Here is a 72,089-nt window from a genome sequence, read left to right on the forward strand (position 1 = left end):
AACATTGCTCTCCAGGCATTTGGTGTAAGTTGGGTTGGGGCAAGGTTAAGATGGTTAAGAATTTCTCTGATAATAGTAGGGATAGGGAATTGTAAACCAGACAAAAGAGCGAACTCATAAAAAACATATTTCCCCCGAAATAGGAGTACAAGCTCTTTCATTAGGAGTAGGAAGCCACAGACGAACAGTTTTGGGAATCGAATATTTTGACCTAAAACGTTCTAAGTCCCCTGAAGTGAGTGAACATTCCATGTCTTGCACCTTTTCTACAAAACTTTTGTAAGGTGAAAAAGGAGCCATACTCGGATCCTTCCTCATCACTGGTCTCTTCACGCAAACTGATCACTTCATGTGAAGACATGGTTGGATCGTACAAAGAGTTTGCAACAAATAAAAGAGCGTCGAAAATTTTGCTCACCAACTGGTTCAAACACAAGCTCGTGAACTCTTCAAACAAGGGATTTAGAGGACCGAAATGATAAAAATATAAAAGACGAGCAAAGAGAAAGAAGGGTGGATGATTTGAAGAATCCAGGGAGAAAGTTCCACTACACTTATCAGGTTGCATAAATTTTTAATCAGCAATAAAGGTACCTAAAACCCTTTCTCTACTACACTTTATAAAGAAAATTCAATACGTAATAGATACAAATTGAAATTGGGTCTCATGATGCTCCACGAATTCTAATTGTTTTAGAATTAAATACATTACCTAGGAATTCTATTTATGTTAGAACACACTAGACATAAATCAGGAGTATTTATATTTATCGTTAAATTTGTTAATTAGTTTATTTATTTTTCACTTAACAAAATCCATAGTACACAGTAAAAACTCTTATAACAGGGGTGTGATTGCCTGAAGAAATAAAATACTCACACGCAGCAGTTGGGCGAGCAATGCTCGCCCAAACATCTGGCGCCCAGAGAATAGAGCAACAGAGCATCAGTTTAACTAAACTATATTTCCTTTGTTTTAAGGCAGGGATAAAGCTTTAGTGCTTTCCCTTTGCTGCCACCAGTAAATTAATAGAAGAGATTATAAAAAAAAGAAGAAAAACCCCCACAGAGAGGACACCTTGCTTTATCTAATATGGCCACATTCTTTTAAATCCTTTTGCACAAACATTATTACTTGTCAAAATGAGCAAACAGAGGTATACTTAGTTTAAAGTACTATTCATTACTTGCTAACATGCATACCTTGTTGAAAAGTTATCTCAACTATAGGAAATTTGTGTATGTATAAAAATTATAGAGTACAGATGAAGATTCGTATACAAATATATATATATGTATATATATATATATACGAAAAAAGTGAGAATTTATACGACGATCCTGACTTTCGACAAGTAAGGATTCAGGAACGGGGGGCAACTGATGAGGAAATCAACAAAAGAGATAAGATGATAAGGTGGTGAGGTGATAAGATTCGAAAGGTTGTTTTGATTTGATTATATGAAATTCAAATTACCGACAAAACCTTTCCTTAAAGATTACAACAAACACTCGGCTCTGTTAGCTATAAAAAAACAGACTCCCGTCAACTAAAGGGGTACGTGCAATATTGAACTTCACTTCATGATTTGGTTATTTTTATTTTCGTCTGTAAACTGACTTAGCTATCGGAGCTAGTTTGGCAAGCATCACACCGGTGTCAAGAGAAAACGTCGTCGTTTCGGATCATTGCAGACCAATCTTTATCAGTTAATATGCCTTAATTATAGTGTTTGAGTTTTGAACTTGATAGTGATTTTGGATTATCTTGGGACATTGTTACAAGTGATATGGCTAGAGTTTGGCTCTAGTGCGAGAGGTATGAGTTATCTCCAATTGAGATAGTGAGCACTAGGGTGGTCTTCCCAGCGGGTTAATGCTCGAAATAACCATTTTGATCTTGGTTTAGTCAGAGATGTGATGTCCAAGTATTCCACTAATTGTATATTGACATGCAAGTGTTTAGTATGCTTTACTTTTGAAGTTATATTTTGTATACCATGGATGTATGGTATTTTTGAGGCTAATATAGCTACCTTAATGTGTAATGGTACCTAAGTACTTACTTTTGATATTAGAAGCATGTATGTATGGAGGCCAAGGGCTAACTTTTGTTTTAAAAATGTATTTTTACCAACTTTGGAGGTTGGGGCATGTGAAAATCTTGTAAAGGACATGAAAAAGATCAAGAACCATTGTTTTTCATTCACATATTCATATTACACTTGTTGACATGTTCACATACTCAAATCTCATTGAAAATCACATTTAAACTTTCATTTTTGATCCATTGCATGAGGGGAATTGAAGCTTGGGTCGAACCTTAACACCTTTGGTATATAACAGGTCATATAGTAGCATTTTGAGGTGTTTCAGTCCGCCGAAACTCTATTTTGGTCGACCGATGGCAATTGGAATCACTATGCATAGTAAAAACTCATTTCCAGTAGCCAATTCTACTGTTCATGTAATGACCTGGTCATATCCTTCCTTTCCTTTTTCCTCAGAATTTGGCGGATGAATTTTTTTCGTTGAAATTTCTTTTCTGAGTTCAGTTTCTCGTCCCTTAGTGTCGTCTCGAGTGCTCGGAAATGGTTTTTGAGACTCTTTTCTTTGGATTGACAACTTCCTTTGCGGACCGAGTCATTTCCACATTTTTTGTTTTTCGACACTATTCACTTTCATCTTTTTCCCTATTTCGTCATTTCCCTATTTTGTCTTTTCCTCGTTTGTCACCTTGTTGGCGTAACCTCACTCTTTGTTTTCAGAGTTGGTTTTTGACTACATGTATCTTCGTTCTAAGTGGTTTTCACGAAATACGTATCTTTACTTTTGAAAGAAAGTACTCTGGTTGCTCCCGGTGTTCATAGGGGCACGGATGCACAGTTTTTCAGAATCTTTTTCTTTTCTTGGTGTGTTTTTTGTAAATATCTTTTGAAGATAATTTATTTTAGGGGTTTTTAAGAAAATATTTTTGGAAGATAGTTTCATTCTGGGGCATTAGTGCAATTAACCCGTTTTAGAGGGGTCATTTTGCAATTAATGAAAGTTATTGTAAAATACTTCATCTGGAGCCTGGATCCTTGTACGGTATTCATTTTCACTTTTCGTCGACTCGTAAATTCTTGGAATTTCCTTCTGGTTGTTTTTCTTCAGTTTTAGGGTTTTTGGCCCTAGTTGTCGGCGAACTTGTTCGGGGTATATCTCTCTACTTAGGACTCGATTTTTTATGCCGTTTCTTCCACTGTTCATATTTTCTCATTTTGAATCTTTTTCATTCACGGAGTTTCACCGTTTGAGCACGTCTGCTCAAATTTTACTTTTCCGGACCCGGCGGGACCCGTTCGGGGCACTTTTTGAGATTTTCTATAAATAGGCGGACTTAAAATTAAAAAGTCATCGTCTCCCATATCCATGCATGACCAGAACCTTCTATGGCAGCCCAAGGGGGCTACCACCCTTCTTCTTTCATTTGAACCTTCTTCCCTTTGTTAAAAAGTCGAAATGCCTTCGCGTTTTGTGTTTGTGTTGACCACGCGCATCTTTTCCCCTTAATAGAACTCGTTTTTGGCCAAATTTTGAGTTCGGGTTTGAAGTCAAGTTGTGATTTTGATTGGGCTTCATAGGGGTTCATGTAGATCGTATTGTCCCCAACAAAACCCCGCGATATCGTCGAATTCGGAACACTTTTTTTTCGGTGGGCTTTTAAGATTTTAATCTCAAATTGAGGTAGGGGATATTTTAGGGTAATATTAATGTTGTATTGATTGTTATATGAGCATATACAACTTGTGAGCATGCCTTGTTCAAGTTATAGAATTTAATTTAATTATTTTCTTTGTTTAAGATTTAATTCTCATTATGCTAGGCAACTTAGAATTAAATTGTGGCATGCTAGAAATTTAGGCCTTGGTATGGTAGTTGATATATATTAAATTGGGGTTATTTGAATAAGAATTGCAAATTTTATTTAATATTTATCTTTTGTGAAAGTTTAATTCACCTAGTTGTATCAAGCATGGAATTAACTTGTAATGTGATATTAAAGTAGGCCTTGGTGAGTTCTTTAACATATATTAAATTGAGGACATTTAGATATGTTTGAAAATCTTGAGAAAATTAATTAATTAGCTTAATGAATTTTATTTTTCAGTGTTGTAGTCACTTAAATTGATTTTGGGTATAATATATGTGAAGACTATGCTATGTTTCTTAACATATATTAGTTTGAATTTATTTGGGATTAATATGAAATCTAGAGAATTTTCATGTTAGGTTGAAAATCCCTTTTAATGTAGTGAAATTAATTACCTTGTGAGCATATTACCAATTGGATGTAGAATTAGTACTTGGGGCCTCTTAAAATGGTAATTAGACTTAGCATGGTATAGAATATCATTGACTTGTAAAGCTTGTTTAAATATATCTTGTGTAGGTATATAGCTTGTTAGAATATTACAATTGTTTACCTTGAAAGCTTGTTACTAAATTGAAGCTTATTTAGTACTTGTGGCTTAGGATAGTAATGTGACTCAATTGTTGTAAAATATTCTTACTTTGTGTATAATTGCATATTGGAGACACGACATGTCATATGCTATTTAGACTTGAATCATTAGACATGGTTTGTGTGGATTCAACCTTATTTGTACATGGAAGATGGTTTTATGCATTATTGATTTTGATATAAGTTTGGTCTAACTTATTAATTTTGGGAAGCTTGTAAGGGCATATTTCACGTGATGGCTAGGGTTTAGCTCTAGTACGGAGACAAGAGTCTTCTAAGGTATAAGTGTGCACTAGGTAGTACCTTGGGGGTTGTAATTACCCGGAATAACTTATGCATGTGCGCACTAGGTAGTGCCTTGTGGGTCGTAATTGCCCGAAAACACTTGCTTGGTCTAGCGACCGCATGTCCTAGTCTTTCCACTATTTGATTTCGCATTTAATTTCAAGTTGTTAATCATCGATTACTTGTACCTTGAGAATTGATGCTTGCTTTGGATATTTGAATCCTATTTAGTATACTTGAACTTGTATACTTACTCCGTGAGTTGAAATTTCATTTAGTATGGTTGTGCCGTGTATACTTGTTTTAGGCGTATCTCTTTTAGCTTAGTATACTTGTGTTCGCATACTTGATTTACGAGATTTTCATATAAAATGTATACTTGTGTACATATGCTTAGACATTGCATGACTTGTCTTAATATGGTTTAGTATACTTAGAAATGTATGCTTGTATGTTGTGTAGCATGTTTTAACAATGCTTAGTATACTTGAGAATGTATCCTTGAATGCCGTTGTTCACTTTAAATTGCATGAGTAGCTTAGGATGATCCCTGAGTCTCACTTGACATAGACGTTAGGTGGCATGAGCCCCTTTGACATGTTTCACCTTAAGGTGATAGAATTGTAAAATGCTAGGTCGATGCATGCTCATCTCCAATGAGTAGCTTTATATTACTCACCCACATAGTGGGGACATTTTTCCAGTATCGGGATCAAGATTCGGGATTCACATCATGTTTGGATGATTTGTAGACTTGAAGTTCTCATTTCTTGTAAATGTTGGCTTGAAATGCCATTTTTAGCTTTATATGTCAAAATGTGTCAAAATGTGTAAATTTGATTCTATTTTTGTAATGTGTACATAAGTACACTCTTTACAATGTATTTGACATGTATGAGATGAGGCCATAGGCCAATGACATCTAATTTGTATCCTATGTAACTTTTAACTTCATGAAATATTATGAAAATATTGAAAAATGCCGAGTCATTACTTCACTATGCTTGCATCAGCTGTGGGAATTCCATTTTTATTCTTTCTTAGGGTCTTATAAATCATTTTTGAAGTGTGGCCAAGGGCCAAACGGTAATTTGAAATCATTTGTTAATTTTGGTTTTTAAATTTCCCTTTTCTTGTTCATTTTTGCCTTTTTGCCCGTTGGGGGGTTGGATTTTGCATCGGTGGTATTTTTAAGCCATGGACCATTGTAGCACATCCTAATAGGTAAGTTACGTTTGCGTGGGTGGTTGTTTCTGGGCAAACCTTCTTCTTTGGTGAAATGAGCCTCCTATGGACTCATTTTGAAACTTTGTTGCATAATTTGATCTGGGGGCTTTCTAGACTTTTCACATCAGTTTGATTTTCTTCTTTCAACATGGTCGCTTAGAAAATGTGATTTTAGGGGGGGTTTCTTCTTCGTATTTTTCTAGAAAATGTCGTTTTGATACCGGAAATCCATTGCAAAGTTCAGCTTCTAGTTTTACATTTAGCAGCTTTATGACCCTCATGACCAGATTTCATGGAGGGGCATTTTGGGCATTCTACGTTAAGGTTTTTTTGAATTCTCTTACGAGTCACGTAGAAAACTCAATTTTGGGAGGGATTTATTTTTTGTGTTTTTCCAGAAAAATTCATTTGATAGCCCGTTTTTGCTCTCAGTTGTGGACTGATCCTGAAGCAATTTCATGTAGCAGCTTTTTGGGTCCCTCTTGACCTAGGCTGATCTAGGGGCATTTTAGGGATCTTACAACATGTTTTTCTCCGTTCCTTCCTTAATGCCAGGTAGTAAATGTGATTTTAAGGGGGTTTCTTCTTCGTGTTTTTCAAGAAAAACTCGTTTAAGGGTTCGTTTTTAGCCTCCGTTCTGAGAAAAAATCAAATGTTGCTTGCTGTAAAAACACTATTCCTGCCCAGATTTGTTACTTAGAAAATAAGTTGATTTTTTTGAAACTTTAAGGCTTCATATCTTCATCATCCGGACTCCAAATTAAGTGATTTTTGAGTCTAAATTTATTAGTTTTTGCTGGTCTATATAACGGTATGCACGGTTGCATCAAAATATCTGAAAAGACCATTTTACCTCTTGTAAAGTACCCTTGCCGCATTGATTTCAAACCCAAAAGTTTGATTTTATGAAATGTTGGAGTTTCATATCTTCTTCATCCGAGCTCTGAATCAAGTGATTCTTGAGTCCATCTTGATTAGTTTTTTGTTGTCCTTCCAGTGGTGTGCTCAGTGGCACCTGAGTCCATAGTTTTCAAAAATGACTATTTTGCCCTTAGGGGCTTATTTGTCTTATTTTTGGTCTTTTGCTTCCACATCAGTTCTCATTGAGTTCCACGACCTCATAGAAGGTCACTTTGACTTCTTAGAGTCTTATTTTCTATTTTTACTTCTGCATTTCGGATCCGTATCGGATCAAACTATGGTTCATCACAGGATGCACTGGCTTGAAAAACCAGGGCCGTCATTGGTGGTATCAAAGCTCCTAGGTTCAAAAACCTTAGGACGACGGGTTTTTGGGTGCATATCATGCTTGTGTTGCCATGCTCTATGTGTTTAGTTGCTTCTTGATAACTTGTTTACGTGCTTATGTGGACGTATGTTTAGAAGTTTACCTTAACTATCACAGCATGATACATATGCTTGTTTACCTTAGTACATTGTATATACTTGTAGATCTCAGCATGTTGTATGTGCTTGACTGCCTTAGCATACAGTATATATTTGTCGGCTTCAGTACATTATATATGCTTGTTTGTTTTAGCATATTGACTTATGCTTGTCTACTTTAGCATATTGCATGCACTTGTTATTCTTAGTATGATAGTATGATGCATACATTGACATGCCATATATGACCTTACTATTTGTGTGAGTATGTAGTCTATTGCTATGTTACATGTCAACTGCTTACTTTTATGTCTTGTTTAGGCATTGTGGGTTGTTCCAGCTTGGTTGGTTGAGATTGATTCTAGGGCATCATGTCTTGGGATTTCGTGGTAACCTTGATGTGGTGACGTCATTAGGGTCTTGTTTCTAACATCATGGGACGACGAGTCGGATTAACTCGAGTCCTTCCTTGGGGATTGGAAGTTTTGTCTTTGTAGGCCTTAACGGCGAGGTTCCCGTGCCCTTTCTTATTAGAGTGGTGGTTTTATCTTGTGTGGCGTTAGGATTCCACCTTGTGTTTGAGCCAGTCTTGGGAAAGACCTGTAGACTCTTTGTTTCGGGAACCCTGGTGTTCAAACTAGGAGATGATTCACTTCCTTGCTGTGAGGGATTGGACTCATCTGGGTTTTTGGGATTCACTTTAGTGAGTTTGTTCTTCTGAGAGGCATTTCATCCCTTCTTGCTTGTGATTTTACGGGATTGTTATTTGCATAGTCATTCCTACATGTTTATGTGCCTTGTTGTTTTGAGAATGCCTTAGAAACATGTTAGGGGATGTGACTATTTAATGGCTATGTGCTGGTATAGATGGTGTGTTTTCCATTTACTATATCTGTTTGTCATGCTAGCATCATAGGTGATGTATAGTATATCTCTGATGCTTGAGCCCTATGTGATAGGTAGCATATTTGATTACCCTTGTACACTATGTGTTTAGTTGTTTGGTGCATAGAATTTCAATTATGTTTAGTATACTTGTACCTAGTATGCTTGCACGTTATTTATTTCATTCCGTTTGGGTTTAGTATACTTGAGCCTGTATACTTGTCTAGAATGGATTTAGTACTGTTTAGTATACTTGCGAATGTATACTTGTACATATATATATATAGTATTTCCATTTCGATATTTCTTAGTATACTTGTGAATGTATACTTGCATATGTATATATATGTTTCATAACTAATTATTTTATTAGTTTACTCTTTTTTATCATTCTACACTGTGCTTGGGGTTATATGACCTTGGTTATCGGGATTGTGTGTATGAGCTTGATTCGATGTCTTGATTCCTAAGCGTAGCCTTATAGTAGGTCAGCTTTAGGATGACGTGGAAGATTTTGGGTGCATTGTTTTGTTGGGAGTCGTTGTGACTAGGGCGATGATGATGTTGTTTGATTTGTAAAGTCCGATCCATTGGCTTGAAGGCATAGACTTGTCAGGCTTTGGATTCGTGACTGGTGTGGTTGACAAGAGTGTTTTGAGACTTGTGGTTGTCAGTTTTTCCAGTATTGAGGATTTAAGGCCTTAAGCGTAGCGGTGCCTATGACATTGTTGTCAGAGTTTTGGATTGGCCAGAATGGTCTGGCCGGACATTTTGCACCATATCGCAACTCTCACAGAATGCCTGGTTTCTGTGGTACTTTTGGTAATGATCATTTTGACATTGATGTCATTTGTATCGATAGGTTTCACGAGTAAGCTTGTTGGGGGCAGGTGATGAATTAGGGCTTTATACTGTTGTAGACACTAAAATTTAGTGGGCTTTGGTTTTAACGAATGGACCCATTAAATATAGGCCTAATGTTTAAATAAATTATTTAATTTACTAAGCTTGGTCCACTTAAATTATTTAATTAACCCAGCCCAAATAATTAAATGAAACGATAATTATTCCTAATAAAATATATTTTGAATAATTATCTTTAAGGATAATTATCACAATATAACCGGCCCGGCCCAGTTACAGTTTTATCCTTATCAGGAGATGACACGTTTCATCATCCTATTAATCCAAGAAGCCTATAAATAGAGGCCTGGAGGAAGAAAAGGGGAGAGGATTCAGAATTCAGAAGTTTACAAATTCAGACACAAATTCAGAATTCAGAAGTTCAGAGACTCAGAATTCAGACACAAATTCAGAATCGAAACCCAAAAGCGAAGAACATCAAGCACATCCAACAACGTGCCGTTCTTCATCAAATTCCACAGTGATTCAAGAACAAGCTCGTGCAGCCCTTGGATCCAACCAACCAAAAACAAGGAGATCGAATCAGAGGACCATTCTTTGATTGTAAAAGATATTACAAAGGACTGTACTCCACATTCATAAATTAATAAAATTCTATTTTGCTCCATATTTTGTTTCTATCGCAGACTTACAAAATTTGTGTGTACAAATTTGTGGCACGCTCGGTGGGACTTCCTTTGCCTCTCATCTCTTTCTCCTACCATCAAGTTTCTTCTCTATCAGATTCTATGACTCCCCCTAAGATTCAGACAGACAAGAAAGCCCAAAAGAACATCGCTATTGCAAAGGTCGACGCTAAAGCCACCATGAAAAGTGGCAAGAAGACCAAATTAAGCGATGGAAGTACCTTGACGGGCCCTGTGACACGTAGCAAGTCCCAGGCGATGGCGTCATTCAAACTTCAGCAAGATGTGGTGAAAACTAATCCTGCAACACCGGCAAACATGAAAACTCAACATGTCAAAAACCTTGACATTGTTCTAGAGGAGGTTCCACCACCAGATTCACTTCGTTCTATCTATGATGCTCACTCTAGTGTCGGTTCACCCCCAGAGTCACCACGTCAGACTTTGGAGCAATCAATCACTTCAAGGAACGTGGATTCTCAAGGCCTATCATACTCAGATGTGGTTGCTGCTATGATGACTGGAGCTGCTACGGTGGAGGAACAACTAGCAACTATGGCTCATTCCATTGAGAACCTCACAAAGACTATTGAAGAAAAGGACTTGCAAATCGCTACACTAATGAATAAATTGGAAGTTCAGACCTTCGGTGAAACACCAATGCCATCTGGGAATTGTGCAACTTTCACACCACCACCGTCTGGGAAACCTACATCTTCCACAAAAATACTAACGGAGAATCCTAATTCTACAGCACAAGGTACTCACAGGGAGAATCCCAAACAGACGCCGGTGACAGAACAAGCGACCAGTCAAAACCAGACGCCGGGGATAGAACAGGCGACTGGTCAAACCAATCATACCTTTTCTTCAGTCTCTTCATTATCTGTCGAACAATTGTAAGATATGATAATGAATATAATCCGAGCTCAATATGGTGGTGTCTCACAGAGCACTTTCATGTACTCAAAGCCCTATACAAGGAGAATCGACAGTATGAGAATGCATGTAGGATACCAACCTCTGAAGATTCAGCAATTTGACGGAAAAGGTAACCCCAAGCAACACATTGCCCATTTTGTCGAGACTTGTAACAATGCCGGAACAGAGGGGGACTTACTAGTCAAACAGTTTGTCCGGTCCCTTAAAGGAAACGCGTTCGAGTGGTACACTGACCTAAAGTCAGAATCAATTGATAGTTGGGACCAGATGGAACGAGAATTCTTGAACAGGTTCTATAGCACTCGTCGTATTGTTAGTATGATAGAGTTGACTAACACGAAGCAATGGAAGGATGAGCCTGTAATCGACTACATTAATCGGTGGAGAGCCCTCAGTCTTGACTGCAAGGACCGTTTGTCAGAAGTATCTGCTATGGAGATGTGTATGCAGGGAATGCCTACATTCTGCAAGGCCAAAAACCTCGCACATTTGAGGAATTGGCTACGCGTGCCCATGACATAGAGATCAGTATGAAATCCCATGACAGCAAAAGTCCCGTGACTATAGAACCACGCAAAGATAAGAAGGACTAGAAGAAGGGCGACAAGTCATCAAAAAATGCGGCTAAAGATTCAATGGCTATCTCAACCACCCCAATCAAGATATCTGTTAAAGATGACAAGAAGGATGATAAAAAGCCTCGCCAGTTTCAAGAGAGGGAGAGACAGCGTCCTACGCTAAAGGAGTTAGAGAAGAAAGAATACCCCTTCCCCGATTCCGATGTTCCTGGCATTTTGGAATGTTTACTTGAAAGTAAAGTTATAGAACTCCCTGAATGCAAACGTCCTCTAGAGATGGGACGTATCAACGATCCAACATACTGCAAATATCATCGCATTATCAGTCATCCAATTGAGAAGTGTTTTATCTTCAAGGAGGTGGTGATGAATCTGGCAAAACAAGGAAAAATCTTGTTGGATACAGACGAAGTTGTAACTTCAAATCATACTACTGCTACTTTGACAACCTCTGTCATGGGGAGTGCTCGTTCTCAACCTTTAACTTCGGAGGTATCTTGCACAACTATCCAGTTTGGTTCATTGGAACCAATCCCAATCTATATTGGCCAAGGGAGTGTACGTGACATTTCAACATTTGGAAGGGATTTTCCTCAGGATGATGAAGAAGGATGGACTCTGGTGACAAGAAAGAAACCACGGAAGTAACAAGCTAATATTTTTCAGACTAATTATTCTGACAGAGGGCAAAGGAAGAAGAAACCCCAATATCACCATAAACAGTCTGGCCATAACAGAAAATGGGTCAAGAAGACACAGTCAACTAAACACACCTCTATAAGCAAAAAGAGTCAGAAGCCTATTACTTTGCAAGAGTTCTTTCCAAAAGGATACCTAACTGACGAAGTTGTAACAACTTACATGGTTTCAACTAAGAAAATAAGCCTTAATGATGAGAAGAACGAGGATCAAGATGAAGTCTAGACTGTAGAGAACCATAATACAGCCATCATTGAAAAATCTGATGATGATGAAGTGGTTAGAGGTACGTTTGAATCATGTTGTGCACCAATTGTTTTCACGGACGAGGATCTTCAGTTGGGTTCGAAGCCGCACAATTGTCCTCTCTTCGTCTCCGGTTACATAAAAGAACGAAGAGTTACTCGTATTCTTGTTGATGGTGGCTCGGTGGTGAATCTAATGCCAAAATTTACGATGAAAAATCTTGGCATCACAATTGACGAGTTATCGCGTAGCCGTCTTATTATTCAAGGTTTTAACCAAGGAGGACAGAGAGCTATCGGCATGATTCGAGCAAAGCTAACTATTGGCGAGCTCCAAGCAGAAACCTTATTCCATGTGATTGATGCAAAGACGTCCTACAATTTGTTGTTGGGAAGGCCTTGGATACATAGTAATGGCGTCATTCCATTGACTCTTCATCAGTGCTTCAAATTCTACAAAAATGGCGTACAAACGGTTGTGGTGAATCATAAGCCATTTACAGAGGCAGAATCTCATTTTGCCGATGCCAAGTTCTATATCGATCATGATACACCTTCGGAAGTGCCCATCCCAAGCCTTCCGTCTACACAAGAGATTCAATCTACAAAAGCAAAAGAAGCATTAAGTGATCCACTAGACGTTTCAGTGACAGACATTGTAAAGGTAGCTAAAACGCGAGGGGTCTCGATAAAAGCACATCGGACGAAACCTATTTTAAAGTATGTTCCAAAATCTCAGCGACAAGAAGGGCAGGCACCTGTTATCGAGATAATTGAAACTAAGGAATTTAAATTAATGATGTCACAAACCAAGGAAAAAGAAGATATGCAAAAGCTTAAAGGAAAGTTAACTCTTCCTCTCCCTAAGAGTCAGAAGTCTTCGCCTTCCAAGTCTCCGTTAAAAGGGTTCGTGCGGCCTTCTCAATCTATGGTTGATCATTTATCACTTCCAAAACAAAGGACCGACGAAGGATTCGATCCTAAAGCATACCAACTCTTGGCTAAGTCGGGGTATGATTTTACAAATCCTACAAGCCTTGGAAAACTGAATGCTGAGGTCACCGGTGAGAAGGTGCACGGCCTCAATGAGACATAGAAAAAGTTAAAAGATCAAGGCCATAAAATCATTTCACCTAAGTCGGTCTCGGTTTCGTAGCTTCTAAGCCACTTCGAATTCAAATCACAAAGAGGGATAAAAAGTCAAGCACCTCATACATTGGGTTTGAAGAAGTTGAGGATGAACAAGTTCAGCAGACTGGGCATCAAAAATCAGTCTTTGACCGTATAAGAGCTCTATGCGATCGAACATCTGTATTCAACAGGTTATCAAGCCGAGAATCAAATGTTTCAAGTTCTCATATCAGCAATTTGCCTCTTAACTCTGTTTTTAACAGAATGAGCTTTCATGACCAAGGAAGAAAATCTGCACAACCTCAATCTCGAAAGTCAGTATTTTCTCGAATTGGTACTATCCATGATGCACCACTAAAAAACAGCAAGATTGTGAAGTCAGAAGAAGCTAACATCGACGTGGTGAATAATAGTGAGGTTCAGAGCCTAATGCCTTCGCGAATGAAACGTAAGACAGAGATAGATGTCACCAATGATTTTACATTGAAAGCTCGAAGGTGAACCATTGTATTTACTAATCAATCAGCAAAAGTGGATAGAATAGAAGGCACTGGCGAATCGTCTTATGTTACTTCATACCACATCACTGTTGAAGAGAAGCCTGACTGTGAACAACCAGATGATATCGAGAAAGCTCCACCAACATTAGAAGACGGGGGGCAGGCTACTGTTGATCAACTCAAAGAAATCAACTTAGGAACTGACGATCAACCCAAACCAGTTTTTGTTAGTGCATTCCTAAACCCCTCAGAAGAAAATGATTACTTTCAATTATTGTTTGAGTACAAGGATGTCTTTGCTTGGACATACAAAGAGATGCCCAGTCTTGATCCTAAAATTGCAGTGCACAATCTCGCTGTCAAACGTGGGACACGTCCAATTAAGCAGTCTCAACGTTTCTTCCGTCCAGAGCTAGTTCCAAGGATAGAGGAAGAACTCAACAAATTGATTGAAGTAGGGTTTGTCCGTGAGGTCAAATATCCAACATGGATTTTGAGCATTGTTCCAGTGAAGAAGAAAAATGGACAGATTCGAATCTGTGTGGACTTTCGTGATTTGAATGAGGCATGCCCAAAAGATGATTTTCCTCTTCCCATCCCTGAGCTCACTGTAGATGCAACCATTGGACATGAAGCTCTCTCTTTTATGGATTGTTACTCTGGGTACTATCAGATAAGAATGACTCCGAGGGACGAGGAGTTAACTGCCTTTCGCACTCCTAAAGGCATATTGTTACAAAGTTATGCCCTTTGGACTAAAAAATGCGGGAGCAACATACCAACGCGCTATGCAAAGGATCTTCAACGACATACTCCACAAGATTGCTGAATGTTATCTTGATGACTTGGTGGTTAAGACAAAAGAACGAAGAAATCATTTACAGGATTTACGTACTGTCTTTAATCGCCTTCGAAAACATCAACTTAAGATGAATCCCCTTAAATGTGCATTTGGTGTAACTTCAGGGAAATTCCTGGGATACGTCGTACGTCATCGTGGTATTGAGATTGATCCTAATAAAATTGAGGCCATTCAAAAGATGCCGCCACCAAAGAATTTACGTAAACTTAGAAGTTTACAAGGTCAACTTGCGTTCATTCGTCGGTTCATCTCAAATTTAGCGGGTCGTTGTCAGCCTTTTAACCGACTCCTAAAAAAAGATGTTCCATTTAATTGGGACCAATCATGCCAAAATGCTTTTGATAGCATCAAAAAGTACCTTCTCAATTCTCCGGTATTGGGAGCACCGGTACCTGGAAAGCCACTCATACTTTACATTGCTGCGTAAGAAGAATCGCTGGGTGCCTTACTTGCTCAGAATAATGAAGGACATAAAGAGAAGGCATTGTATTATTTAAGTCGCAGACTCACCCCGACGGAGCGAAATTATCCTCCAATTGAAAAAACATGCCTCGCACTTATCTTCACTTCTAAGAAATTGAGGCATTATTTCTTGGCTCATACGATACATCTTGTTGCAAGAGTAGATCCTCTCAAATATATCATGTCTAAGCCGGTCCTTTGCGGACGATTGGCGAGGTGGTCAATTTTGTTCAACGAATTTGAAATTATTTATGTGCCATGAAAAGCAGTAAAAGGACAAGTCTTAGCTGATTTCTTAGCTGACCATCCTATTCCAGCCGATTGGGAAATTTTTGAAGATTTTCCTAATGAAGAAGTCTTCCTTGTGGACATCCTCCCTCCATGGATGATGTTTTTCGATGGGGCAGCATGATCAGATGGGGCTAGAACAGGTGTAGTTTTTGTTTCTTCAAAGAGACATGTCATTCCATACTCTTTTGCACTTGCTGAAAACTGCTCAAATAATGTAGCTGAGTATCAAGCCTTGATTATCGGCCTTCAAATGGCGAATGAGATGAACATCACGGACCTCAAAATATATGGAGACTCTAAGCTGGTGATCAACCAACTTCTTAAAGAATATGAGGTTAAGAAAGATGATCTAGTACCGTACCATCGTTACGCCTCTCATTTGGTGGAACAGTTTGATAGCGTCATACTAGAGCACATTCCAAGAAAAGAAAATCGGATAGCTGATGCTTTGGCAAATTTGGCTACAACATTGGCGTTAACTGATGAAGACCTGGTTGATGTTCCTGTATGTCAAAGATGGGTCTTGCCACAAGTCTTGGAGGATAAATTTAAAGAAAGTAATGTGGTTTCTTGTTGGACACAAGAGGAAGAAGACTGGAGAATCCCTATCATTGATTATCTGGAACATGGAAAGCTTCCCGAAGACCTACGCCATAAGACTGAAATACGAAGGCGAGCACCTCGTTTCATCTATTACAACGATACATTGTATAGGCGTTCCTATGAGGGCCATTTCCTTCGCTGCCTTGGAAATGATGAAGCAACGCATGCAATGAATGAGGCACATTTTGGGATTTGTGGAGCTCATCAATCTGGTCCAAAGCTGCACTTTCGCGTCAAAAGAATGGGTTATTATTGGCCCACCATGGTCAAAGATTGCTTGGAGTATGCAAAAAGGTGTCAAGCCTGTCAATTCTATGCCAACTTCATACACCAACCACCGGAACCATTACACCCTACTGTGACGTCATGGCCGTTCGATGCATGGGGATTAGATGTAGTTGGTCCTTTAGAAAAGTCTTCAAAAGGCCACTTGTATATCTTGGCTGCAACTGATTATTTTTCAAAATGGGCGGAAGCTGCGCCCTATAAACATGTGAAAAAGGAAACAGTGGTTGACTTCATCAAGTCCAACATTATTTATCGATATGGTGTCCCTCGATACATCATCACTGATAACGGGACGAATTTTAAAAACAGTTGGGTAACTGACCTTTGTGAGAAATTTGGATTCAAACAACGTAAATCCTCCATGTACAATGCCCCTGCAAATGGTCTCGCAGAAGCATTCGATAAGACTCTATGTGAGCTATTGAAGAAAGTAGTCAACCAAACAAAGCGAGATTGGCATGAGCGAATGGAAGAAGCATTATGGGCATACCGTACTACGCACCGGACACCTACTCAAGCAACTCCATATTCTCTGGTCTATGGCATAGAAGCAGTTCTTCCATTGGAACAACAAATCCCTTCATTAAGGATAGCCATACAAGAAGGTCTTACAAGTGAAGAAAATGCCATCTTACGTCTTCAAGAACTAGAAGCATTGGATGGAAAGAGATTAGAAGCTCAACAACAGCTAGAGTGTTATCAAGCTCGACTTTCTAAAGCGTTCAATAAGAGAGTTCGACCTCGGTCATTTCAAGTTCGAGACTTAGTATTAGCTGTTCGTAGATCAATTGTCATAAATCGCAAGGGAAATAAATTTGTATCCAAATGGGATGGACCGTATGTTATTCGCGAAGTTTATACTAACGGCGCATATCTCATTATTGATAAAGACGGAGTAAGAGTGGGGCCCATTAATGGCAAATTCCTGAAGCGCTACTACCCATAAAGGCAATGCTCCTGATCGTACGAGCTTAAACTGCACTATGCTCCTGGCCTACATGAGTTAAAACTGTGATTGCCAAAAAAAAAAAAAAAAAACCCTTATCTCTATTTTAACTACGTGATGACTTGATCCCTCTTTTGAGGGTACGTAGGTAGCTTAGACTTTTATTCTAAGTTCAGTGCGCCAAAAAAAAAAAAAAAAATTCTTTATAAACTCCTGGCCCGCAAGAGTATAAACTGTGAACGGTGAAACAAATAAATAATGATAACATCTTTATAAATAAAATGGAGATAATAAATCATTTGTTTTATTGCTAAAATTCAAAGTTACAACTTTTTTTGGAAAACAATGATGATCAATACTAAAATTCCATAACGATAATTTCGTCACGTTCTTGCCATAATATCTCTTCCAGTTGCTTCACTACTTCAAGATCGCGATTCAAGATGACGTTAGCTTCTTCTATTGATTTTTGATCTTCCCAAAGTTTGGTGATGGCTTCCTTCTTTTGAGATAACTGTGCATCCGTTGTCGATATGAGGACTTTAAGCCCTTGAGTCTCTTCCCTGGCTTCTTGCAATTCTTTCACTAATCTAGCTTCTTTAAATTCAGCTTCACTCAAACTAGATTGAAGTGATTCTATACGCTTAGCACCATCATCTTCTATAGACCTAGCGTTGGTGAGCTGTGCATCAATACTGGCCAATCGTTGGGATTGAGAGTCTGAAGTCATCATACAGGCATATGACGAAGATGTAACAATATAATTGGCCGCATTATTGGTATATGAGTCAATTCGCCTCTTCAAAGCTGAATGGTCTCCAGGGAGTTTTGCGAGTCCTTCATAAAGTGTTTGAAGTTTAGGTGCTCAAGACGGTATTTTATCGGTAGGAGTATCGCGTATGATATTCTTTATGAAATCAATAAAGAATAAAGCAGCACGACGATGAACATCAAGAACGATCTCTTCCGCGTTGAAAATTGACATTTCAGAAGGGGCAACACGATGCAAGGGAGGACCCTGTTCTCTTAAAATCAAAGAAGGGATAACTACATGATCTTTACCAATATTTTCAACCACCTCCATAGCTTAACTAGTCACTTCAGCAACCCCCAAAACATCCGAGTGTTGACTATTTCTGCTTCTTTGTAGTGAAATCTCTGTACCTTTTCTTATCGCAGTGGCCAACTCAAAGGCAAACGGTCCATAAATAGATTCTTCACTACATGTTGGGTTAGCAACAATGACGACATCTTCCCCAAGAAATCCCTTGCTGTCTTTTATCTATTAAAAAAATAATAATAAATAATGGTAATTTGCAGTACAAAAAAAAAAAAAAAAAAAAAAAAAAAAAAAACACTATATATATATAATAACAGTTACCTGCATAGGTTGTGAACTGCTAGGTACCCCAGTAAAAAATTGATCAAGAGAAGTGGCAACACATTCCTGTACTGAATCAAGTCTCACTTTGTCAGTGACATGCTTCCAATTACGATCCTCATCATAAGCTTTCACATCCTCATCTAACTCTATTGACAACTGACGACGGCGACGGTTATTGATTAGTGGTGGGACATCTTCTGCTATTTGGTGATGGCTACTAGATCCTCCAACAACATCACAATCGTTATGAGATTTGATGGTTAACTTTGGCACTGGCTTAGATGGGAGATTTGACTTCAGCCCCTTAATTAAAACCTTCCTGATTTTAGTTGGTTTCTCTGGTGGGGAAATCGTGTGTTTAGATTGCTTTGAGGTAGTTTCTTTCTGTGTAAATGGATCAATATATACGCTGGACCACCATTTGGCATATGCTCTGGTAACTGAGGATTTTTGGTGGCTTAAGGTTGAAGGAAGCAACGCATCACAACCAAAAGAATAATGAACGGATGAGTTCCAATGCTTTAACAATTCCTTTAAGGTGCAAGTACGAAAGTCATTTTTTAATTTTCCAGAAATATCTTGATGGTACCCAAATTGTCGGCTAAATCTGTGTGGACTATACGGCTTAATGATAAGACGATCATTTTGGCACAATGTCAAATAACATGATCGAAGATTGATTAGGGTGTCAAAGTCAGCCTTTGTCATCTCGCCATTATCTACAATAAGTCGCTCTTTTGATGATCTTTTAGCCATTCGAGTTAAGTTTATTCCTTTACATGATCTGAATAAATTTTGGGCTTCAAAATGGTCAAAGTATCTTGCTCCTCCTTCGCCTGCATATAATGTCATTCTAGGCCAATAGTTGGTATTATGAATGGTGAAATTAGTTCTGAAATATTCACTCAACCATCCGAATACATAGTGAATAGGAAATATTGCAGAGCAGCTTCCAGGATCTGGTGAGGAAACAATCTCGTTCAAGCCTCTGCAAATATTGGCCAGAACCGGGATGGAAAGACAAATGTTGCAACCATCTGCTAACATGCTTGCGACCTTGAAAGTCCCAGGACGGATTATGTTGCCAGGGTGTGCAGGTAAGGCAAATTTGCAGAGCCAACATGCTAAAAAAACAGCGAGATAAGTGGTGTCTCTCGATGTTTCATCTACACCAAGGTTGAAAAAATACTTCTTTCTCTTTGGTGGACATCAATCGGATAGGAAGGATCACACCAGACGGATTTTGAGTCCTCATAGGGCGGTGAACTTTATTTTTTGTTGATTTCTTTGAAGGTTTGGCATGTCTTGATGCACCTTTAAACCAGAAATTAATCCAGTCGGATATCTTCACATTCTGATCTCCTTTATACTTCTTGGAAAGTCTGTAGAAGGCCAAAAATAGGTGTTGACAACTCAAAGGGATAGAATTTTTGTTGTTGCCAGCTCTTGATAGTTCATCTGCACAAGGAATAACTTCATCATAAATTGTTCCTTGGTGAGGGAGACCACCTAGCATATATAGATCTCGAAGAGAAATTGATAGCTCGCCAATAGAACAATGAAGTATATTAGTGGCTGGGCACCAACATTCAAGGAATGCTTTGAATACATCTTCATGACGATCATAGGAAAATAGGGAGGCGAATAAAGCACCATATAGTTGTTGTTTTGATAGAAAGTCGTGGAAACGCGCCAAGACATCTTCTAACCACTCCCAATATAGTTCGGTGTATAGCAATTCAGCAGGAAGTTTATAGGGAATACTCCATGATATTTCCTTTGCCTGAACATTAAGACCCAATAGTGAAAACTGGTTTTCTTCAATAACTCTCTCATGAAGTGAAGAATTTAGTATCAAGGCTTTAGAGACAATAGATTCTTCATTAATCTGATCAGGACCAAAGTCGGTGAGTTCGCATGTGGCCGTGCATGTCCAATGAGATGAACAATGTTTATTGTTAGAATCAGGCACTTGAATAGCATTGCGACCAAAAAGTGAGTCATATACACTTAATGTCGTTCCTTGGACTCGTTGACTATTTTTGCTCTCTAAGATAGTCAGCTTTTGCTTTGCGAAATACTTGAACACCACCATGATGGATACCAAAGCTCAAATCGATGTTGTCTAGAAGGAGGATTCAATTTCTGCTACGGTTGACACAAATCAAGTTGTTATACCCAATCAAGCCCTGCAAAGAAAAAAAAAAGGGGGGGGGGGGGGGGGTTAGAAAAATAAAAAAATAAAAAAAAATTGTTCTCCTACATGGGTGGAGAGAGGAAAAAAAAAAAAATGTCCTACATGCGTGGAGAGAGAGAGAGAGAAAAAAAAATAAATAAAATAAATAAATTCCTACATGCGTGGAGAAAAAAAAAATAAAATTTTCTCCTACATGCATGAAAAAAAAAAAAAAAAAAAAAAAAAAAAAAAAAAAAAAAGAAAAAACACACATACCAATTATTTGTGATCTGACAAGTCTTCAGAGATTTTTGGAATTGATATCAAACCCTACAATATTGAGGGTATATATAGGCAACAAGATACCTCCAAGTTGTATTGGGATTTGGACAATTCAATTTAAATAGGAAAGTACAATTAAGATGGAAAAAAAAAAAAAAAAAAAAAAAAAAAAAAAAAAAAAAGAGAAAACTTCAAGTCCCACTTGGAAAAAGAGACAAGTCTTATCAAAATTGGGACTTGAAGTGGGGGCAATTTGTAGACACTAAAATTTAGTGCGCTTTGGTTTTAACGAATGGACCCATTAAATATAGGCCTAATGTTTAAATAAATTATTTAATTTACTAAGCTTGGTCCACTTAAATTATTTAATTAGCCCAGCCCAGATAATTAAATGAAACGATAATTATTCCTAATAAAATATATTTTGAATAATTATCTTTAAGGATAATTATCACAATATAACCGGCCCGGCCCAGTTACAGTTTTATCCTTATCAGGAGATGACACGTGTCATCATCCTATTAATCCAAGAAGCCTATAAATAGAGGCCTGGAGGAAGAAAAGGGAAGAGGATTCAGAATTCAGAAGTCTATAAATTCAGACACAAATTCAGAATTCAGAAGTTCAGAGACTCAGAAATCCAGAGACTCAGAATTCAGACACAAATTCAGAATCGAAACCCAAAAGCGAAGAACATCAAGCCCATCCAACAACGTGCCGTTCTTCATCAAATTCCACAGTGATTTAAGAACAAGCTCGTGCAACCCTTGGATCCAACCAACCAAAAACAATGAAATCGAATCAGAGGACCATTCTTTGATTGTAAAAGATATTACAAAGGACTGTACTCCACATTCATAAATTAATAAAATTCTATTTTGCTCCATATTTTGTTTCTATTGCAGACTTACAAAATTTGTGTGTACAACTGTCATGCTACCGTACAGGTTGTGTGCGGGCGAGTGCTAGTTGCCATCGATGCTACCTTACATTACCTAGCTAATAATGTGAATGTGGGCGGGCACTTGACACTGTGGGTGCTACCACACCTTAGGTACGTTGTGGGCGGGTTCTAGTCAGTATTCGTGCTGCCATGTTGTTTCTGGTTGTGTTCCTTGTTTCGATGTGTAGTTGCCTTGATCTCCTTGGGGTGGTTGACATTGGGTTAGTATGTCAATTTGTTGGAGAGGTGTCTCACGGTTCGTGGTTTCGTGTCCTTTCGTTGATCTTGAGACCTTTGGAGTTGTCCTTGGGTACTTTATGATCTATTCCTTGGTGTGACCTTGTGTACGGTCCTTGTTCGGTTCTTCTGGGAATGTTCCTGATTTCGGGGATGAAATCTCTTTCAGGAGGGTAGGTTGTAATGACCCGGTTATTTCCTTCCTTTCCTTTTTCCTCAGAATTTTACGGATGAATTTTTTTCGTTGAAAATTCTTTACTAAGTTCAGTTTCTCGTCCCTTAGTGTTGTCTCAAGTGCTCGGAAATGGTTTCTCGGACTCTTTTCTTTGGATTGACAACTTCCTTTGAGGATCGAGTCATTTCCACATTTTTCGTTTTTTGACACTATTCACTTTCGTCTTTTTCCCTATTTCGTCCTTTTCCTATTTTGTCTTTTCCCCGTTTGTCACCTTGTTGGCGTAACCTCACTCTTTGTGTTCGGAGTTGGTTTTTTACTACACATATCTTCATTCTAAGTGGTTTCCACGAAATACGTATCTTTACTTTTGCAATAAAGTACTCTGGTTGCTCTCGGTGTCTATAGGGGCATGGATACACAGTTTTTTAGAATTTTTTTCTTTTCTTGGGGTGTTTTTTGTAAATATCTTTTGAAGATATTTTATTTTAGGGGTTTTTAAGAAAATATTTTTGGAAGATAGTTTCATTCTAGAGCATTAGTGCAATTAACCCTTTTTGGAGAGGCCATTTTACAATTAATGAAAGTTATTGTAAAATACTTCGTCTGGAGCCTGGATCCTCGTACGGGATTCATTTTCACTTTTCGTTGACTCGTAAATTCTTGGAATTTCCTTCTGGTCGTTTTTCTTCAGTTTCAGGGTTTTTGGCCCTAATTACCGCCGAACTTGTTCGGGGCATATCTCTCGACTCGAGACTCGGTTTTTGATGTCGCTTCTTCCATTATTCATATTTTCACATTTTGAATCTTTTTCATTCACAGAGTTTCGCCGTTTGAGCACGTCTACTCAAATTTTACTTTTCCGAACCTGACGGGACCTGTTCGGGGTACTTTTTGAGATTTTCTATAAATAAGGGGACTTAAAATTAAAAAGTCATCTTCTCCCCTCTCCATGCACGACCAGAACCTTCTATGGCAACCAAAGGGGCCAGTCAACCTTCTTCTTTCATTTGAACCTTCTTCCCTTTGTTAAAAAGTCGAAGTGCTTTCACATTTTGTGTTTGTCTTGACCACGCGCATCTTTCCCCCTTATTAGAACCCATTTTTGGCCAAATTTTGAGTTCGGGTTTGAAGTCAAGTTGTGATTTTGATGGGGCTTCTTAGGGGTTCATGTATAGTCGGATTCGGAACACTTTTTTTTCGGTGGGCTTTTGAGATTTTAATCTCAAATCGAGGTAGGGGATGTTTTAGGGTTATATTAATGTTGTATTGATTGTTATATGAGCATATACAACTTGTGAGCATGCCTTGTTCAAGTTATAGAATTTAATTTAATTATTTTCTTTGTTTAAGATTTAATTCTCATTATGCTAGGCAACTTAGAATTAAATTGTGGCATACTAGAAATTTAGGTCTTAGTATGGTGGTTAATATATATTAAATTGGGGTTATTTGAATAAGAATTGCAAATTTTATTTAATATTTATCTTTTGTGAAAGTTTAATTCACCTAGTTGTATCAAGCATGGAATCAACTTGTAATGTGATATTAAAGTAAGCCTTGGTGAGTTCTTTAACATATATTAAATTGAGGACATTTAGATATGTTTGAAAATCTAGAGAAAATTAATTAATTAGCTTAATTAATTTTATTTTTAAGTGTTGTAGTTACTTAAATTGATTTTGGGTATAATATATGTGAAGACTATGCTATGTTCCTTAACATATATTAATTTGAGTTTATTTGGGATTAATATGAAATCTAAACACTTTTCATGTTAGGTTGAAAATCCCTTTTTAATATAGTGAAATTAATTACCTTGTGAGCATATTACTAATTAGATGTAGAATTAGTACTTGGGGCCTCCTAAAATAGTAATTGGACTTAGCATGATATAGAATATCATTGACTTGTAAAGCTTGTTTAAATATATCTTGTGTAGGTATATAGCTTGTTAGAATATTATAATTATTTACCTTGAAAGCTTGTTACTAAATTGAAGCTTGTTACTAAATTGAAGCTTATTTAGTACTTGTGGCTTAGGATAGTAATGTGACTCAATTGTTGTAAAATATTCTTGCTTTGTGTATAATAGCATATTGGAGACTTGACATGTTATATGCTATTGAGACTTGAATCATTAGACATGGTTTGTGTGGATTCAACCTTATTTGTGCCTGGAAGATGGTTTTATGCATTATTGATTTTGATATAAGTTTGATCTAACTTATTGATTTTAGTATAAGTTTTGAACTTATTGATTTTGGGAAGTTTGTAAGGACATATTTCACGTGATGGCTAGGGTTTGGCTCTAGTACGGAGACAAGAGTCTTCTAAGTAATAAGTGTGCACTAGGTAGTACCTTGTGGGTCGTAGCCCGGAATAACTTATGCATGTGCGCACTAGGTAGTACCTTGTGGGTCGTAATTGCCCAGAAACACTTACTTAGTCTAGCGACCGCATGTCCTAGCCTTTCCACTATTTGATTTCGCATTCAATTTCAAGTTGTTAATCATGGATTACTTGTAGCTTGAGAATTGACGCTTGCTTTGGATATTTGAATCCTATTTAGTATACTTGAACTTGTATAATTGCTCCGTGACTTGAAATTTCATTTAGTATGGTTGTGCCGTGTATACTTGTTTTAGGCGTATCTCTTTTAGCTTAGTATACTTGTGTTCGCATACTTGATTTACGAGAATTCCATATAAAATGTATACTTGTGTACATATGCTTAAACATTGCATGACTTGTCTTAATATTGTTTAGTATACTTGGAAATGTATGCTTGTATGTTGTGTAGCATGTTTTAACAATGCTTAGTATACTTGAGCATGTATCCTTGTGTGCCGTTGTTCACTTTAAATTGCATGAGTAGCTTAGGATGATCCCTGAGTCTCACTTGACATAGACGTTATGTGGCATGAGCCCCTTTGACATGTTTCACCTTAAGGTGATAGAATTGTAAAATGCTAGGTCGATGCATGCCCATCTCCTACAAGTAGCTTTATGTTACTCACCCACGTTGTGAGGGCATTTTTCAGGTACTGGGATCAAGATTCGGGATTTACATCATGCTTGGATGATTTGTAGATTTGAAGTTCTCAGTTCTTGTAAATGTTGGCTTAAAATGCCATTTATAGCTTTATATGTCAAAATGTGTCAAAATGTGTAAATTTGATTCTATTTTTGTAATGTGTACATAATTAAACTCTTTACAATGTATTTGACATGTATGAGACGAGGCCATAGGCCAATGACATCTAATTTGTATCCTATGTAACTTTTAACATCATGAAATATTATAAAAATATTGAAAAATGTCGAGTCATTGCTTCACTATGCTTGCATCGGGTGTGGGAATTCCATTTTTATTCTTTCATAGGGTCTTATAAATCATGTTTGAAGTGTGGCCATGGGCCAAACGGAAATTTGAAATCATTTGTTAATTTTGTTTTTCAAATTTCCCTTTTCTTGTTCATTTTTTCCTTTTTGCCCGTTGGGGGGTCGGATTTTACATCGGTGGTAGTTTTAAGCCATGGACCATTGTAGCACATCCTAACAGGTAAGTTACATTTGCGTGCATGGTTGTTTCTGGACAAACCTTCTTCGTTGGTGAAATGAGCCTCTTATGGACTCATTTTGAAATTTTGTTGCATAATTTGATATAGGGGCTTTCTAGACTTTTCACATCAGTTTTATTTTTTTCTTTTGACATGGTTGCTTAGAAAATGTGATTTTAGGGGGAGTTTCTTCTTCGTATTTTTCTAGAAAATGTCGTTTTGAAACCGGAAATCCATTGCAAATTTAGCTTCCAGTTTTACATTTAGCATCTTTATGACCCTCATGACCAGATTTCATGGAGGAGCATTTTGGGCATTCTACGTTAAGTTTTTTTTGAATTATCTCACGAGTCACGTAGAAATCTCGATTTTGGGAGGGGTTTCTTTTTCGTGTTTTTCCAGAAAAATTCATTTGATAGCCCGTTGTTGCTCTCAATTGTGGATTGATCCTGAAGCAATTTCATGTAGCAGTTTTTTGTGTCCCTCTTGACCTAGGCTGATCTAGGGGCATTTTAGGGATCTTACAGCATGTTTTTCTCTATTCCTTTCACGATGCTGGGTAGAAAATGTGATTTTAAGAGGAGTTTTTTCTTCATTTTTTTCCAGAAAAACTCGTTTAAGGGTCCGTTTTTAGCCTCAGTTCCGAGAAAAAAATCAAATGTTGTTTGCTGTAAAAACACTATTCCTGCCCAGATTTCTTACTCAGAAAATAAGTTGATTTTTTTGAAAGTTTGAGGCTTCATATCTTCATCATCCAGACTCCAAATTAAGTAATTTTTGAGTCTAAGTTTGTTAGTTTTTGCTGGTCTATATAACAATATGCACGGTTGCATCAAATTATATCTGACAAGACCATTTTACCCCTTGTAAAGTACCCTTGCTGCATTGATTTCAAACCCAAAAGTTTGATTTTATGAAACTTTAGAGTTTCATATCTTCTTCATCCGGGCTCCGAATCAAGTGATTCTTGAGTCCATCTTGATTAGTTTTTCATTGTCCTTCCAGTAGTGTGCTCGGTGGCACCCGAGTCCACAGTTTTAAAAAATGACTATTTTGCCCCTGGGGGCTTATTTGTCATATTTTTGGTCTTTTGCTTCCTCATCAGTTCTCATTGAGTTCCACGACCTCATAGAAGGTCACTTTGACTTCTTAGCGTCTTATTTTCTGTTTTCACTTCTGCATTTCGGATCCGTTATCGGATCAAACTACGGTTCATCACAGGATGCACTGGCTTGAAAAACCAGGGCCGTCACAGTTCAGGGCCATTTCGGTCAACCAATGGCCTATTTTGGTCGACCGATGGCCTATTTTGGACTACCGATGCTTCAATTCAATCTACCGAACCAACCAACACTTAAAAACATGTTTTTAGAAAACATTCTGTCCAGTTCGATCAACTAAAACTCTATTTCGGTCGACCGAAATAGCTTGAACTCGTACATAGCTTCGAGTTAGGTTTCAGCATTAATGGTCCAACTTCAAAAGGCCATAACTTCTTCATTCCCAATCCAAATAGGGTGATTCTAAAGCCTAAACTTAAGGATTTTGAGTCAAATTTCCAATGGTAACTTTGCAATTCTCAGATTCCAATCACAGTGGGAGTTATTCATATTTTAGTGAGGTAGTGTCAGTTTTCGCTTAAAACGGGAAAGGTCAGTTTGTGGGATTCTTGTCCAAAGTTCTTAGAACCTCTTGGAATGTTATGACATCATTAGATTAGGTTTTATTCACCTTTTTTGACTTGTTTAGAGTCAATTATCTCTTTTTAATTGTGAATTGGCCTTTTTGCCCTTAATTGACGGATCTAAGCCGTTTTGACTCTCGTTTGCCCATTCGCTTTTTTATCACTTCCGTGCCCTCATGGAATGTTACATTGATGTCTTAGAGATGATTTAAATCTCAAATGACTATGGTTTCATCTTTTGCTTCCGCATTTTGAATCTGTTATCGGGTTAATTTCGGGTCATCACTGACGTACCGGGTTAAAAAACTTGGGCCTTCACAAGTGGTAATCAGAGCTCCTAGGTTTGAACACCTTAGGACGACGGGTTTTGGGTGTATATCTTGCTTTTGTTGATTTACTTTGATATATTCACATGCATTTGATAACATGTTTTAGCTTTATAACATGTTTATGTGTTTCTTGATTACACATTTGGTAGTATGGCATGTCTTTAGGCTTATATGCCAATGTGGTAAAGGGCATCTTGTTTGACATGTATGCTTATTTGCTTAAGTGCTTAACTGTTTACATACCTTTCTTTGATTGCTTTAGCATGACTGTATGTTGCATACCTTGTCTTGCTTTGTGTTTCGTGCATTCATAGTGTGAGTTGCACTCGGTCATAATAATTTATGTTATTGTTGACCTCTTTCCTTATGTTCGTTTAGCACCATGGTTGTCACACGTGGAGAGTCCTCACGTCAGGGTACTGAGGAGTAGGTGGTTGATACCGAGCTCACGAGGGGTCCAGGGTGGCCCAGGATTCCAGTTCATGGCATGGATGCTAATCCGCCACGGGCACCGACTTACGAAGAGCGGGTTGCTCAGGGAATCAATCAAGGGATTGTTGAATCCTTACAGGAGTTGATATGCAGGCAGGTGGTGGGGATACAGTTTCCTTCACCAGCACCGATTGTCAATGAGGCACTAGAGTACTTTATGCGACTACAGAGGGTTATGATTGATGCATTTGCAGGGAGTTCAGATCCGCTAATCTCAGAAGCTTGGTTAGACCTTATGGTTCGCAAGTTGGACAGTATGGCGGTACCTACAGATAGGTTGAGGATTTCTTTGACAGCTTCTATGTTCATGGGAGATGCAAATATTTGGTGGAGGTCTATGACCAATGTCTATAATATGGAGTTGATGACTTGGAATGAGTTCAGAGATTTGTTCTTTAAGCACTTCTTTCCTAGGGCTATGAGGCGGGGATGAGGACACAGTTCGCAGGTCTCTATCAGGGTACTATGAGTGTCATTAAGTATGAGACACGATTTACTTCTCTCTCTCGTTATGCCGAGGATATAGTAGCAACAGACGAGGCCAGGGCGATGAAGTTTTAGGATGGGCTACATCTTGACATCAGGCCACGGGTTTCAATTCTTGATTTAAGGACTTACAGAGAAGTGATCTAGAGGGTTGTGCTAGCTGAAGCAGAGGAACGGGATTAGTTACGGATCAGGGGTTCACATAAGTAGCCTCGCAGAGATAATCCATCATCTTTTGGGAGTCAGCGGAAGAAAGTCAGGGCAGGGAACAATACTCACTCATAAGGGGCATCGCAGTAGAATCGTTCTGCACCCACAGTTCCTGTATCTTCGGCATCAGCCCAGGGTGTGGTTTGTTACCATTGTCAGCAGCCGGGGTACATCAAGCCTCACTGCCTATAGCTTCGGGCACAGGCCAGTCAGACTTCAGTTTCTACAAAAACAGGGCAAGGTGCTTGCTTCTATTGCAAGCGACCTGGTCATCTCAAGAAGGATTGTCTAAGGTTATTGAATAAGTCATGTGGTGGCACAAATTCACATATGGTACCAGCTCAGTCTGCAGTGGCCCAGTCTGGTTTCAGAGTTCCTTAGGCACCACAGCCAGTGGCGCCAGTTGGCACTTATCCAGCCAGGGGTTCTACACTTACTGCTTCTACACATCAGTCAGGCTATCAGGGCAGTTCACAGCAGGGCTCAGGGACTCAGGGACGAGCTTACGCTCTTCCACAGGCAGATGCTTCTGCAGGAACCTCTTCAGTTTGAAGTAGCTTTCTAGTTTTTAGTTCTTGGGCATGAGTTCTTGTTGACACAGGTGCATCACATTTTTTCATTTCTGCATCATTTGCACATTCATTGGGTCTGGAGGTCACACTTTGGGATAGTCTTCTTTGTGTTGGCACACCAGTTGGGGGTCTAGTGTCTTTGGATTGTGTTTGTCGGGGTTGAGCTATTGAGATAGCTGGGCAGACCTTAGAGTTTGATTTCGTTGTTATCAACATGACGGGCTTTGATGTCATTCTCGGGATGGATTGGTTGTCATTCTTCCGGGCTACGATTGATTGCTTCCGCGGGAGGTTGTCCATTTGCACTCCCAAAGGAGATTGTTTCCATTTCGTGGGAGATCGGAGTGATTCCCACTCGGCGATGGTTTTCAGCATTGGTGACTAGAGTCGCCACAGATCCTACTTAGCTAGTTTGCTAGTTGACGAGGATAGCAGTTTGGGCTATGTTCTTCCTGTAGTTGTTGAGGATTTTGTTGATGTCTTTCCAGAAGAACTGACAGAGTTACCTCTTTTAAGGGAAGTTGTTTTTGTCATTGATGTCATTCCCGGTACAACGCCCATCTCTATGGCACCGTACCGTATGGCACCGGCAGAGCTTGATGAGCTGAAGGGTCAGTTGGTTGATTTGAAAGCTAAGGGCTTTATTCATCCTAGTGCTTCACCATGGAGAGCATAGGTTCTTTTTGCGAAGATGAAGGATCGGCCTTTGAGACTTTGCATCGATTATCGTAAGTTGAATCATGCTACGATCAAGAACATGTATCATTTGCTAAGGTTTGATGACTTATTTGATCAATTGAAGGGAGCGACATGCTTTTCGAAGATTGATTTGAGGTCAGGTTACTATCAATTAAGGGTTAAGGATGAGGATATATCCAAGACCGTTTTTTGTACACGGTATAGCCATTATGTAATACCCCTGATTTTAAAAGGATAGTCTCGGTATTTTTAAAAAAAAATGATTTTAATTGAATTTAATTATTTAGTTGATTTCTTGGCTAATTGTTTACTTGTTTAATTGATTTAATTATTTGTTTAAATGTGTTAATTGATTTATTTGTTTAAATGTGTTAATTGATTTATTTGTTTAAATGAAATTGTGTGTGATGATGTGTATTTGTTTAGGAATTTAATTGTTTTACTTTTATTTTTATTTTTATTTTTATTTTTATTTTTTTATATTTTTAAGGAATTGGATATGGATTGTGGTAATGGACCAACCAATTGGGCTCCATGGATTACTTAGATAACAGATTTGATGGGTATGGATAATTATCCACGGACGGTTGGATATGTATATATAATAAATATATATATATATATATAAGGAAAGTTCTTTAGTAATAATCTGACATTTATATTTATATGTTATATATAAAAAGGATTACACATAAATTGTACGTAAAATATATTTTAATTACCTTTTTAGTAGTTAAATTTTATTTTATTTTATTATTAGTTTAACTTGGATTGGAAAAAGGATTAGGTTATTTTATTTAGCCTATAAATATATAGCTATAGGTCAGTAAAAGGGGTTAGAAAATAAATCACGAAATATATTTTAGAGAGATAAAGAATGAAGAGAAAGAGGAAGAAGGAGGTTAGGGTTTTTATCAAATCCCTAAAGGAAAGTTTTAATTCTTCTTTTCTCCTTTGATTCATACCCTATGCATGCTAAATTAATTCCAGGTTCTTTTTATAAATTAATTGGATTTAATTACATGAATTAATTTAGAAATTAAAGTTCATGTGTTTTAATAATGTGTTCATAATGAATTTTTATATTTTAATAAATTAAGTTTTAATGTGTTTTAATGTGTTAGGTGTTTTAATAATTGTATTTAATTATTATTTTTTTTTAAGTCAAAACTGTTTAGTGGCTTGCATATTATTATATATTGTTTTAAGCATACTTTTATATGTTATATTTTGTTATATAAGTTATATGAAGTTGTGATTTATTTTGCTTACACACCGAACGAGGAAAAAGTAAAACAACAAACTAATGGTACAAATCATTAGTATCAGTTTTGTTAGATTGAATTTCAATCTCAATATTTTTTTTAAAAGCCTACACGCCACACGAGGGATAAAAAAATAAAGCAATGCAAACTGTCTATATATGGTTACGGTTCTATATTGTTTAGATAATATTTTTTTTCATTAAATATTTTTTAACAGTAATCTATTCAAGGCTGGAATGTTAAATTAATATTTATTATTTTTGATTAATGAATTTGTATTAAATATTTATTTATTTAATAGATTCATTAAGAATTGGAGTGCATGGTTTAAGTTTACATGCTAAGTATGGAGTTTAATTGTAAAAAAGATAAATTAATTAAATATAGTTGGATTAAATTATTTTAATCAATTGTTTAGATTTAAATTAAATTAATCAAAGCATGGAGAAGAACAATTTAGTTGAGATGCATGTTAATTTCTTATGATGTGAATTAAATGCATGCCACTTAGAATTGATATTTTTGCTCAAGTAAATGCAAAGGATGTGTATATGATTTATATCAGTTTATTTGGATTATTAGATATAAATATTATTACATTATCCTTGGATTGGAAACTTTTATTTGATTATGATATGGATTAATGCACCATTATGGGATGGGGGCATATTAGGAATGGATTAACTTAAGAGTTAAGTGGGAGCACATCACTATGGATTTCGTGATGGGACTTCCGAGGTCTCAGGCAAGGAATAATGTCATTTGGGTCATAGTTGATAGATTGACTAAGACGGCTCACTTCTTACCCATGGCAGTGACAGACAGTGCAAAGAGACTGAGTGGACTGTATGTGAGGCAGATTGTCAGGCTTCATGGGGTTCCTATATCTATTGTTTCGGATAGGGATCCACGGTTCACGTCTCACTTTTGGCACAGTTTTCAGGAGGCTCTTGATACGGGGCTTCATTTCAGCACAGCATTCCATTATCAGACTGATGGTCAGTCAGAGCGTACCATTCAAATATTGGAGGATATGCTACGGGCTTGCATTTTGGATTTTGGGGGTTGTTGGGAAGACTACTTACCTTTAGTTGAGTTTGCCTACAACAACAGTTACCTGGCCTGTATCGGTATGGCACCTTTTAAGGCGTTGTATGGCAAACCTTGCAGATCTCTAGTTTATTGGACCGAGGTAGGTGATACAATCGTCTTTGGTCCCGATATTGTCTTTGAGACTACAGAAAAGATTAAGTTAATTCGGCAGCGGTTGGCTACAGCTTAGAGCAGGCAGAAGAGTTATACTGATAAGAGGAGGAGATCCTTGTCTTTTGAGGTAGGGGACCACATCTTTCTCAAGATTTCTCCATGGAAGGGACTTCTAAGATTTCGGCAGATGGGCAAGTTATCTCCTAGGTTCATTGGACCATTTCAGATTTTGGAGCGCGTCGGTGAAGTTACTTATCGTTTGACATTACCGCCAGACCTGGATAGGGTTCACGATTATGTTGAGGAAGTATGAGCCGGATCCATCGCATGTTTTACGATTGACAAATGTTATTATTGATGAGGATGTAACCTATGATGAGGGTCCAGTCCAGATTCTTGATTCACGGGAGCAGGTTTTGCGGACCAAGACCATTCAATTAGTTAAGGTCTTGTGGAGACATCACGGCAATGAGGAGGCTACCTGGGAGCTCGAACAGAAGGTTCGCTCTCGGTATCTGATAAGCGCCGAATATTGTATATTCAAGCGCCCTAAATTACATTAACAAAGTCCAGTTATTAATTATTTTATGTAGATTAACTCCATTTGCATGTTTTTATGCATTTTCAGGTTGAAGTGCAAAAAGGAAGCAAAAATGAGGCCTTGTGGAATTTTGAACAAAAAGGATGCCATTTCTGAATTTCTGGCAGCAGTGATCCTGACTTTTGTCGCCATTTTCGACCTAGCAAACTCAAGAACTAGACTTCCATCATAACATGAAAGATTTAGATCTCTGAATCAGATTTCCAAATCTTCAAGTGGTTCATCATTCGGAGTTCGGAGCAGAGAGTTATGATCTTCATAACAGAGGTGCGCGGAACTGCCTGGCAGCACTGATGTACTGCCTTTCTCCCCATTTTCGATCAACTAGACTTGAGAACTGGGTCTTCATCAAAACATGAAGTTTTTAAAGCACTGAATCAGCTCTCTAAATCTTCAAACAGATCATCATTCGGAGTTCAGGGCACAAAGTTATAGCAGTTTTCCCAAAATAGGTCAGCGTTGAGCAAGAGGAGCATGTTGCACATTGCACTGAGTTAGAGTGCTCGAGATCACCAAGCGAGTGCTCGAAAATCAGGCAGAATGCCCTTCGGAAATGGTTCATTTCAGCCCACTTGCACATTGGTTTCCTCAATGCCATCTTCCTTCTTTATGAAGTGGTTGGAGGTGTTCCTTGGAGGAGAGAGGGTGTTGTTGGAGCATAAAAAGCTACCCAAGGGCCACACATTAGGGATCTTTGATTTTTAGCAAGATAAAGGAGAGAGAAGAGAGCAAGAAGAAGGGGGTTCTTGGAGCAAAAGGAAGGGAGCTCGAAAATGGAGGAAAAGGGCAAGCTTCTTCCTTCTCCTAGCTCACTCATGGGTAACTAAACCTCATCTAGGGAGGTGATGAAGCCTCCCCTTATGTTCATGTTCTAGATTAGGTTCTATTTTGGGGATTATAATGTATAAACTTTGGTCTTTTCATAGTTTAAGAGCTTATTACTTCTTGTAATGAATATTCATGTTTAAATGATTGATGTGAGTTATTTAGCTTGTCTTGATGATTCTTACATTAGTCTTATTGCTTTTATTTTCATAGTGACAATGAAGATATTAACTATGAATGGTTTTCAAGGCATGTTAATTTTGAAACTTGATATTCCATTGCTTAGGTACCTCCTTTGATGGACTATGCTTGATTCTTACTTTCATGTGCTTCATCATTTGATTGAATGCTTGATGGTCTTTTGCTTAAGTTAATGTATTTGATACTACACCCTAGTCTAGGTAGTCCAAATGTGTTGTCTTTTGATAGACCATTCTTGTTTTAATCTCATGAACTTTTTATTGGTTATGAAGCAACTATGTGTTGCTACATAATTCTTGATCATTGCTTATATAGTGTTTATCCCCAATTTAGTCTTGATTTAGCATGTATTTAGGGCGTAGGTGGATTCACTTCTCTAGTTTCCCCTTTTATTATCTCTAACTCTCATTTACTAGCACTACTATTTTATGCATTCTAAGTTCTAAGTTTAAGTGACAAACAACCAAAACCCTCTATAAACCCATTATCATTCTAAGAACAATTCTAGACACTTAGGTTGCCATAGACTAGCGCAGTCCCAGTGGTTCGACTTACCCGACCAATAGCCCTATTTTACAATGATTCGTGCTATTGCGAAGGTTGATGTTTAGTTGATCAACCGATCAGTATCCTAATTTGTTCTCTCTTTCAGGTACGACCCGATTTTAGGGACGAAATCCTTTTAAGGAGGGTAAGTTATAATGACCCAGTGTTTTTCCTCCTTTTCCTTTTTCGATGATTTTCTTTTTTCGTCTTTTCCTATTTTGTCTTTTCCCTATTTCGTCTTTCCCCGTTTATCATTTTTCCTTACATAACCTCACTTTTTGTGCTCAGATTTAATTCTGGTTTTGCATGCATTCATGATATTTGATTTCCATGATAGTGGTATTTTTACTTTTGTAGAAAAGCATGTTAATTGCTTACTTTTTTCATAAAGGGCATAGATGCATACTTCATTGTAATTATTCTTTATTTTTGGGTAATTACATAAAGTAATTATTTTTAGTCTTAGGGACCTTTTTGTAATTTATTTTGGAAGATATTTTCAAAAAGGACCTTTTAGCAATTTTAAAAAAATGTGACAAGTGTCACATTCTCATGGTGCCACTTGTTGGCAATAGGGTGGAGTGACTTGGATGTATAATCTCTTGACATTTGGAGGGTGGAGATTCACCCACTTGTTGGCCTAGGATTGATGCACTTGTTAGCTTAGATGGTTGACAAGTGTAGGCTTAAGATTAAGCCTAGGAAGGAGACATTGATTTGTAAAAAGGGTAGGCTCACAATTAAGTCTTGCATTATGTGTGTGTGAGAGGTAGTGTAAGAGCACATAGTGAGTGGAGGAATACTAGATCCTCCACTCAACATTTTCATCTTCATCTTTTTTATTTTTGCTTCTTCTCAAAACCCTAACCTAGCCAACATTGGAGAAAAGCTTGGTTAATAGCTTTGACTTCATTTTTGGCCTCCTTCCATTCACCCTAGACTTGAAACCTTGGAATACAAAAGTTTCCTCTTGCTATCTTCTTATTAACCCTAAACTTGTTTTCCATTTTGAGCTTGGTTGCTTGGATTATAGAGATTCAATTCTCTGTTGAGGTAGGGGTGGTAGTATGTTTATATTTTAAGTGTTTTATAATCCTTGGGGTTTAATATATATTGGGTACATACTTTTAATATAATAGTTTTGCATATTATAGGAAACCCTCACTTCTTTACTTAGGGTTTATTGATTTAAGCATGTATGATATATATAAACCATGTGTAGAAGGATTATATAATTTAGTAGTATGCTAAATTCTGGTATTTTCACACATATAGTGATATAGAACTCTTGTAGAATTACTAATGTTATATACGATTTCTATTGACTTGAATTGCTATATTTATGGTGGTGATAATTCTATGATCTTGTTGATGACAATTGTGATTATTTTAGAAGCTAAATACTATAATGTTGTAATCTAGTATATATAGCTTATTGTTGAGGCATAATTTAAATTAATAAGTTGGTGGTATTGTATTATATTGTACAAAATATCATGATGAGGACTTGTCATTTGGTATGCCATTTTAGACTTGGAACCCTAAGACATGGTTTGTGTGGTTTCAAAATACTTGTGCATGGAAGGTGGTTAATATGCCATAATTTTAGTGTTTGAGTTTTGAACTTGATTGTGATTTTGGATTATCTTCGGACATTGTTACAAGTGATATGGCTAGAGTTTGGCTCTAGTGCGAGAGGTATGAGTTCTCCCCAATTGAGATAATGCGCACTAGGGTGGTCTTCCCAGCTGGTTAATGCCCGGTATAACCATTTTGATCTTAGTTTAGTCCGAGACGTGATGTCCAAGTGTTCCACTAATTGATTTCGCATTAAATTCCAAGTTAACAACCAATGCTTAATTGTAACTTGTGATTTTGTTATTGGCGAATTGATGTTGTTAAGTACATTGATATTGATATGTGTTACTAAAGAATATTTAAGTTAGCTTAAGATGATCCCTTAGAATACCTTGAATATAGACATTAAGTGGAATGCTCCCTTGTATTCGTCTATATTGATCTTGCAATGATATTGACACTTTAGGGTATACGCATATGCTTCTTCCTACGAGTAACTTGATTACTCACGCTAGTGGTTTGGGTTGTTTTTAAGGTAAGGAGACTACTTTCTTAGATGTTTATCATCTTTGAAGGCTAATGAGCAATTTGGAACATTTTTGTATATTGATATATAAGTGTTTAGCATGCTTTACTTTTGAAGTTATATTTTGTATGCCATCGATGTATGGTATTTTTTAGGCTAATATAGCTACCTTAATGTGTAATGATACCTAAGTACTTACTTTTGATACTAAAAGCATGTATGTATGGTGGCCAAGGGCCAAACATGTTTAAATTAGTACTTGTATCCATTTGGTGCCAACTTTTGTTTTAAAAATGTATTTTTACTTACTTTGGAGGTTGGGGCATGTGAAAATCTTGTAAAGGACATGAAAAAGGTCATGAGCCATTGTTTTACATTCATATATTCATATAACACTTGTTGACATGTTCACATACTCAAATCTCATTGAAAATCACTTTTAAACTTTCATTTTTGATCCATTGCATGAGGGGATTTGAAGCTTGGGTCGAACCTTAACACCTTTGGTATATAGTAGGTCATGTAGAAGCATTTCGAGGTGTTTCGGTCAACCAAAACTCTATTTCGGTCGACCAATGGCAATTGAAAACATCAATGCACTGTAAAAACTCATTTCTAGTAGCCATTTCTACTGTTCGGGGCCATTTTGGTAGACCGATGGCCTATTTCGGTCGACCGATGCTTCAATTCGGTCTACTGAACCAACCAACACTTAAAAACATGTTTTTAGAAAACATTCTGTCCAGTTTGGTAACCGAAACTCTATTTCGGTCGACCGAAATAGCTTGAACTCGCACACAGCTGCCAGTTAGGTTTCAGCACTGATGGTCTAACTTCAAAAGGCCATAACTTCTTCATTCCTAATCCAAATGGGGTGATTCCAACTTTAGGCATTCTCAGTAAGTTCTTCTAAGAAAGCATAAACTTTTTCAAGAGTTTGGGATTTGAACTTTCCTTGGCGCATTGACTCAATCATGGTTCGGTTAGTAGGAGAAAGCCCTTTATAGAAAAAATGAACCAATTATGCTTTCTCAAAGCCATGATGTGGGCATTTGAGAAGCAAATCATGAAAATGCTCCCAAGTTTGATGGAATTGTTCTTCATGTTTCCCTTTGAAAGTGCTTATGGCATCTCTCATTAACTTAGTTTTTTGCATTGGATAAAACTTGTTCATAAATTTTTTAACAAGTTCATCCCATGTTCTAATAGAGTTTGGAGGAAGAGAGTTGAACCATGAGGAAGCTTTGTCATCTAAGGATAGGGGAAATAGACGGAATTTGACACCTTTATCATTTAAATGCTAATTTTTTAAAGTACTGCAAATGGTTAGGAACTTCCCTAAATGGACATAAGGTTGTTCACTTTCAAATCCATGGAATTTAGGTAACATATTGATGATATAGGCTCTAAACTCAAGGATTTTAAGTCATCTTTCCAATGGTACCTATTTCATTCTCAGATTCCAATCACAGTGGGAGTTATTCATGTTTTAGTGAGGTAGTATCAATTTTCGCTTAAACCGGGAAAGGGCATTTTGTGGGATTCTTGTCCAAAGTTCTTAGAACCTCTTGCAATGTTATGAAATGATTAGATTAGGTTGTATTCACCTTGTTTGACTTATTTAGAATCAATTATCTCTTCTTAATTGTGAATTGATCGTTTTGCCCTTAATTGACAGATCTAGGATGTTTTGACTCTCATTTGCCCATTCGCTTTTCTTTAACTTCCGTGCCCTCATGGAATGTTACATTGATGTCTTAGAGATGATTTATATCTTAAAGGACTATGGTTTCATCTTTCCCTTCCACATTTCGAGTCTGTTATCGGGTTAACTTCGGGTCATCACTAACGTACCGGGTTAAAAAACTTGGGCCGTCACATGACCTAAGAAAGCTCTAATATCCCGAACAGTTTTGGGAATGGTTAAACCCGAGATAAGGTCAACTTTGGATTGATCTACCTCAATTCCTGCAGCGGAGATATTATGACCGAGGACAATTCCTTTTTTAACCATCAAATAACACTCTTCCCAGTTAAAGAACCAAGTTAGTGTCACGATAACGTTGAAGAACGAGAGTAAGATGGTGAAGGCATTGCTCAAATGATGAACCAAAGACAGAGAAGTCATCCATGAATATTTTAAGAAACTTTTCAACTATGTCAGTGAAAATACTTATCATACACCGCTGAAATGTAACAGGTGGATTGCATAAACCAAAAGGCATGCGACGATAAGCAAATGTGCCAAATGGACATGTGAAAGTGGTTTTATCTTGGTCATCAACGTGGATAGGGATTTGATTATACCCAAAGTAACCATCTAAGAAACAATAGAAGGATTGACCAGCTAATCTATCTAACATTTGATCAATGAAAGGTAGAGGAAAATGATCCTTTTAAGTGACAGTATTGAGCTTTCGATAATCAATGCAAACTCGTCATCCAGTTTGGACACAAGTAGGAACCAATTCATTATGGCTATTGGATCCGCCAGTGATGCCTAATTTTTTAGGGACAACATGAATGGGGCTTACCTACTGACTATCAGAAATGTGATAGATGATACCCGCATCAAGAAGTTTGATAATTTCAGTACGAACAACTTCCTTTAAATTAGGGTTAAGTCTCCTTTGGGGCTGCCTATAGGTTTTTGCATCGTTATCTAAATGAATACGATGTTGAACCACTAAAGGACTAAAGCCGCGAATATTATCAATGGACCACCCTATGGCTGCACGATTTTCCCTAAGAACCTCAAGAAGTTGGGTTTCCTGATTGGTAGTCAAGTCTGAAGCAATTACCACGGGAAAAGTGTCAGACTCACCTAGGTAAGAGTACTTTAAAGTCTCAAATAAAGGCTTTAGTTTAACCTTGGGTGGCTTCTTCTTATTTTTTAGAGTAGTGGTAGCGGGAACAGATAATGGTTCAAACCTAATCTTCGGTGGTTCAAAGATTGGAGTGGAATCGAGTAAAGCATTAACTTCACCAATAGAACTATCAGTAACAAACTCATCACACAAATGTGCTAGACAATGTTGGAGTGGATCCTCAGGGTAAGAGTTCTCAAAGGTATGAGCGACTAATGACTCAATGAGACAAATTTCTTCAATGAAATCTGAGTCAGGGGGTTGCTTCATCAAATTAAACACATTGACTTCCAATTTCATGTTTCCAAAGGTTAAAGTCATACTACCATTTCGACAATTGATCACAGCATTAGTGGTAGTTAAGAATGGTAGACCTAAGATGATAGGAATTTGAGTACCTTGGGTAGGTTGGGTATCTAGAACCATGAAATCAACTGGGTAATAAAAATCAGCTATTTTCACTATCACATCTTTAATTATACCCCGTGGAATTTTAACAGAACGATCAACTAATTGGATCATAACATCAATTTTCTTCAAATTATTCAAGCCTAGCTCCAAATAAACTGAATATGGTAACAAATCCACACTAGCACCGAGATCCAACAAAGCATGGTCAGTAAACTTTTCTCCAATCCTACAAATGACAGTTGGACTCCCTAGGTCTTTATGTTTAACCACGGCTTGATTTTATAGGAAGGAAGAACAATTTTGGGCTATGAAAGCTTCTTTTGGGATGTTGGTTTTTCTTTTGACTAAATCTTTGATGAACTTTGTATAAGAAAGAACTTGTTTAATAGTAGTGAGAAATGGAATATTGATCTGAAGATTTTGAAAAATATCTAAGATCTCACTGTATTGTGTTTCCTTCTTATTGTTGAGTAGTCGAGAAGGAAATAGGGCGGGGGGAACATAAGACTGAAGATGGATTGGTTCAGATTCGGAACCTTGGTCCTCTTTGGTGTTGGGTGGGTCTAATGCACAAGACTTGGATGGTACACTTGTAGATTGGGTGGGTAGTTCAACTTGATTATTGACTTTCTTCCCTAACCGAAGGGTTAAGATGGAGTTCACTTGTTTATTTGATTGGTCAGTGGGAGGAGAAGTTCCAATGTGATTCACTTCTTTGCCTCTTGGATTAATTTCAGGTTGGCTAGGCAAGGTACCCTTTTATCTTTCAGACAGTGCAGACGTGAGTTGAGTCAACTGATTTTGGATAGATTGTTGAAATTGGAGTTGAGTTTGAGTTAAGAGGTCAAAGTGGCTCACTCACTTTTGAATTCTTTGATTTAATTGCTTGTTAGATTGATCAAGATTAAGGGCAAACATTTTCAGAGTGTCCTCATAATTGGTAGCATGGTGGTGCTGTGGGACAGGAGCAACATAATTACTCATTGGATCAATTGCAAGATTGAACTAATTATTCCTAGGAAAACATCCTGGAGGGATAAAAGGACTTTGAGGTTGTGCTGGCCTATTAGGATTACCTAGGAAACCGGGAGGACTACCTAAGTTTTGAGGAGGCAAATTTTGTTGCCACGAAAAATTCAGATGGTTTCCAGTATCGGGATGATATGTCTGACTAAAGGAATTAGCCGTCGGTTTCCTATAGGTATTATAGGCACAAACTTGTGCATCTGAAGGTTCAGATGTACAGTAGATTGGACAAGCCTCAGTGGGATGAGATGAACTTAAACAGATATTGCATTTTGTAGGTGTTGATATGAGAGTAAAGGCATCAAATTTTTTATTTAAATCTTTGACTCCTTCTGCTAGACTTTGCATCATTGATTTGAATTTAGGTTCGGGTTTGATCTCAAAAGGATTAGAAGTTCTTTTGGAGGGATCATTCCTAGAGAATTCATCATCACAAGGGTTCTAGTTCCAACTTTGGGCATTCTTAGTAAGTTCTTCTAAGAAAGCATAAACTTCTTCAGGAGTTTGGGATTTGAACTTTCCTTGGCGCATTGACTCAATCATGGTTCGGTTAGTAGGAGAAAGCCCTTTATAGAAAAAATAAACCAATTGTGCTTTCTCAAAGCTATGATGTGGGCATTTGAGAAGCAAATCATGAAAACGCTCCCAAGTTTGATGGAATTGTTCTTCATGTTTCCCTTTGAAAGTGCTTATGGCATCTCTTATTAACTTAGTTTTTTGCATTGGATAAAACTTGTTCATAAATTTTTTAACAAGTTCATTTCATATTCTAATAGAGTTTGGAGGAAGAGAGTTGAACCATGAGGCCCGAATGGAGGAAAAACAATACAATTGGGTGGATTGGCTGTGATAGGGGCAAAATAGTCATTCAAATTTCTAGGATCAGTTGGGACAACTGGTTGTGCTGGTGGAACTGGTGGAACAAATGGTGGAACTGGTGGTGCAAGTGGTGGATCCATTGGAGAATAATTAGATTTGGAAGAAAGTAAGGATGCTTTCTCCAAAGCAAAGATTAAAGGATTACTGGAACAACGGATTAATCATTTGTTAACTCTTAACCAGTTGGGCATACAAAATGAACACTAAAGAGCACATGAATTTTTTTTTTTTTTTTTTTAAAAAAAAAGAAAAAAAAAGATTTTCAAAAGAGGTATATGTTTTGATAAATCTGTCCTACCCCTAATGGCGCCATTTAATAGGTATGTATTTATGGACTTGTCGTTGTCAAATACACTCCATATTAAGATAAAATACCTACAACCATTTAATTAAAAATGTCTAATGGCAAGTAGGGTCGAACCACGCATTCAAGTGAGTTTTTGTTTTCGGACAATAGATTTTTAAAACATTGATTTTGGAGTTTGTCACTAACTAGAAACGAATATTGGATAACAAATATTTAAAGCAATCTTAGAATGAGAAATTTCAAACATATAAATTGAGAGCAAGAAACTGATGAGTAATGAAATAACAATGCATTGAGAAGAAAATTACAACTAGAAACAACAAGGAAAACTCTAAGAATCTATTATATCATTCTATCTATTTTCCCCTCTCTTGTGCAAAATGGTCGCCTATTTATAGCAGGATGAACAACACAAGTGGTGTATGGATCAACTTGCCTATTCCAACTTCTTCCATCAGATGCCACTCCTCTTCATTGCCTAATCTGACATGTTGCTTCCTTACACGCCACCACTCATCATCTTTCTTTTCTCTGTTGACTTCTAACCACTCCCATTTCATTTCTTTACTTTTTCTTTCATTTTCTAACTCATTATTTCTTTCCTACCTTTATGACTTTTTTCTTTTTTTTTCTTCTTTCTCTCTCCTCATTGTCTAACTCATCATCATTCTCTTTTTCTTTTCTTTTCTTCTTTCTCTCTCTTTCTTCACGTGGCCTCCTTCTTTCTCCTTTCAAAATATAATATAATATATATATATATATATATATATATATATATATATTATGCTAATGATGATGTGTCATGCTGACTAGATGGAGGACCAAAAAGACAATGCTAGCTTCTTGTTTTTGCAAGGATTCGAACTTAGGAATTCATGAAAGATTTTGAACACAACTCCATCTCAGCTACAATGCTCCTTGTGTTTTCTTTTGCTTAGTAAAACATATAACTTTTGATACTTTGTTCTCCATTTATACTTGCAGTCTTCCCATTTATGCATTAACACCTACAAAACACAAAAGAAGTATATAAGAATATTTAAATAATATAAAAGTCTAATTAAAAGCTTATTTTGGTGCATGAAATAATAGGTTTTGTGTACTTATCACCAACCCGTTCATAAACATGACAAGCACGTTATGACTTGATCATGAATGATTGCTACCCTATTATTGCTTTTATTTTACCCCTTTCAGAAAAAGAAAATTACATGTTACTACAAATCCTTAAAACCCTCCAAATAGGTTAGTAGTTTTTTTATTACCATTTCATATGTATCATTAGTATTATAACATAATGATATTGTTGGTTCTTTAATTGGCTCGGTCGATTGAGATTGCAGGCGTCCTGTAATACCCCTAGTGTTCAAAAGGGTATAAATGGGAATTTAAATTTATTTTCTTGTGAGTTTTAGTTGTTTTCGTGGCTATGTGGTTATGTGATTTCGTGTTAATTGTTTAAATGAATTAATTGTCTAATTTTGTTTAATTTTAAAGTGTGTGCTTATGTGGTTTCATGTACATGTTTTAAATTATGTATTTGTTTACTTGGCTGGTGATTAATTGTTTAATTGTTTAATTAATTTATTTATTTTTATTGAAGTATATGCTTATGTGGTAATTAAATGTTAAATTAAATGTATTCTTTTTAGTTTTAAATGGAGTTTGGACTTGGATATGATCAATGGACTTTTTGGATCGTGTAAATGGGTATAGCTTTACCCATGGATGTATATACATGTATATATGGGTATATGTGTATATGTGGATTAATTTAGTTATTATTAATTATTAATAATTGAATTTGTAATTTAAGTCATCATTTAAGGTATAAAATAATTCTAGAGTTTTATTTATACTTATAATATCATGGGATTCTAGGTTGCCGACTTGCATACATATAGTTGGTATATAATTTTTCCTTTGTTTTCCTTAGGTAAATAGATTTAGGTTACAAATTATATTTGCCTATAAATATTTGTAGTATGTCTGCCTAGGGTTTTATAACCGTATTAACGGCACAGTGGAGGCAGAAAGTCATAACAGAGAGTTGTGAGGAAAACAGAGAGATTACAATGAGGGAAGGTTGAGCAGTAGGAGAGTTGTGAGGAAAACAGAGAGATTACAATGAGGGAAGGTTGAGCAGTAGGAGATTGACAATGAATAGACGTCGTCGGAAAGCTTAGGAAGACGACGACGGGGTTTTGATTCAAAACCACACAGGCAAGTCTCTATTCTAACTCTTTCCCTTAAACCTGTGTTCTGTGCATGCCTAGGTAGTCTCCAAGGTTTTAATTAACGTTAAAACTGATCTTATAAGTATGGTTGTAGTGAATTTAAACGCACTGAATTAAAAAGTTTAATGGTTTATACATGTTCTTGTTTTAATAATTATTTAGTTAATTTTTAAACTGGTTTTAATTCATGTCGGTGATGTATGACGCCTGCATATAATTAATTCTGGGTCATAAATTGAACCCTAGATAGTTAAACAAAACAATACGGAGGCTCTAAACTTTGCCGGAGGCGAAGAAAATGAGCAATTTTGAAGAATACGGCTCCCTAGTGTATGGAGAAGGCTCCCAAGTATATGGAGAAGGATCTCAATTTATGAGAATCTGCTCTCGCCCAGAAACGCATATTCAGCTATTTAGGGCACTGTCTGGACGAGGTGGGTTTCTGGAACTGTGTTGGAATATTAATGAGGGTTCTATATATTAATTCAAAGTGTATTAAAACCCTTTGATGCATAATCTTTAGTTATATGCTAATATTTTGAACAGTATCGAAGATTAAACAATTTTGCATATGGATAACACATAGGAAGGATTAGATTGTTAAATTTTATTTTAATAATCTAATGGACTGTAGCATAGACTCTAAACCTTTATTATGTGGTATTAGAACCCAAACTGTAGAATTGATGTTTTTATGCAATTGGACTAAACAGTATGAAAGCGTAAAACAAGTTGCATGTTGTTAACGGATATAACGGATAGAGGAGATTTAATTGCTTAAACTGTGTCTAGCAATTTAACAGACTGTAGTTTGATTTATAAAACTTGTTTTGAATGCATAATGGGGTTATTTAATTATCAGACTTGTTTTATGCTTACTTTGGATTTTAATTGCTGAGATATTAAAGCTCTATCTGCAATTACATGGATTAAATGCTTTGGATTCTAATTGCTGAACTATTAAATAATGTTCTAGCAATTACAGGGATGTTATTTTAGATTTTAGTTGATGAACTGTTTAAATTCTGTTTTTATCAACTATATGGATTATGTGGATTTTATTTGATGTACTGTCTAAAGTGTTGCATCATTTACGGATCATATGCATTGTATGCACCGGTATGGGACAGTAGCATATTAGGGACGGATTAGATCAAAACGCTAATTCCTACCTATTCATATATACAGAATGGATTAACTAAAACAGTTAAATCCTACATGGTTGCATGTTCTGTCAACTAAAACATTTAAACGACATATTGGATGTTTTGTTTATATTTCTGTATTAGGAAGGAATTGGGTTTAATTAAAACATTTAAATCCTAATTTTATGTCGTGTTTTGGTAACGAACAGTTGAGCGGCACTACATTGATTTGGATGGGAATTTTTATATATAATTTATGATACCGCGATATGAGCTTAAGTCTCAGGATTGTTGGTTAGGGAGCGTATATACGTTGGGATGCGTAACTGGTTATGATGGTTGAGGTATACCCTGTTAGGTCTAGGTACTCATGCCCACCTTTGGGTGTGTTTTTGCATGTTGCCTTCTATTCAGGTTGAGACCCCTATTATAGTCCAGTGAGAGTCCTGTAGTGTGAATATATATATATATATATATATATATATATATATATATATATATTTACGGACTATATAGATATGGTTGAGATATCTAGGATGTATCTGCGTATCGGGTCTCTGTTTGGATTGTAGTTAAAATAGAACTTGTTCGTGAGCCTGACCCACTATTATTTTTCAAATATCGGACGGTTACATTTTTAGAGCTTATTCGTGTTGAGCGGAGACAGTCACTCACTCTTCCGACTGCGTAGGACTGCTATTTATATTTAGTTTTGGATTTCCTTGTTTAGTTTAGTTTAACTTCCATTGGGTTTTGAATAAGGGTCCACTAGATGGATTCCCGAGTTGTAATCGTGGAGGACCAGTTGTATGAAAAGAGTTTATTTATTAATGAAAATTTATTCTAAGGTTTCAGTTTCTAGATTATCATTTTAGTTTCTTTTCAGCAAATTTTATTTATTCTTGTTTATCTTAATTGTATTATGTGTTCGTTTATTGCTAATTGGTTTGATATCCTCGGGTAATCGGGCGTGGGCCTGGCCAACCCGCATCTGGAAATTCGGGGGTATCACACGTACTAAAATTTATATTAAATTTAAATGATGAACATCAACTATCCCTTTGTTTGATGGCTAATTCAAATGATTTTGCCGAAGAGAAAATAATAAGAACTTCCAATTAATTTCTCTTTACCTTGGTGTAAAAACGAAAAAATTGCAATGCCAAAGAAATTAAATAAAATGAAACGAGAGAAATTAATTAAAGAAAGTTGTTTAGAATGGAAACTGCTTGACTTGAAATAAAATGGAACGAGAAATTAAATGTCAGAATAGGTAATGGATATATTGAATGGAGTGAAACAAATTCCATAAGGAATTGTTTAGAATACCAAAAATATGTGATTAAAACGGAAATAGCCATTAGAGGCTTCAACAACAAAAAAAAAAAAAAAAAAAAACTAATAGTTGAGATTAGGTTTCCATAAAATTGACGTAAAGTCATTTGAAATTGATGTGCTTGTTTTGGTGTGGTGGTGGATGTATGGAATAGAGCACAACCCTCTCTATTTATAGAATTACTTTTAATTGAGTTGTCTACTTTTTTTGCTAAAATATCTCTTTCTCCTTAATTTTCTTTTTATTTAATTCAAACTAAGTCCAGTATGTTACATAATCCCAATGGAATTTGATTTGGACAAACTAAGTCCTCCTTTCATAGGCTACTTTTTTAGCTTTAGTTGTATCCGATCGATCGGATCCGAACCGACAATCCGATCGATTGGACTGTCTCTGATTTTGGCTTTTAAGCTTCTTTTCTATTGCTCTCCCAAGACTTGGCATCTTTCAATCTTTAAAGCATTGGAATTAACCTTGTTTGATCTCTAGTATCTAAAAGTAGAAAATAAAACAAATCGAGATATAAATGGGAAAGGAAAAATAAACTAAGTTACAAATTAATGAAGATTAAGGCTTGAATAATGCATATTTCAGCACTTATCAATAACCTCAGAATTTGCCAATCTAATGAAGATAAGGTTTGAAATGTCTCTTCTAAGGACTCTCAGATACTTTTTAGGCCTTCAAATACATCAATCATCAACAGGAATATTCATTTCTCAAGAGAAGTATGCTACTGAGTTACTCAAGAAGTTCAACATGGATGAAAGCAAGGTTGTTTCTACATCTTTGTGCCCTAACACTAAGCTTACACTTAAGTGTACCACAAAAACTGTTCCTTTAACCCTTTACAGGTCTATCAGTGGGAGTTTATTGTATCTCATAGTTTATTGTATCTCTTAGCTCTAATATAGTCTCTTGGCTAAGCAAAAAACAAGACACAGTGCCCCTTTCAATCTCTGAAGCTGAGTACATTGTTGCCTCTTAAGTTGGTTCTCAACTACTTTGGATGAGGACAACTCTTACAGACCTTGGTCTTCAATTCTAAGGTCCTCCCAGCCAAGCTGTATTGTGAAAACTAAAGTGCCATTGCTATCAGTAAGAATCCAAATCTACATTGGAATAGTAAGCAAATTGAGATCAAGTATCATTTTCTTAGGAACAAGGTTCAAAAATGTCTTATTGATATTACTTATTTACCCACTAAAGATCAACTTCTAGAAATAATAACCAAACCTGTTCTTCCTTAGAGATTTATAACCCTTAGAGACATTTTCAGGGTTGTTCCACCACCCTCTTAAGCTTATAATTATTGGTCTTTATCACCTTTTAACCTTCCATATCAAAAAAGGGGAGAAAATGATTGAAATAAGGATAGTTTTTATCCTCGAATAAGGTTTTGTTGCTTACATTTATCTGTCTGTGAGTATGGTATCTATAATGTTGAGTTGCTGAAACTTCACTACTTCGTTTTTATTTCATTAGTTAGGTTTTGACATTAAAGGCAAAAGGGGGAAATTGTTGGTCCTAGTACTTATTTGTGTTTGCCTTTTTAATGTCAAAACTTGGTGTTTCAGAGCTAACAAGGGCTTATATCACCATTGTTGTGCACTGTGGCTTATTTTATCTCTCAGGGGTAGTATGGTCTTTTTCCATCTTGTGATACAATGTCACAATGGTTTAAGATAGTAAATTGCAACCATTTAGCTTGTTAAAAACCTATTCTCTATTTTTATTGAGGTTCAACATATGAAAATTAGCTACAGGATTATTCAGGGGTATTATGGTCATTTTACAGTTGTATTATATATATACACATTTGTTCAGATAACTGCAATGCATTGAATAGTTGTGAATTGAGCTGCATTGTGAATTACACAGTCTTAGCGACTGATTGATGCTGAGAATGAAAAATGGTTGTTTCAAGGGTATTTTAGTCTTTCTACTTGAAATTCATGTGTGTGACACGTTGTTTTGGTCCTAGAGTGAGAGTGTATACATTACATTGCATTTCTTAATCACCAAGTCTTAGATAAGACTGCTATTACGACCTTGATATTGTGAGCTGTAATTTCTAGTATGCTAGAGGACAAAATAGCTGAATTGGCAAGGGCATTATAGCCTATTCACACAGAGAATGTCATAATATTCACTGACCAATGATTGGCTACAGGTGCTATGTGTATATCCTTCTTGTATAGGATTTGAATTGGATGCTTGAGTATATATTAACTGTTATAGTTATTCTACAAAAACAAGCCTCTTAAAAAACCCTAATTGTAACCTACATTGAATCTATCTCGAGAGCTTCATATGAACCAATATTTCTAAAGTCCTTGATGATGATCTGAAGCTGAAATCTTTATAGAAATGTCACTGAATTGATCATTGTTGTTGTGTTGATCATGAAGTCCATTTGATGTCGTGTTTTGATGGTGCAAGGGATTGTTTGAAGGTTCACTTTGAGCCTAAGGTTGTTGTGGTGCTAAGTTAAGGTTGATACAGGTATATTTTGGTTATTCACATTTGCAGAACCACTCTTATCTCTTTTATGCATGATTGAATATTGATGTTTTGAATATTCATATTATCGTAGATAAGTTTTGTTTATTTAATTTATTTTCAATCTAGAAATAATATAGATACATATATTGAGTGATTGAATATCAACTAAAAAGTTAGTTTTTACAACACCACTTATGGGTCCCAACATGCCAGGCCCAATAAGATATTATTTTTAACAAATATTCTCTCTGTCCCAAATTAAGTATCCTCATTGATAATTGTGACTCAAAAAAATTTGGGACAAAAGAGTAGAATGTTTCTTTGGAGGGAGTTCAAGCTGGAACGAGTTGTGTGGCTTATGTTGATGGTTTTTGGACCTAACCTTGGTGCACCAAGGCCCAAGCCCAGATGTCAATCTTAACATACATATCTCCACATAGAAGTTTTTCTTAAATATTCTTTCATGGGACAAATTGATTTCCACCTGGCTCACTTTCACCACTTTAAATTATAATCAATTGTCTCACTTGAAAATGGTTTTGTATGAACGTAGACCCGCCTCAAAATACCACTATAGTTTTGACACAAAGTATACTTGATATTAATATGTTTGTTTCCAACTAATATAACAAAACAATGATCCCATTAACAAACGCTCCCACCTCTCTCTACTTTTCTCCCTCTAAACCAGTCGTTCTCATCTTCCTTCTGAGCTCCCTGCTCCCTTCCATGGGAGTGGGGAGCTGTTAGCTACCGTCCACGGTTGCAATAAAACTCGGTGTGTTTGAATAAGTGGGTTCCATGGGTTTTTTTTTTTACGCTTTTTTTGTTTTTGTTTTTGTTCGGCTAGATCTGCTCTTGTTTGTTTTGTTTTTGACTCACATGGGCAAATCTGTTGCTTTTCTCCGGTTAGAACTCTGATCTAGGCCGGTTTTGGGTTTTTCCCCGCTTATATTTGATCATTTTCTCCTTAATTGGATCTTGTGCGGGATTTTGTGTGTCGGAGCGCCTTGTGGTTATAGCTTTGGAGCGGTTGTCGTGCTAATGGCCAGACCTTTCGGTCTCTCTAGTTTGCTATTTTCTCCTATGGTGGTTCCGTTTACAGAGTGCTGGGTTTTGTTTCCTCCACAAATCTGGAGCCTGTTATTTATTTATTTGCTTTGCCTCAAGATTTGTATAATCCCATTAACCAAAAACTAACGGTAGTATTATCAAATTTAAAATTGTCACTCATTTCATTTGTTAAACCAAACACATTTAGAAACATATTATTTTAAAGGTAAATTACACTGACCTCCATTGAGGTTCAGTCAAGTTACACTGACCTCCCTTCTTATTTGACAAATTACATTGACCTTCCTTCAAGTTTAAATCTTCATAACAGAGAGTACCCGTCCATTAACTGCCATTAAAGGTCATTGCCCAGTCAATGTTAGTAATTGTTGATGTAAGTTTAAAGTTACTAAAGTACCCTTTTAATTATTATGAAGACAAATTTAACCTTACTTACTAAAGTAAAATTACTTAAAAACCCTCCATGGTTGCCATTACATTGGAGCCTTTTGGGCTCTCTGCAATTTACTAGAATCCATTGGAGCCATTGGTGCAAGCTCTCTCCACTCAACCTTTCAAAAAGAAAAACCTCTCTCCACTAAGTAATTTTCTTTGGATGATTCTTGTACTCCACTCTACATAATAAGCAATTGCCATTTTCTTTTTCTTTTTCTTTTTCTTTTTCTTTTTTTTTTTTTTTTTCTTAAACTTACCATTGAGTTACTTCATTCTTTATGTATTCTTTATTATGTAGAGTGGAGTATAAGAATCATCCAATATCAACGCCATGGGAAAATAAATTTTCTAAGTGTCTTGGTTTTGGACTTCGTTTGTAACCAAATGCAATTGGATTAATTATAAATGGAAGGTGGAGATGATCTACTACAATCAAACCTCCAATTACAAATAATCCAATTGATTTATCTATTACAACTAAACCTCCAATTATAAATAATTCAATGGATTTATTCTTACCCTATTTGGATTGCCTTCCTATACCCTTGTTGTTGTCACCAATCAAACCCAAATATATATATACCAAATCAAACAAATATATCCTCTCACTTTCCTCTCAAATTGTTTTTCATCAAACAAATATATTTAAGTACACACACACACACACACACACACACACACACACATATATATATATATATATATATATATATATATATATATCATTCTAAATTGTTTCTCTTTGACATATGGATAATTTGTCTTTTCAATGTTCATCCTTTCGTAAATAAATTACAATAAATATAATGACGACATGTATGTAATTTCACTTAAAAAAATAAACACCATCCACTTGACAGCTATAATAGGGGAGGTTGGTGTAATTTAACAAACAAGAAGGGAGATCCATGTATATTGATGAAACTTCGTGGGAAGTCAATGTAATTTTCCCTTATTTTAATTATTCTCAAACTCCCACTTGAACAAGAAAGCTGACGATCAAGACCAAGAAGCCGCTGTGCACACCCCGCCATCGACGAGAAGGTCATGGCCGGAGATGAATGCGGAGTCATCGGAGGCAAGGAACAACACAGCATCAGCAACATGTTTCACTTTCAGTACAATCCCTTTCAAGCTCGTAAATGACTCAAAAACCTTCTCCACATCTTCCACCTCCTTCTCGGACGGCTTGCACACCATAGGCGTCGCCACCCAGTACGGCGACACACTGTTCACCCTAATTCCGTTCTCCCCGAGCTGCCGGCTCGCTGACCGGACCAACCCAATCACTGCGTGCTTAGACATGAAGTAATCGGTCCCTCTCTTCGCACCTTTACTACCCGCCACGCTGGCCGTGCACACGATGCTGCCTCTCACGCGCCGCTCCACCATCACACGCGCCGCCTGCTTCACGCAAGTGGCCATGCCGCGCACGTTGATGGCGAAGATACGGTCAAATTCAGAGAAATCAAGATCAAGAAGGGTCTGTTCGGAGGCACTGAATACGCCCGCGTTGCTGAACATAATGTCGAGCTGGCCGTGAATCTGGACCGTTGATTCCACCATGTCTTTGACTTGGTCTTCGTCGGACACGTCGCAGTGGACGTAGCTGCATTTTGGGCCGATGGACTCGGCAACACGGTGGCCTTGCTCGTCTTGGATGTCGGCGATCACAACAGCACGTGCGCCGTGATGGGCAAAAACACGCGCGGTTTCCTCGCCGATGCCGCTGGCGCCGCCAGTGATTATGGCTACTTTGCCCTCTAGTTTCTTCATTGCCATTGTTAAAGCTGAAGAGCTTTAGAGAGAGAAGACAGTGATTTTGAATATATATATGTTTTAATATTCATCTACATATTTTGTTCAATCATACATGAGTTGCATATATACACTCAGGGGCCGCCCCTCTATATAGACTGGCGGAGCTTGGAATCCAAGATATATACGGTAACGAGTGAAGAAATGTCAGCCATTTGGATGATTTTTCTTTTCTGGGTGTGGTTTTTTTTCAAACATTTGGATGATTTTTCAGTCACCAGTAAAGAAACAAGTCGTTCATGTGAATTTTGATTTTGATTTTAATCAATATATGATGGTGATTTATTTGTTTTGCAATATCAAGACTTTAGTGGTATGAAACAATGGATATGCTATTTAGAGATAATTATCTAAAATATAATTTTAGTGTAATATATTATAATATTTTGGTAAATAAAAATGAAAGTAGCCATATATATTTCAAAAATTGAGAATTTAATTTTTAGTTTAAACAAGTCGACCAGTAGGCAGCATTGACGTTACTTCTTTTATTTTTTATTTTTATTTTACTACACAAAGAAATAAATAGTATTTCATGTGAATTTTGATCCGTTTCTATTTATTTTACTTTTACTGTTTTGGCAGTGATGACTGATGACAAGTTGAAATGCAATGAATTTTTTTTTTTTTTTTTTTTTTTGTAACACCAAGCAAACCAACTAGAATTAAGAACGAAAAGAAATACAATCAGAAAGAAGAACAACTAATAACCACTAAGGCATATGCTCCACTCATGGTTGCCGCATTCGATTACAAGGGCACGCTTGCCGAACTAACGAGCAACCAAGTTACCCTTCCCGGAGACCCAAGAGAGGGAAGAACCCACCCAAGAGAGGGGTTGACCTTCCACTGACGGCTTCAAAAACAAAACTGATTGACAGTCGCCCTCAACCACCACATCACATAACCCAAGTTCTTGAGAAAAAGCAGAGATTCCCTAAGAATGAGACTTTCGGCGAGCATTGGGCAATGAAATGAAAGCATCTCAATTTATTGGTATGAAACAATAAAGACAAGGCGGCCAAACAAACCTAGGTAAAAATCCAAAAGTTAAACGACCTAAATATGATGGTGATTTATTTGTTTTGCAATATCAAGACTTTAGTGGTATGAAACAATAGATATGCTATTTAGAGATATTTTGGAAAAATATATATTTTAGTGTAATATATTATAATATTTTGGTAAATAAAATTGAAAGTAGCCATAAATATTTCAAAAATTGATAATTTAATTTTTTATTGAAATAAAAAAATTCAGGTCATCAAGTCAGATGTTGATGGATCGGATGGTTTAATATTCAACCCATTCATAAACGTGCAAGTTATGACTTGATCATGTATAATTTCTACCCTATTATTATCTTATTGCTTTTATTTTACTCCATTTGGAAAAGGAAAATTACATGCTACTACAAATTCTTAAAACCCTCCGAATAAGTTAGTAGTTTTTTTATGGGTTAATTTCAGTTACAAACTCTGTAATTTGTCTAATTTTTAAAAAGATCTTTTTACATTTAAAAAAATTCAGTCATACCCTGTTAACATTGTCGGCTGGCAACAATAAATAAATAAATAAATATAATAACTAATTTATCCTTTTGCCATTTTCCAATATACACTTAACCAAATCACGTTTTTTACAACTCCCACCAAGGTTAGCTATATTTGTTGAACCAAATAGCAGTAAATGATATACACCATCTTTCAAGCCAACCACTTTCTCTCTCTAAAAACGGGTCTTTTTCTTGGTTTTGTTTTGTTGAGAAAGGCATGAAAGTGGTATGGAGGTGGACGAGATTCAAATTCTGGGATGTAACAAGATGAGTCGACGAAAGGGGGGATGAGCTATACCCAGATGATGAAGAAGATGGAGAGGTCAAACGAATGAGGGGAGCAATTGGCCGCGGGAGCGCTGGCCTTGGCCGGCTCTGTGGGTGGCCGACATCGTGGATTGTTAGGGTTTCTCGGGCTGTAGCCTAATTTCATCATTTGGTGGTCACTGTCGACAAATCATCGCCGGAGCCAGAGCCCAAGAGAGAGTTGCAAAATTTCTGGGTTTTCGGTGGGAGGGGCGTCGCTGCTCACTGTCGACAGAGTCCAATCTCATTAATTGGTCGTCGCCGGAGCCAGAGCCCAAGAGAGAATTTCTGGGTTTTCGGTGGTAGGGGCACCGCTGCTGATTATGGCTCTCTCTCTGATTTTGCATTTGCCTTGCACATATAAACCCTAATTTTCTATCTCTATTTGAATCTAAAATTAAAAGCCCTAATCTTATCAGCCCTAATCGGAATTACTTTTCTCTTTAAAATTCAAATTCCTCTTTCCAAACTCACCCGTTCATCTACAAACATTTTTCAATAATTTTGAAAAAAAAAAAAAAAAAAAAAAAACTGTTTTTGAAGAGAATTTTATAAGTTCTCTCTAAAATTGAAAATTTTAATTATTCTAAAAAAAATATAATTTTAAAATCTAAGAGTAATAATTTTTTCTCTTCTAGGAAGAGAAAAAAATAATAATAAAAATTAATTAAACAAAGTTTTGCTTTTCTTTTTCTTTTTAATTATCTGAAAATGAAAAATTATGAGCTAGCAGCAACTTGGTGAGTCCAGTCATTTACATATGCACTAAAGCCGATTCCCGTTTTCCAGAAAGAAAACAGAGGAGGAGAGAGAGACTCTTGAGAACAGTGTGCCTAATATGAAATAATTTTCTCCTTTTCTCTTTTTTTTTATTTTAGTAAGTTTGCAAAATCTTATTAATTGTAGCTTTTGATACCTAATTTTCTATCACTATTTGAATCTAAAATTAAAAGCCTTAACCTTATCAGCACTAATATGAATTAATTTTCTCTTTTTTGATATTTTTATTTTAGTAAGTTTGCAAAATTCCTTATCAGCCCTGATATGAATTAATTTTCTCTTTTTTGATATTTTTATTTTAGAAAGTTTGCAAAATCATATTTATTGTAGCTTTTGGATACTCTGATCTTAGTGGCGTTTAAACAAACAAGATCTTCTTCTTCATGAGAAGAAATTACTGGTTCCTCCCTTTTGAAATTACAAACAAAATCTTAAAATTTGGAAATTAAAATTTAATTTTTTAATTTATTAGTATAACTTGATTCAAAGATGGTACATAGTTTGTAACCAAACATAGCCGTTGAGGGATAATTTGGACATTAAAATTTAATTTTTTGCTCATGTCAGCAAAAAGCATCCCTGACCAGCTTTGACCGTTATTGATGGGTGTCTGAAGTAAGGAGTCTAACGAATTTTTGCACATGTAAGAGGGTCTCCTTAAAGATTGGACAAAATACATGGGTGTAACTAAAGTTAACCCTTTTTTATTACCATTTAATATATGTATCATTAGAATTATAACATAATGATATTGTTGGCTCGTTAATTGGCTCACAAGGGTCGATTGAGATTGCGAGCGTGCTAGAATTTATATTAAATTTAAATGGATGAACATCAACTATCCCTCTATTTGATGACAGATTCAAGTGATTTTGTAAAATAAAAAATAATAAGATTAGGATTATAACATAATGATATTGTTGGCTCGTTAATTGGCTCACAAGGGTCGATTGAGATTGCGAGCGTGCTAGAAATTATATTAAATTTAAATGGATGAACATCAACTATCCCTCTATTTGATGACAGATTCAGGTGATTTTGTAAAATAAAAAATAATAAGAACTTCCAGCTAGGTTATTTTTACCTTGCTGCAAGGACTTTTAACAAACTTTTAAGTGTCAAAAGAAAAAAATTGTAATGCCAAAGAAATTAAATAACGTGCAATAACATAAATTATAAAATAAATTGCACAAAGAAAGTTGTTTAGAATGGAAACTGCTTGACTTGAAATAAAATGGAACGAGGAATTAAATGTCAGAATAGGTAATGGATATATTGAATGGAGTGAAACAAATTCCATAAGGAATTGTTTAGAATACCAAAAGTATGTGATTAAAATGGAAATAGCCATTGGAGGCTGCAACAACAAAAGAAACAAATAGCTGAGATTAGGTTTGCACAAATAGCTTAGTCATTTGAAATTGATGTGCTTATTTTGGTCTGGTGGTGGATGTCTCGAATAGAGCACAACCCTCTCAATTTATAGAATTCCTTTTAACTGAGTTGTCTACTTTTCTTACTAAAATAACCCTTTTTCCTTAATTTTTTTTTATTTAATTCAAACTGATGCCAATCTGTTGCAGAATCCCGTTGGAATTTGATTTGGACAAACTAAGTCCTCTTCCGGACACATAAAAGTCCTTTCATAGGCTTCTTTTTTTAGCTTTATGTCACATCCCGCAACCAAGAGGCTATGCCACGCAGGCGCCACGCAGACGCCCAGCAGACGATGACATGGAGCCTGCATGGACTGGAGCTTTCTAGACTTCTCTACACAAGTATGGAACTTTCCAGAATTCTCTAGATTAGTGTGGAGTTGTCTAGCCTTTTCTAGATTTGTCTAGAGTTGTATAGAATTCTTTAGAATTTTCTAGACTTGTCTTGTACATAGTAGATAGTTCTAGAGTTGTGTAGATATTTCTGGAGGATTCTAGATACTAAATCTAGGCCACATATTTGTACACATCTAGAATGTTCTTGTAAGGCCAAAGGCCTATAAATAGGAGGTGGGAGTTCATTTGCTCCTCACCAAGCAACCAAGTTGTAATCTCTCCTCTCAAGTAATACAAGTTCTATACATTCCCAAACTCTCTTGCTCACTTGCCTAACCTCTTCCTACACACCCAAGTAAGCAAAACACTTGTCTAACCTTAGTCTTCACTAAGCTAGCACACTCGGGTAGGCTGACTTAGCGCTTCAAGGGGGCTTGAAAGTGTCTAAGGCCGCACGGGAGCTTGAAAAGGTTCAAGTCCGTGACAGTTGGTATCAGAGCTAAGGTCGTGAGGCGTCACACCTTGTGTGGAGGAAGCTATGGCGGAGCTATCAGATGTGACTGGCACCCAAGAGGAGACTCTACGTGGAAGGGAAACAAATCCCCCTCCAGGCGGAGTGAGGACGAGGGCTAGGTCGAAGGACATCATGGCGGGCTTAGAGGCATGGGTGGCAATGATGGAGGGGTCCATAGCCAACGTGTTGGAACAGCTTGAGGATGCTCACCAGCGCATGGATAGGCTGGAGTCGGAGGACGTTGAGGTCCAGAATGCTGTCAAAGGGTCACTCAATGCCCTAAGTGGTGACTTTCGGCAGGAGCTCCAAGCACTTCGAGAACTTATGTTGGGGGAGTTTGCCACCCTACGTGGCTATGTTGATCAGGAGCTTGGCACTTTCCGCGAGCAAATGGAGGAAATGCGAGCGGACTGGACATTGTGCAAACGGGCGGTGGCGTCCGGCACAGCTACTACGGGGGTAGTAGCACCCCGGGTTGATATTCCCAAGCCTAAGTGCTATGGTGGGAACCGGGTAGCGAGGGAGTTGGAGAACTTCCTCTTCAGCATGGAGCAATACTTTGAGGCTACGGGCATGACCGATGAGACCATCAAGATACGCACGGCAACCCACTACCTCACCAACCACGCCATGCTATGGTGGAGGAAAAAGTATGGTGACATAGGCAAAGGTACGGTCTCTATTGATACTTGGGCTGATTTCACTAGGGAAATTAAGAAGTATTTCTATCCTGAGAATGCCGAGGATGAAGCTAGGGGCAGACTTAGAAGGCTAAAACAGGTTGGGTCGATTCGGGACTATGTGAAGGAATTCACTAACTTGACTCTTGAGATCCCGGATCTGTCCGATAAGGACTCTCTTTTCTTCTTCATGGATGGATTGCAGTTGTGGGCTAAAACGGAGTTGAGGCGGCGCAACGTGCAAGATCTTGCCACAGCTATTGTAGAGGCGGAGTCCTTTATTGATTTCAGCTCCAAGAAGGAACCCTCATCCAAGCCAAAAGACAAAGACAAGGACAAGGGGAGGTATGCCGGTAAAGGTTGGGGAGACAAGGGCGCTGCACCCCACAAGGATTGGTCCCGTAAGCCAGGTGGTGGCCATGGAGGCAAAGAGGGAAGGGAGAACAAGGAAGGAGCACCCAAGCCTAAGGGTTCTTGCTTCATATGTGATGGACCACATTGGGTACGAGATTGCCCAAAGCGGAAGACCCTCAATGCCATGACGAGCCGCTATGAAGAGCAACAACAGGAGGAGGCGCAGATGGGTTCATTGCAAATCCTTAATGCCATTAAGGCTAAAACTGAAGTCCCTAAGGCGGCGGCTAAAGTGCTAATGTTCGTGGAGGCGAGCATCAATGGGACACCCACACGTGCTTTGGTGGACACGGGTGCATCCCACAACTTTGTGAGCTTTGACGAGGCCAAGAGGTTGGGCCTCAAGTATAACAAACAAGGGGGCTCCATGAAGGCAGTTAACTCGGCGGCAAAGGCTATACATGGCATGGCACACGGCGTCCAAGCATGCATTGGCGAGTGGGGTGGCCACATAGATCTATCGGTGGTACCCATGGATGACTTCAAACTAGTCATTGGGTTGGAGTTCTTAGACAAGGTGAGAGTCTTCCCCATCCCTTTTGCTAACACTATGTGTATTATGGAAGGCAACACAGCATGCATGGTGCCGGTGGAACGAGGCGCCAAGTTGGAAGCCCAAGCTTTGTCAGCTATGCAGTTCAAGAAGGGCTTCAAGAAGGGAGAGACTAGCTACCTTGCTACGTTACTGGAGACACCCGAAGATGAGCTAGTCCCTTCCCCACAAGAAGAGGTGCCTAAGGAGATACGAGCCGTGCTAGACGAGTACACGGACGTGATGCCTAAGGAGCTGCCCAAGAAGCTTCCACCTAAGAGGGAGGTAGATCATAAGATTGAGCTGGAACCGGGTTCTAAACCCCCTGCTTTGGTGCCCTACCGGATGGCACCCCCAGAGTTGGAGGAGTTGCGGAGGCAACTTAAGGAACTGTTAGATGCGGGCTATATTCGACCATCGAAGGCCCCATATGGCGCACCGGTGTTGTTCCAGAGGAAGAAGGACGGGTCCTTGCGCATGTGCATCGACTACCGGGCACTCAACAAGGTGATTATCAAAAACAAGTACCCCATTCCTCTCATTGCCGATCTCTTTGATCAGCTTGGTGGAGCACGCTACTTCACTAAGCTTGACTTGCGCTTGGGGTACTACCAGGTGCGGATAGCGGACGGGGATGAGCTTAAGACTACGTGTGTGACGAGGTATGGCTCCTATGAGTTTCTTGTTATGCCGTTTGGCCTCACCAATGCACCTGCTACTTTTTGTACTTTGATGAACAAGCTCTTCCATCCCTACTTGGATCGCTTTGTGGTGGTGTACTTGGATGATATTGTTGTGTATAGCACCACTCTAGAGGAGCACGTGCAGCACTTAAGGGCGGTCTTCCAAGTCCTACGGGAGAACGACCTATATGTGAAGACGGAGAAATGCTCCTTTGCCCAAGAGGATGTGTTGTTCCTAGGGCATAAGATACGGGATGGCAAGTTGATGATGGATGAGGCAAAGGTGAGGGCCATTCAAGAGTGGGAGCCACCCACTAAGGTGACAGAGTTACGCTCATTTCTTGGGCTTGTCAACTACTACCGTCGCTTTATCAAGGGTTACTCGGCGAGAGCAGCCCCATTGACAGACCTTCTCAAGAAGGCGCGTGCTTGGGGTTGGACAGAGTCATGCCAGGGGGCATTTGATGACTTGAAGAGGGCAGTTACAGAGGAGCCGGTACTTAGCTTGCCCGACCACTCCAAACCATATGAGGTGCACACAGATGCATCAGACTTCGCTATTGGGGGCGTGTTAATGCAGGAAGAACACCCCATAGCTTATGAGAGCCGCAAGCTTAATGACACCGAGCGGCGCTATACGGTGCAGGAGAAAAAAATGACAGCGGTCATCCATTGCCTACGTACTTGGAGGCACTACTTGCTCGGGGCACAATTTGTGATCAAAACGAATAATGTTGCCACCAGCTACTTCCAGACACAGAAGAAGCTTAGCCCCAAGCAAGCTCGTTGGCAGGACTTCCTAGCGGAGTTCACTTATCATTTTGAATATAAGCCGGGCAAAGCCAATGTTGTGGCGGATGCGCTTAGTCGCAAGGCCGAGCTCGCAGCTATTAGTCGGCCCCAGCACCCTTTTGTGGAGCAGATCAAGGAGGGGTTGTAGCATGACCCTCTAGCCAAAAGCCTTATTCAGCTGGCTAAAGAAGGGAAGACTCGGCGCTTTTGGCTAAGGGATGATTTACTTCTCACTACAGGGGACCGAATCTTTGTGCCCAGGTGGGGCAACTTACGAAAGGAGCTGATACGGGAGTGTCATGACACCAAATGGGCTGGTCACCCAGGTATGCGGCGTACACTAGCACTCCTAGAAGATTCCTACTATTGGCCTCGGATGCGTGATGATGTGGAGACATATGTGAGGACTTGCCTTGTGTGCCAACAAGACAAGATTGAGCAACAGCATCCTGCAGGCCTATTGGAGCCATTGCCTATTCCAGAGAGACCATGGGAGAGTGTCTCTATGGATTTCATTACTTGCTTGCCCAAGTCAGAAGGTTGTGGGAGCATTATAGTGGTGGTAAATTGGTTCAGCAAGTATGCCACCTTTATACCCGCACCAGCAGACTGCACAGCAGAGAGGGCGGCAGAGTTATTTGTTAACCATGTGGTCAAGCTTTGGGGAGTCCCGCAAAACATTGTCAGTGACAGAGACCCGCGCTTCACGGGTAGATTTTGGACGGGGCTCTTCAAGAAGATGGGGACAGATCTCAACTTCTCTACGAGTTTCCACCCCCAATCAGATGGGCAGACGGAGCGCATCAACGCTCTCCTGGAGCTTTATTTAAGGCACTATGTGAGTGCCAACCAGCGAGATTGGGCCAAACTCCTTGAAGTGGCACAGTTTTCTTACAACTTGCAGCGGAGTGAGGCTACCAATCACAGTCCATTTGAGGTTGTTACCGGACGGCAGCCTATGACACCCAACGCTATTGTTTCGACTTGCGATGGTAAGAGTCCGGCGTCCTACAAATTTGCCAAGAGGTGGCATGAGCAGTCCGACTTGGCTAGGGCGTACCTTGACAAGGCGGTAAAGAAGATGAAGAAGTGGGCCGACACCAAGCGAAGGCGGGTGGAGTACATAGTGGGAGACCAGGTGATGGTTAAACTACTACCCCAACAGTTTAAGCCCTTTCGGAGCGTGCATAAGGGGCTAGTAAGGAGGTACGAGGGCCCGTTCCCCATCGTCAAGCGGGTGGGCAAGGTCTCCTACATGGTGGAGCTTCCACCCAAGTTGAAGATACATCCAGTCTTCCATGTCAGCATGCTCAAGCCTTATCATAAAGACACGGAAGACCTTACTCGGGGCATATCGCATAGGGCACCCACTGCCGTTGTCACGTCCTTTGACAAGGAAGTTGATTGCATCCTTGCAGATCGTGTGATGAGCAGGAGAGGCGTGCCCAAATATACAGAGTATTTAGTGAAGTGGAAGAACCTGCCAGATAGCGAGGCGAGCTGGGAGCATGAGGACACACTATGGCAGTTCGCGGAGCATATCCAGCGATTCAAGCAAGAAGACGCGACGAGGGCGTCGCGAGCTTAGGTGGGGGAGAATGTCACATCCCGCAACCAAGAGGCTATGCCACGCAGGCGCCACGCAGACGCCTAGCAGACGATGGCATGGAGCCTGCATGGACTGGAGCTTTCTAGACTTCTCTACACAAGTATGGAACTTTCCAGAATTCTCTAGATTAGTGTGGAGTTGTCTAGCCTTTTCTAGACTTGTCTAGAGTTGTATAGAATTCTCTAGAATTCTCTAGACTTGTCTTGTACATAGTAGATAGTTCTAGAGTTGTGTAGATATTCTGGAGGATTCTAGATACTAAATCTAGGCCACACATTTGTACACATCTAGAATGTTCTTGTAAGGCCAAAGGCCTATAAATAGGAGGTGGGAGTTCATTTGCTCCTCACCAAGCAACCAAGTTGTAATCTCTCCTCTCAAGTAATACAAGTTCTATACATTCCCAAACTCTATTGCTCACTTGCCTAACCTCTTCCTACACACCCAAGTAAGTAAAACACTTGTCTAACCTTAGTCTTCACTAAGCTAGCACACTCGGGTAGGCTGACTTAGTGCTTCAAGGGGGCTTGAAAGTGTCTAAGGCCGCACGGGAGCTTGAAAAGGTTCAAGTCCGTGACATTTAGCTGTTGATTCCTTGTGTAAGTACCTAGTAATCGAGGGGTTCAAAATCATAATCAAGTAACAAATGGTGGGGTATAACTTGTAACATAGTAGAATCCGAGGTGAATTGAAAGAGGTAGAAGCCCAGGCAAACTCATGAGAGAGAGAAAGAGGATGTCAGTGTACAAAAACACCATTAACTCCGTTGGTGAAGGTGTGAAGTGTGGGAAATTCGGATCTAAAAGAGAGCCTGAAGCTCTAAAAAAATGTGAAGGAGGTGATTTCCTCCCCCTTTTTGTCTACCCCCACTCTTGATGACATGTGATGTCATTGATGACATTAAATGTGGATCCATTAGCAAAATAATTAAAAGAGATTAATTTCTCAAATAATTATAAAGCAATGTTAATTAAGATGTAGTTAAATGCTCGGGAGTCAAAATGGTATTTCTCTCTCTCTATAAGTCAGGCCGAGTGTTGACTTAACGAGCTTTGGACTTCAGCCACCAAACCAAAACCTCCTCAGATCCCAAGTAATCCCGAGTCCTACTCCTAACTCAGGTCTTCGCTCTTCTGTTCGAAGTATGCTGATGTCGTGGTAACTTTGACTGTTGACCAAGCTATGTGGGCCATCACTGCTGATGTGGCGTAGCTCGTTGACCGTTTGACCAAGCTGTGTGGGCCATTGTTGATGATGTGATGTTTGCTATGTGGACTTAGGGGTATGACACCCACATTTAGTCCCCCTATGCGAGTAAGTTTCGTAGAAAGTAGAAGGTTAGTCGGGCATAAAATGATGTTTTGTAATTATATAAGCAAATAAGGAAAGATTCCAAAAGGAAAAAATTTTATAAGAAAAGTTTTAAGCAGTGAGGTGTCCCTAGATGAGTGTGGATGGAAAAATCCCCTACAATAAGAATCGTCCACGTCATCACAATACAAATTTACACTTTCGATCCTTTGATAGATTGCGGAACCCTAATCCGGGTCGAGCCCAAGTTGCGGAAGCCCAATCCGGGTCGAGCCTAAATTAAGTCTCCTTTTAACCCAAGATTGCTGGTAATAAACTTCCAGCCCATTAATCAAGCTCAGCTGGCCTAGGATGTATTTAGCTCAAACTATTGGGAGTAAATGAGTCCTACTAAGCGAAGGATCCTACATGAAAGGAAAGTTCTACAAAAGGGAAAATTTGGCATGGAGATAATTGAAAAAAACAGTAACTTAATTAGTAAAGAATTGTATATTGAATTAATTGGAGGACAAGTAAGGCGAGTCTTACCATAATTCTACTATCTTTTTGTATATAAATAGAGGCTTAGACCTCCAATAAAGATCATCGAGCAATATACGCTTTTCTCTAAGTAATTCTTATTGTTTATTATTTTATCTTGAGTGAGTTGTATTATTTCTTTTAATTTCTTTTATAGAGAGAAATTTTGCACCTATACTTTGGCGCTGTTTGTGGGAAACATATAGAAATATACTCCTACGAGTGATTCAAATCGTTTATGTTACTACGATCTGGAATGTCAATCAAAGGATCCGCAGTAGCGGCTGATCAACAGATGAAGTTAATGCAAAAGATACGAGAAGAGTTCTTGCACCAGTTCAAAACGCTTAATCAAGCAAATGAAGCCAGCACGGCCCAGATTGCAATGCTTCAACAGAGGAACGATGTCTTCCAAGCAGCTATGACTCAGATAGCACCACAGCCACCACCAGGTGACGAAGCAGCACCTCCCCTCAACCAAAACATTCCTCCGGTTAATGAGCCTCAAGCCAATGAGGTTCGGCCTAACGAGGTTCGGCTTAACGAAGTTCAGCAAGAGCAGAGGACAAATACCAAAGTGGTTGTTTCAGACAATCATCCTCGTCACATGCAGGACGAACAGGCCGAGTCCAGTTATAAGCTTATGGTATGGTCTAATAGCATTCTGGATGGCACTGGCGTTTAGGAGGCCTTTGATGAGAAGAGGCTCCTAAGGATTCAGACGCCCGCTGAGATGGCCAGGGAGTATAAGAACTCTCTAGTGAAGACTCCATTCACCGATAATATATACCTTATTGACAGACCTAAGAAATTCACCATGCCTTTTTTCATTCAGTTTGATGGCACATGAGATCCTTCTCGTCACCTTGACCACTATTCATAGAAGATGGCTCTGGACAATCACAACGATGCATTCATGCGTAAGGTTTTCCCGACTAGTCTAACAGGAGCCGTATTAGAATGGTTCAAGAATAGGCCACACAAGTCCATCCCGAACTACGAAACTTTGTGCACTATGTTCCTAGCACAATATTACGGAAACAAGAAGCAGAATAAGACCATCTCTAGTCTCTTCACCAGAAGGCAAAAGAAATGAGAAACGCTACAGGATTTCCTATCCAGATTTAACATGGAGGCCTCAAAAATAGCAAATTGTCATCCTGAGACTACTATAGAAACATTCAAGATCGGTATGATTCAGGGAACCAAGTTCTATACCTCTATAGTTAAATAGTCCCCTCCGGACATACAAACTCTAAATGCTAGGGTACAAATCTACATTCGACTTGAGGAGAATGTAGCTCACCGAGCACAATATGCCACCCTCGTCACGGTAGAAAATAAGCCTCGGGAAAAAGCTTCGAGTACAAAAAATCAAAGAAGCCAGCATGCCTTAGCACCAGTCGCTCAAGTACCTAAGAAGAGGGAAAGGACAGAGGAGAGGTTCACACCTCTTCGTACAACCCTGGCTTAGCTATTCCAAGAAAACAAGGTGAGATTCACAGCCCCTCAACCAATGAGCAACCCTTGGAGTAAAGGGACAAAATCAAATACTGTGCCTACCATAGGCATTACGGGCATACAACCAATGATTGCAGATCCCTTAGGCGGCAAGTGGAAAATATGATAACCTGAGGTGAGTTAGCAGATTATCTCGCATTAAAAGAGTATGTGAAGCCTGGTGAGGTCAATCCTCGGAAAGTAAAGGGCAATAAAGGGAAAGTCATTCATATAATACATGGGAGATCAAAGGATGACCAATAGTCAGAAGAAGTGTACCGATCCAGACTGAGGGCAGCCTACAAGCAAAGGAAGTTGTCCTCGGTAAACATTATCGCTTCAGGCAGTATCAGTATTGGGTTCGGCGATGGAGATTTATCCTGAGTTTAACTTCCCCACGAGGATCCATTAGTCATAAGTCTTCTGGTTGCAAATTGCATGATCAAAAGAGTTTTAGTAGACCCGGAATTGGGTCCCGCCTACCCTTCATCAGGTGATGCGATGCTTGTCTCCGGACGATAAGGAGGTTATTAATCTTTAGGGAGATTAGGTTGCTGCCAAAGAATGCTACATGCTAACATTGAATGAAGCAAAGAAGAGGATCAAGCAGTCCCAGCCAGATGCAACCCCCGAAAGTATTTCCAAATAGCAATTACAGAGCCTTCTGCCCAAGTATTTGAAAGTAGAGGAGGAAGTCGAAGCTACAAAGCCTACCCAGGAATCTCTCGAAACCGTCGAAGTTGTCCTCAGCGATCCTCAGAAAATCACTTATATAGGCTCTTCTCCCACAGCCGAGGAGAAGGGGGTATTAATAGATGTCATCCGATAGAATACATATGCGTTTACTTGGGATCATTCAGACATGCTTGGAATCAGCCCTTTGATCTCATGCCTTAGCTTAAAGGTGGATCTGGCATTCAAACCGATTAAGCAAAGACATAAAAGGTTTGCTCCTGAGCACAATCGAATCATTGTTGAAGAAGTAAGTAAGTTGCTTCAAACAGGTTTCATCCGAGAAGTGCATTACCCACAATGGCTCTCGAACTTAGTGGTCGTTCAGAAGAAGAACTGAAAATGGAGAATTTGCATAGATTTTACTAATCTCAACAAGGCTTGCCCTAAGGATAACTTCTCGTTGCCTAAGATAGATCAGATGGTTAATGCTACCACTAGTTATGAGAGACTCACATTCCTTGATGCGTATTCCAGATATAATCAGATCCCTATAGATCCAGAGGACGAAGAAAAAACTGCCTTCATCACAGAGAAGGGCACTTACTGTTACAAAGTCATGCCTTTTGGGCTTAAAAATGCCAGGGCAACTTACCAATGTCTCGTTAATAAGATTTTCAATGAGATGCTGGAAAAAATGGTCGAAGCCTACATCGATGACATGGTGGTTAAAAGCGTGAAGAATGAGGATTATCTCAAGCACCTCCAGGAAGTCTTTGACACTTTGAGAAAGTATAGCATGAAGCTGAATCCTTCCAAGTGTTCTTTTGCTGTCTCTTCAGGATAATTCCTTGGCCATATGGTCAGCAAGAGAGGAATAGAAGTAAGCCCGACTCAAGCTCAGGCCCTCATACAGAATCAGGAACTAAAAACTTGCAGGGAAGTACAGGTTCTAACTGACTGAATCGCGGCTCTTAGCCGCTTTATATCCCGATTATCTAATAAGTGTAAACCATTTTTTGATGCCAAAAGATCAAAGAACAAGGATTTGTAGGGACCTCAACAGCAGGAAGCCCTCAATTGGTTAAAGTATTACATGGCTAAACCACCAATTTTGTCTGCTCTGAAGCCTGGTGAAGCCCTTATCATGTACCTAGTAATCTCTAGTATAGCTACTAGTGCTATACTCTCCAGTATAGTTACTAGTGCCATTCTAATCCAAGAAGAAGGAAAGAATCAGTACCTAATTTTTTACACGAGTAAGACGATGACTGATGCTGAAACAAAATATAGCAAAGCAGAGAAGATCATATTAGCCTTAGTGTATGCAAAAAGAAAGCTTTGGCACTATTTTAAGTCTCATAGCATCGTGGCCCTTACCAACTACCCTATGCGAGCTATTCTTTCCAAGCTAGATTTATCTGGAAGAATTACTAAGTGGGCAATTGAACTCAGTTCATTTGATATAGCATATGAACCAAATGTGTCACCCAAAGGACATGCGTTAGCCAATTTTCTCTTGGAATATGAAGATAAACCCAAAGAGCCTAATCTTCCTGAACCGCATTGGGAGCTTCGGGTAGATGGCTCCTCAAATCTAACCAGTGCAAGGGCTAGAATCGTTATTACAACCCCTGAAAGCACCAAGCTGCAACAGTCAATCCGTTTGAATTTTCCTACCACTAACAACGAAGCCTAGTATGAGGCCTTACTTACTGGGCTTCGGTTGGCAGACCAACTCCAGGTAAAGTGTCTAAAGGTTTTTAGTGACTCTCAACTTGTTGTGAATCAGGTGACAGGCAAGTGCCAGCCTAAAGAAGAAAGAATGAAAGCGTATAAGGAGGCTGCAGAGAGTGCTACACGTAGATTGGACCAAATCGAATTCCACCAAGTACCTCGAGAAGAAAACTCTAAAGCTGATCAACTGGCCACAGTGGCGTCTTCCTCAGATGAAGATTTGGTCCGGATAGTGCCAATCGACATCCTGGATGAACCTAGTATGAGTCCTCGGCAGGAGATAATGGTGATCCCTGACATTTCACGAGAACTATGCAGATGGACCCGTTGGAAGCTTACCTCAAGCACGGAACTCTTCCGAACCAGAAAGCCGAGGCAAGGAAAGTAAGATTCGCTGCAGCTAAATACTCTGTTATTAATAATCAACTGTATAGGAAGTCATTTTCAGGTCTTTACCTGAAGTGCTTAAGCCCTACTGAGTCCCTCACAGTATTAAAGCAAATTCATGATGGAGATTGTGGTAACCATTCTGGTGGCAGATCCCTCACACATAAGGTTCTAACTCAAGGCTTCTTCTGGCCATACCTGGCTCGGAATGCTAAAGAATATGCCAGGAGATGTGACAAGTGCCAGTGACATAGCCCAATAAAGCATCAGCCTGCTAATGATTTGAACGCAATGGAAAATCTATGGCCAATTGCACAATGGGGGATCAATATGGTCGGACCCTTACCCAAAGTTGTGGAGCAAAAGGAATACGTGTTACTAGCCACGGATTTCTTCACAAAATGGGTAGAGGCAGAGGCTTACTCAAGCGTAACCCATGAACAAGTAAAGAGTTTTTTATGGAACAATATAATATGCCGATTCGGAGTGCCGAAGGTTATCATGATGGACAATGGTAAGAACTTGGACGACAGAAGTATAAGAAAGTTTTTTGCCGAGCATGGAATTAGGCAGAAGTTGGCCATGGTTAGTCATCCACAAGGGAATGGGCAGGCTGAAATAACTAACCGAACCATCTTTAACTGTCTGAAGAAAAAGTTAGAGTAGCTCAAGTCAAAGTGGTACGAGAATCTACCTAAGGTACTTTGGGCATACCGAACCACCCCATGATAGCCAACGGGGGAAAGTCCCTTTGCAATGGCATATGGGTTCGAAGTTGTTATCTCTACGGAATTAGTAATTCCAACTCTTTGGACACATTTGCTGCTCAAAGGAAACAATGATAAACAGCTAGAGCATAGCCTTGACCTCTTGGAGGAGAAGAGGGATGCCGTAGTAATTCGGCTCACTTCATACCAACAGCAGTTGCGTAACAGTTATAATAAGCGAGTCAGGTTCAGAAGCTTTATAGTAGCCGATTGGGTGCTAAAGCAAGAAACAGCGCATGTGAAGAAATTGCAACCCAATTGGACCGGACCCTATAAAATCACAGAGGTAGTAGGGAAAGGAGCTTACCGGTTAGCCAAAGCCGATAGGCGAATAATTACACGCCCATGGAATGCAATACACCTTAAAAGGTATTATCATTAAGAAATTTGGTTTTTCTTTCTATCTTTCATGATGCAAATAAGGCTGCCTATGGCCCATTGAATAAAATTACTTTTTACATCTTATATTAAAAATATATGGTAACCCAAGTTTGTGGTCGCTTTTTGTACACACATATTAACACTCATGACTATTCTTTATTCATTGAGGGATGTTGGGTCACTTGCATATTTTTTGTCTTTTTCTTTCTTTTCGTAAGGGGGGTAGGACTAGTACCCTAAGGGTTTACAAAAGCACTACATTTTTGTCCCACATCTTATTACAAAACGAAAGAGTATTGGTTGTTTTTCACACTTCCAATAAGGGTTTACACAAGCTATTGTGTTTTTGTCCCACATCTTTAACAAGATGTATGAGTAACCCTCTTTAAATAAGGAAATATTTAAATCATATAAGCAGTTGCAAAGGGGGCCCACTGGATATTGGGGTGGCCCACGAGCTCTTATTAATCCCCCTGTCTAGCAGGTATTCTTTGCAATTATTCGTCTTGCTTTTTACATAAAGCCCAATATTTGGTCTTAAATCCATACCTATTTTCTCCCACATCGACTAGAAGTAAAAAGAGTATGTAGTTAATATATTCATGGCTCACCACATCTAGCTGCCACGAAGAGAGTCTCCGTGAAAGATAGTCTCCCAAGCAAACGCATGGAAGACTTCCCAGTTACGGTTACTCTTTTTCGTGGCCTCATGTCATTTTTTAATATTCAGCCTATAGTCTTATCCGGCATACGTGGTATCTTCTCCAACTCAGACTTTAGACCTTAAAAGTCCGATGGGTACAATATAATTCCTTTCAGGCTTATTGCCGTGGAACTACATGCCTCGGACCCAAAGTGTCTGGCACAATCAATAATTCCTCTTAGGCTCCTTGCCGAGGAATTACATGCTTCGAACCCTAAGTATCCGGTACAATCAACAATTCCTCTTAGGCTCATTGCTGAGGAATTACATGCTTCAGACCTTAAGTGTCCGGTACAATATAATTCCTCTCAGGCTCATTGTTGAGGAATTACATGCTTCGGAGCCCAAGAGTCGGATACGATACAATTCCTCTCAGGCTCATAGCCAAGGAACTACATGTTTCGGATTCCAAGAATCCGGTACGATACAATTCCTCTCAGACTCATAGCTGAGGAACTACATGCTTCGGACCCCAAGAGTCCAGTACGATACAGTTCCTCTCAGGCTCATAGCCGAGGAACTACATGCCTTGGACCTTAAGAGTCCAGTACAATGCAATTCCTCTCAGGCTCACAGCCAAGGAACTTACCACCTCGGACGCTAAAAGTCCTAAGTTACGTCAATAAGTCTAAACCCAAATAGGGACAAATATTCTTTATGGCTGTCTCAGTGTATAGCCTACTAAAAGTTTTGTCCCACATCGAAAAAACATAAGTGCAATATATAGTGCAATCCCACAATTGTTGATCACTAAGAAAGGTACCCCTCGATAAATAGGTCTTCAAGCAAAATCGCTCAGTCAAAAACCTACATATCAAGGGACCCTCTTTCTTGAGCCTATCCTTTTCAAAATCCTCGGATCATGATGGTATGAATACAACACATATTACAAAATTTGAGAATTCAAAGGCATCAATAAGATTCCTCCAAGGCATATGTAAAGGCCGAGGAGACACATACTCCAGACCTTAGGATTCTGAGGATACCAGTCAAGCACATACCTCGGATCTCAAGAGTTCGAAGACATCAAAACATTCCTCTAAGACAAGGAACTTCATGCTTCAGACA

The 72,089-nt window shown here is 38.3% G+C and overlaps 1 protein-coding gene and 1 non-coding gene across 2 annotated transcripts; one reads left to right on the forward strand and one right to left on the reverse strand.

Annotated features, from left to right (window-relative positions):
- Positions 1-42,272: 42,272 nt before the first annotated feature.
- On the forward strand, positions 42,273-42,379 carry LOC132287486 (small nucleolar RNA R71). The gene has a single exon (XR_009473037.1). It is a non-coding gene; the product is annotated as a small nucleolar RNA R71 (small nucleolar RNA).
- A 9,912-nt stretch (positions 42,380-52,291) lies between these two features.
- Positions 52,292-53,480, reverse strand: LOC132286482 ((+)-cis,trans-nepetalactol synthase NEPS2-like). Its single transcript, XM_059788831.1, has one exon. It carries the CDS (start codon positions 53,369-53,371, stop codon positions 52,589-52,591), a length of 783 nt encoding a protein of 260 aa, XP_059644814.1. The 5' UTR covers positions 53,372-53,480; the 3' UTR covers positions 52,292-52,588.
- Between the last annotated feature and the right edge of the window lie 18,609 nt (positions 53,481-72,089).

The sequence above is a fragment of the Cornus florida genome, unplaced genomic scaffold, assembly GCF_030987335.1.
Source record: "Cornus florida cultivar Cherokee Brave unplaced genomic scaffold, ASM3098733v1 CherokeeBrave_3.0.0_Hap2_Chr11, whole genome shotgun sequence".
Taxonomy (NCBI): domain Eukaryota; kingdom Viridiplantae; phylum Streptophyta; class Magnoliopsida; order Cornales; family Cornaceae; genus Cornus; species Cornus florida.

Coding starts and splice junctions, on each gene's coding strand:
- LOC132286482 (XM_059788831.1), bottom strand. CDS start 53,371: ATGGCAATGAAGAAACTAGAGGGCAAAGTAGCCATAATCACTGGCGGC.